This window comes from Cyprinodon tularosa, unplaced genomic scaffold, assembly GCF_016077235.1.
Source record: "Cyprinodon tularosa strain WSP-4 unplaced genomic scaffold, ASM1607723v1 ctg173, whole genome shotgun sequence".
Lineage (NCBI taxonomy): Eukaryota > Metazoa > Chordata > Actinopteri > Cyprinodontiformes > Cyprinodontidae > Cyprinodon > Cyprinodon tularosa.
This window is the reverse complement of record NW_024038559.1, coordinates 10293-82381: the sequence shown is the minus strand read 5'-3', so window position 1 is coordinate 82381 and position 72089 is coordinate 10293. Positions and strand designations below refer to the sequence as shown.

At 37.8% G+C, this 72089-nt stretch overlaps 2 protein-coding genes across 3 annotated transcripts in view; one reads left to right on the top strand and one right to left on the bottom strand.

The window, feature by feature from the left end:
- The window catches only part of otofa (otoferlin a), a 114036-nt gene extending 106348 nt beyond the window's left edge, over nucleotides 1-7688 (bottom strand). Inside the window, exon 1 of the mRNA XM_038281669.1 lies at nucleotides 7303-7688. Coding sequence (XP_038137597.1) covers nucleotides 7303-7384 — 82 coding nt within the window. The 5' untranslated portion in view covers nucleotides 7385-7688. The remainder of the gene's footprint in view (nucleotides 1-7302) is intronic.
- A 9515-nt stretch (nucleotides 7689-17203) lies between these two features.
- fndc1 (fibronectin type III domain containing 1) lies at nucleotides 17204-63122 on the top strand. Of its 2 annotated transcripts, XM_038281654.1 has the most exons (22): nucleotides 17204-17344; nucleotides 33321-33515; nucleotides 34802-34870; nucleotides 39209-39454; nucleotides 39607-39705; nucleotides 40346-40463; nucleotides 40607-40794; nucleotides 41200-41307; nucleotides 41990-42178; nucleotides 42281-44803; nucleotides 44961-45076; nucleotides 45170-45281; nucleotides 45378-45707; nucleotides 47410-47484; nucleotides 48365-48523; nucleotides 51171-51407; nucleotides 52733-52841; nucleotides 57009-57088; nucleotides 58767-58796; nucleotides 61680-61841; nucleotides 61938-62060; nucleotides 62373-63122. In XM_038281654.1, the coding sequence occupies exons 1-22, from the start codon at nucleotides 17272-17274 to the stop codon at nucleotides 62486-62488; spliced, it is 5457 nt and encodes a 1818-aa protein (XP_038137582.1). In that variant the 5' UTR covers nucleotides 17204-17271; the 3' UTR covers nucleotides 62489-63122. The 2 variants fall into 2 exon arrangements, with proteins under 2 accessions (XP_038137582.1, XP_038137583.1); XM_038281655.1 differs by lacking the exon at nucleotides 47410-47484.
- Nucleotides 63123-72089: the final 8967 nt, after the last annotated feature.

Here is a 72089-nt window from a genome sequence, read left to right as displayed (position 1 = left end):
CACTACACTGTCACAAGTACAGAGCAATGGAATTAATTCTCTGCATTTAACCCATCCCCTTGGGGAGCAGTATGATGCCATTGTGCAGTGCCTGGGGAGCAGTGCGGGGTTAAGGGTCTTTTGCTTAGGGAGCCAGAGTGGCAGGCTGTGGGAGTGGGGCTCAAACTCAGAACCTCTGGGACCCAAGGGCAATGCCCTAACCAATACTGTAGGCCGACACTCCCCTACAATATATTAAATGTACTAGTGTATTAAATCAAACATTCCTTATTTTCAATTCAATAAACCTTTTATAAGTCATCACTGCAGTATTTTTTTCCTTTCTGGTGTGTTTTTCTGTCCTGCTGTACAGCTTAATGTTTAAAATTTTGTTTTCTTTCATATCCTTTCCTTTTCACATCTGTTTTAACCACTGTAACACCAAAATCTTCCCAGTTTGCGATAATTAGGTTGTTTCTATTCTATTCTATTCTATTCTATTCTATTCTATTCTATTCTATTCTATTCTATTCTATTCTATTCTGTTCTTTGATCATAATAGTTAAGTAGTTTCACTTCTTTTATATGATGAACTTTGAAATAACAATCTAATATTTGGAGATGCAGCTATATATCTGAAGAAAAATCACTGGTTATTAACGGACTTTTTTATTTTAGACATTTAATTCAATTATTTAATAAGAAAATTTAATTTTAAATATTTCCAAAGAAATATACAAAATTGACATGATAAAATGTTTACAAAATACACACTGCAAAACATTGTTGAAAAAATATTTTTGTTTAAATCTTAAAGCTATTGATGAACAAAAAATCATTAGATAATATCACACAAACCACATTCTTAAGACACAAGCTAAAAATGTTCACTTTTTTTTTCACAAGCTCTGCTCTTCTGGTGCCATTGTCTTGTAATCTTAAATCGTGTCCCAGCTCCCACACAGCTATCAAAAATGGTTGAATGAACTCCTGAGCTTGTCGTTAAGTTTTCCAGAGGCTTGTTAATGTACTTTCTATTTAATTCAAGATGCACTGAAGCAGGAAAAGATCTATTACCTGTAGAGATGGATCTTGGAAGGGTAATTCTGTGGCAACTTTTCCCTTGGGTAGGAACTGACCATTACAATACAGTGAATAGAACAGGTGCACATACACCTAGGCTGTAAATACTCAGTGCTACCGTTTGGGGTTCAGTTCCCATCTCAAGGCACTTTTAGACATTTTCCTCCTTCATAAAAACTGTCAAATAAAAGCCTAAGATAACTTAAAAGAAATAAGGAAGAATCAAAAGTCTTGTGTTACTCAAGTACTAAGTAATTCATAAAAAAACCTACAGAGATTTTATGTTTTCTGATTATGAAAATAGCCCAACTTGAAATATTACTCAGCTGTAGCTCAGTTATTTTTACTCAAAAACATTTTTTTTTATTTTAGAATACTTTTGCATCTGAATTATATCAAAGGTGAGAAGAAAATCCAACAATTAAAATGCCTGAACCTTAGCTTTATGAAGACACAGTGGGTTAATGATAAGGGAGCTCTTTACACAGCATCATAAATTTAGCTCAACCAGTTAAGGTTACTGCTTTCTTAGGTCAGAGCAGTGATTGGGTTAAATGTTTTATTCATAAGGGGAGCAGAATAAAGATGCAATTCTGTGTTATTTGCTTAAGAAGATTGTGTTTGTCTTTAGGACTTTGTTCTGACAGTGTATCTTACACTTAAAAAAGACTCTTGTACATTTGAGCCCCACTCACCAATCTTACACACATCAGCGATTTGAGATTGTTCTCCTTGACAGACACCTTCCCGTCCAGACAGGAAGTTTTCAGAGCTGAAAGCACTAAGGAAACTCCACTGACAGGTTTTAGGGAACGGCATGACTCAAACAATCCCTCCACAGTAAAGGAGGTTGACACAGACAAGCACTCTGCAGAAACATTTGTCACATTGTATTTAAATGACTTTATGGCTTAAAAACAAACTTTTATATAAACTGTGTGGAGTAAAAAAGGTTGAGATATGTTTGTTCTGAATGTCATGAGTGATAAGAATGATTTACACAGCCTCCTTCATGGCATGAAGGGGAGGACTGTTGTTTTGAGGAGATCCATCTGGCCAGTGAAAGGTATATTAACCTAACAGGGAATGGCCTTGATGAACTCAAAGTTGTTTTTCCTCCAAATGTTCAAGTGTGAGAAAGTTCTTTATGCAAGGGTTGGGTTGGTTCCCCCTGTGTGTGTTGGGAACTTGTAAGGTATAAATGTATGTACTGAGCTTTGGCTAGTCAGAGCCCTATCTCTCCATCTGAGGACAACCAATAAGTTTGAACCTTTTTTCTTGCAAGAAATGCTTCTGTCTCAGCTTCAAAACTCCACAACTGTATAAACAGACACAAAATATTTTTATTACTGTCTGATACCTTATGATGATTAGAATTTATTATGAATTAACTGATTAATAATCAGGAAAGCAGAAGTTGCTTAACAGAAAATATTTTTCAGCAGAATTTAAAGCAGGTAAAACAAAAACTGTTTACTTTAAGGATTCAGAGCATATCATCAACCAAAAAAGTTTTTTTTCAATTATATTCAATCTGTTCTAGCAGCCAAGGAAAAGAACTGAAAACACAACTTGATGAAGAAACGTGACGGAATGTAGCAGCAGCAAGTGAAACCTACTGCCAAAACAAAACTAGAACAATAAAAAACATAGAGGGGGTTGGTTTCAAATTCATATTCATGAACCATTCATTTTTTGAAAAAATAAAAACAAAAAAACAACATATTTAGTTTGGTATTAGGTACCCGTGTAACTAAGAGACAAAATATGCAAAGACTCTTTCATTGGAGGCATAACCAAAGCAAAGAGATAATGCCTATGCTTATGGGAAAAAAACAATACTCTGGCTCAAAGTGAAAATATATGAAGTAGGAAAAATTATGAGAAATTAAAAAACACATGACCTGAAAACAAACACAAGACAACAGGGAGTAAACTGGACCGAAATACACAGAAACAAAGGGGAGGATGAAGCTAAGTAAAATAAAAGCAGGAATAGTAATACACAACAGCAATTAAACTTAGATCAATTAAACAATTCAGGGATACTAAACAAACAATACAGCCCACAAAGTTCTCAAATTCTGGGGCAGGTTTTGGTCTAATAAATAATAAGTATTTGTTGGATTGAATGTCTTGTTTCATGGTGCAGGATTGTGAAGAGTTGCAATCTTGTGGATGTATTGTCAAAATACTTGTCAAAAAAACTTTAAAAACAACAAAGCACAAGGCTGACGAGAGCAATAGTAGTAAAGAAGTAGAGTTACTCTGAACAATCGAAATATAGGCTTGCTGGTAAGAAACAAAAATTGCGTAAGCCACTGATTGCCTATATATGTCTAAGGTATTGGTTTGAGAGATTATTGTCTCTAAATATACTTAATGAATCTTAAGTCTTTCTACTTTTATTATGTTTTCCGATGCAGCTGTTTAATGTCTAAGCCATTTGGTCTTTTATGTGTTTTACTCTTTTTTTAGAAAAAAAAAAGCAAAACAAAGAACGCAAAAACATTCACTAAAACAATACAGGGTAAAAACAAAAAAACACCCTGTATTGTACACTTGCTGTGCTATACACAGTACACCAAGCTCTTTATATTTCACCATTTAAACAATTTTCCTAATGACTTGAGAAAACCTAACTTCATACATTGTCTTCAGTCAGGACATTTGCTCAAAGACCTTTTCTATAGTATTAAGCTTGAATATATTTTAATTTCAATACCATTATCTATACAGTATGATGTTCCAGCCATGCTTGACATTCAGGATGGTGTGTGTTCATGGGGAGGGGTAGTTATGTTCTGCCACAGATAACCCTTTAAATGGTAAGCAAAAAGTTAAATTGTGGTCTTCCAGATCAAATAGTTTCTAAAGACTTTCTTGTTGTTGATCCTAAAGGTTAGATTTGAGGAGTGAACAGGTAAACATCCTGCCTGTGCTTATGATCCAAGATCTGCCTGCTCATTTGATTAATGCTTTCTTCCCCAGCGTATCAGTTTATTTGGATGGCCATATCATGTTAGGTTGCATATGTTTCTATTTTTTTTTTTTTTATATTACAGCATAAATAATGTACCATTGGATGTGCAAAGCTTGGGATGTTGTAATATAACCTGACCCAGTTTTGAAGCTTCCCCACAACTTTATTATTAACCAGCCTGCTGTATTCCTTGCTCTCCACGGTGTTGTTCACAAAATATTCTTTAAAAACATAAACAGATCAGCAGTATTTATAATGAGATCAAACTACACTCAATGCCCTATCTAAAATTAGAGGACTTCTGCAAAGTTGAGCTTATCTAGCAAAAGGCCTCTGATAAAAACACTCACAATCATTATCTATTTTCTATTAGCAAATCAAATCTTTTTATCATAAATATTGTAAATTTGAGGTAATATACAATTATGCTACTTTTGTTGATAAGATAGAACCAATAGAGGGTATAGTTATGTTTTTAGTTTCAAAGAGAGAACACATAAAAGCCCTAATGTACACTATATTGCCAAAAGTATTTGCTCACCCATCCAAATTATTGGAATCAGGTGTTCCAATCACTTCCATGGCCACAGGTGTATAAATTCAAGCACCTAGGTATGCAGACTGTTTTTACAAACATTTGTGAAAGAATGGGTCGCTCTCAGGAGCTCAGTGAATTCCAGCGTGGAACTGTGATAGGATGCCACCTGTGCAACAAATCCAGTCGTGAAATTTCCTCGCTCCTAAATATTCCACAGTCAACTGTCAGCTGTATTATAAGAAAATGGAAGTGTTTGGGAACGACAGCAACTCAGCCACGAAGTGGTAGGCCACGTAAACTGACGGAGCGGGGTCAGCGGATGCTGACGCGCATAGTGCGAAGAGGTCGCCAACTTTCTGCAGAGTCAATCACTACAGACCTCCAAACTTCATGTGGCCTTCAGATTAGCTCAAGAACAGTGCGCAGAGAGCTTCATGGAATGGGTTTCCATGGTCGAGCAGCTGCATCCAAGCCATACATCACCAAGTGCAATGCAAAGCGTCGGATGCGGTGGTGTAAAGCACGCCGCCACTGGACTCTAGAGCAGTGGAGACGCGTTCTCTGGAGTGACGAATCGCGCTTCTCCATCTGGCAATCTGATGGACGGGTCTGGGTTTGGCGGTTGCCAGGAGAACGGTACTTGTCTGACTGCATTGTGCCAAGTGTAAAGTTTGGTGGAGGGGGGATTATGGTGTGGGGTTGTTTTTCAGGAGCTGGGCTTGGCCCCTTAGTTCCAGTGAAAGGAACTCTGAATGCTTCAGCATACCAAGACATTTTGGACAATTCCATGCTCCCAACTTTGTGGGAACAGTTTGGAGCTGGCCCCTTCCTCTTCCAACATGACTGTGCACCAGTGCACAAAGCAAGGTCCATAAAGACATGGATGACAGAGTCTGGTGTGGATGAACTTGACTGGCCTGCACAGAGTCCTGACCTCAACCCGATAGAACACCTTTGGGATGAATTAGAGCGGAGACTGAGAGCCAGGCCTTCTCGTCCAACATCAGTGTGCGACCTCACAAATGCGCTTCTGGAAGAATGGTCAAAAATTCCCATAAACACACTCCTAAACCTTGTGGACAGCCTTCCCAGAAGAGTTGAAGCTGTTCTAGCTGCAAAGGGTGGACCGACGTCATATTGAACCCTATGGATTAGGAACGGGATGTCACTTAAGCTCATATGTGAGTCAAGGCAGGTGAGCAAATACTTTTGGCAATATAGTGTATATAAAGATTAAAGGCAGTGTACCTTCATACCCTGAACCATTTTTCTAAAAAGGAAGGCAATTGCAACCTGAATATTTCTAAGGCTCTCACACAGGAAACATTGGTGAATTTATTTCAAATTATAAAGAGATGAACTGCAGTTCTTAAGCTGACAGTTGCACCACAGAGAAAGGCACGCAGCATCTAATTTCTGACAAGGATGACACGCTTCATATAATATCTGTACCCAAGCGAAATCACTGCACCACAGAGCCTAACACTGAGAGCCATCCTTTTCTCCACTGCACACACACACACAGATATACAAACAGAGCAGAAAAAAGAACAAGAACTGGAGGTAGATTTTGTAGCATCCCTCACTGTAAAGATGATGACACTGGCATTGTTAAACGAGAGTTAAAGAGGCACTAAGCGCCTGTCAGAGAGCACTGATCGCTGTCCAAGGTGCTGAAAGGTGCACACCTACAGTTCCTGTCTCCTTATCTCCCTTACACAGAAAACACAAGGAAGAGTGAATAAAGCCACAGATTTGTCTGGATGCTGTATATGTGTACAGTATGAAAACAGGAAGGAGAAAGAAGCTTTGTACATATCAATAAAAACGCATTAAACAACAATATTGTTGTCTTTGGTTTCACACCAAAACGTGTTCCCCATATATGATAAAAATGGCTTTTATGTTAGACAATTTTGTTATATTGACAACTGAATATAAAAACTGACAATAACTCTCATACTATTGAACATGTTCACACATTGTTTTGTTATAACTACAAACTTCAGTGGATCTCATTAAGAGATAATGTCTGACGAACTCATTGAACATGATAGGTGAAAGACAAATAACACATAATGGTCAAATTTTTATGTGTATATTTTAAGAATGTATGGTATGCATCTGTTTTCACACCCTTTGCTCAATATAATACACTTCAATAATTAGTTAGAAAGCCACTGACACAAGAAAGTCCAATGTCCAGTTTGGCAAAAGTAATTTGTGTAAAAGTGATACATTGTAGAAGATAGTGCTCCTGTCAAGATATGACAGAACAATTGTTTACCCTTTAAGCAAAATGCTTTGTGTTACACAACATTGGAGACAGAGTCCTCACAATGAAACAAGGTGGAGGCAGTTTAATCCTGGGGGAATGGTAATGCTCATCTATAACAGGGAAGCTGGTCAGACCTGATTTGACTAAATAGATGGAGGTCAATTCCGGGCAAACTAGGAAAATAGGCATGTTGGATTCTGCAAAATGACTTAAGAAAAGATTCACATCAAACCAGGATAACTGCATTAAGCATAGAATAGGGGAGTCTGAATACAAAGCATTTCTCAGGTTTCCTTCTTCTTTCCGTTAATTGTTTGTTGAAAAACATGAACTTTTTTGCCCCTTAAATTATTCACTACTTAAATTATTATTGGTCCATTACATGAAGTACCAGAACTTCAAACAGCCTCAACATTCATCCATGCTGCTGAATGTTCCTACCTCTGAATGTAACTTTCGCGATCCTGTCACCTTTCCCCCGAAGGTGAGCCACCGTCTTCAGGTGAACCACTAGAGACATCATCGGTGCTCTCTGGCGGGAGGGAGTAAATTTTTACTCCACGCAGACAAAAACTTGAACCGATTTGGTGCAATCACTGATTTAATGGGAGCCTCTGTTTGGCTCTGGATGCGTTCTGCCCAGAAAACAATTTCATCTCCCGAACCGTGGACATTACAAGCTTGTCTAAGACAAAGAAAGAGTCTAAAACTGAATCATTCAGAGTCTCCAGTCAACATTTTCTCCGGAACTCCGTTTATGCTCCCTGGCGGTAAAGTCTGTGTCTCTCATTCATGAGCCTGGCGCTTGGTTTTACGCTGGTCGCTGCGCAGGAAGGGCGGGGAGGGGGGTGAGTGGGCTTCACTTCCAGGGGAAGATGCTGATGCTCTAATTGCAGGGATAAAATTCAAGGAAGGAATTAAGAGGAGAGGAGCTGATACTCTTTCTTTTATGTGACACTGATTATATGACCATGAAAGGCTATTTCCGACTAACCAATTTCACAAAACTTTGCACCCCATACACAGAACCCTAAATGTAAGTTTATAAGAAGACATGGCTAACTCTTTGATCTTCATCCCCACTGCAAAATTAGTTTTTTTTTTTTTTTTTTTATGGCTGCTAAAACCATCATCGTTATGCCAGCAAGCTATACAGTATTTGATCCTTTGTCTTAGATTAAGCACATACTGCAGGATTCAATATATGTTCCTTGACATTACAGTTGCCAGGCAACTCTGTTTGCCCCATGTATGTTTCTTAAGTGAATTAGGAGAATATCAGGGGTCAGATGAACAAGGTCTTTCTTTGGCTAATGAGCAGCTGTGTTTTGACCAGAGACTGACTGGAGCCCACATATGTGAGATGAAACAACCTGCAGACCAACTGATGTTTCAAATGTCTTCAGGATAAAGCTAAGGGTTGATGAAGGGAGTGATGATGTAAGAGGTGAGAGCACAACCTATCTCCCTGGATAAGGGGGTCCATATAGGAATCCTATATGTTTGATAGGTGAGATCATGCAAAAATATTTATGGTTGTCTTAAAGATAAAATAATTAAAAATTGTATATACTGAATAAAAACAAAAAAAGGCCTAACAAATGTGGACATAATGTCACTGCTTGGGAGTCTCAAGAGCCTTTATGACACTGTAAAAAATGTATCAGTGAAAAGGAGAAAAATGTTGTTAATTGAAATTATGCTTACATTGCACAATATTTATTAGATGCTTTTTCTTTAACACTAAATTGCTCAGAGTGGCCCTTGTCTTTTTACATATTGGTGTGATTGTGGGCTCAATCGCAGATATGAGGATGACATGATCACAAATAACTAATTGCAACAGCATAACAGGCAACAGGAAATGAAGACATCAGAAGATCTTTAAAATGGAGTAACAGAACCAAAAACCATTTGTACAGATAGTTAGATTACCTATTGGTGCACATGTTGAATACGTAAGCAGACGATGAACACCTGTAAGGGACAAGGGAACAAATATATGATGTTGCAAGGGACCAAAATACTCCTATCATAGCAAACAAATTCCTGCCAAGAAGTTTTAGCTTAGGAGGTTTGATTGCTAGTTGTGGCGCTGTCTTCTAAGAGTTGTGATTGGTTTATAGAAGAAGAAAAAATACAGTACTGCATTCCTAATCATTGATGAAAAGAAATTAAACGATAATAGAAAACAGACTTGGTTAAGAGATGTGTATCATGATGTGTGTCTGAGCAGCGGCTTCCATTGTTATTCTTGTAATTTGCCTCCTGGAGGAGAACGGGGGTGAATTGGTCCTCAAATCACAGTGCAAAGAGGCAGACTTTGAAGCACATTGCAGAGCAGATTAATCTGTCTTTCACTGCTTTTACGCACCAGCCTGGATTGTGAGAAATGCCTCATGCAGAAATAAAAGCCTGAGAGGAAAATTCTTCACACAAGTGAACTTCAAGACACAAACATTATATAATATCTCACCTATTTTTTATTTATTTTTTATTTTTTTACCAAAGTCTGTATTTGCCTTTTACTGTACTGTACCTTTTCTACTGGGTGTATTTATATATGTTTTTCTGTGACCTTTTCAATAAAAAAAAAAGGCTCATTATTGGGAGAATTTTACAGATTGAAAATAATATGGAAGTTTTTCTGTAATTTATTGTTTGTACATCTTTTCAATTTTCAGTAAATCATTTATCCTCAATTAAATTCAACTAATGAGTCCAGAGATTAAAACTGCCTAATTTACCTCCTAGAGGATGCTGAAGTTTATCTAAGCCATATTTTGATTTTTGTTTATTTCAAAAAAGTTTATGAGCTCATTAGGATGTAGATCCGTCAAAAATCTATTTCTGTTGTCCATCTTCTCTACCTAAGACACTCATAGACATGCTGTGTTTTACTCTTCACATTTGTCAGGAGATCTCTTCAGGCTTAAGGTGCTTCATTAATAACTTTTATCTTACCAAGGTAAAACTAAAAAAAACAAAAGGAGTGACTTGTCAAGGCCTTACCAAAGCTTTAAATGCAATAACAGTATCCAGTGAGGGAAAAAAACCTTCAATATTTCCCACAATAAAAAAAATGTTGGAAAAGATTGACCAATGTTTGATTGTTTTGGTTTGCTGCAGGAAAACACTTATTTGCAATGTTATTGTCCAGTTACAGAAATTGGAGAGATGAGATCTTCATACCCACATTCATTTACAATATCAGACCATGTTTTCAAAAAACAAGGAACCTACTCCTTCATATGGTTCAAAGACAAACTGATTGTGAAAGAGCTGCCAGATATAAATTCATTGGTCTTTAGTGTTTAAAGCCAAAGACTCAACAAGAAACCCAGGAACATGAAAAGGTATTCAATATCAGACAATAAAGACTGATCTTTCACCATGAAAAATATTAAGATCACAATGTAAAAGAATTTCATTGAGAGAAGTAAAATTATTGTTGCATATTGCTGCTTCTGTGAACTGAATCACTGTTTTCCAGGCTATGTCATACTGCAAAACTTTTTCTCTAGCTTTTAACAGGCACAAAACAAGCATCATCATGAAGTAGTCGGTTCACCACCCAGTCATTTCTTCAGCAACAGACTTGGAACAATTACCAAAGAATGCTTTAATAGCATTCAATGGTGATAATAAGGGCAAGCTGCATAATTAAGTTCAGAAACATCTGGGTAAAATCCATGGAAATGATCAGATTCAACACACTGATGTTATATATTGCAGCAAAACTGAGGAACTAGAAGGTAAAGGTTATGTGTATGTTAATTTTATCTGAAATGCAAATAAAGCATATAACTACACAGTTAAAATACCACAGGGTTTCATTTTAAGAAGGGAAGATGTTATGCATGTTCTTAAGACTTTTTTTTAGTCCTTCCAGCTTTTTATCCTTTCATTCTGCATCAAACTAAAAAAGGTTTTTACTACCTAATACCCTTCCTAATGCAACAGTAATCTGAACCCAGTTCCCTCACACAGGAGTCAGAGACTTAAACTACAACATTATGCCTTAACATTATCCTAGATTCTTGTGAGCATTGTTATGCCTGCTGTCACTCATTTTCCTCTTAATATTGGCCCAAAGATTCCTCATGTGAAAATTAGTGTTGCAGACTGCAGACATTTTGCTTCCTAAAATCATTTGACTCTGTTAATGTTACAGTTCATATTATGTCTTTGTTGTGTTATTGCTTATAACCTTCATGCAGAATGGGTTTCTCTGCTACTGTTCTGAAATAAATAAATCAACAATAGCTGCACATTTATCAGGTCTTGATGCAAACATTTGGAACCCGTTTAGGAAGAGAGTGAGATGTTGCCTAAATTTCTCAGTGATGAAACAAAGTAAATGTAATATTATTCAAGCATGTCCATATTGAAGACCTCAGACTGTAGACCATGAGATAGTTGTAAAGTTTATTTGAAATCCACCTAGTTGCTGCTTTTATGTGTTTTTGTTTTATTGTTGTTTTTTCATCTTCAGACTATTTCATTTTATTATATATATGTATTTGTTAAACTGATGATAGTTTTGTATGGCCCATTAAATTAATTCATTTAATTAATTATTTCAGCCATTAAAAACCAGCTGAGCTAAATAAAATGTTAATTGCAAGCCTCTATGTCACAAAAATAATACTCTGAAATTTAGGAAGGCCTGCTTGCCTGTATCTAAAATCAAACAATAATGTGTGTTCTTAAATCAAAACAATGTTATAATTGGTGTCATCGTTCCAAAGAAAAGCAAAGTTGCCAAAGAAAAAAAAAATAAGAAAGTTATATTAAACAAAATGTTGATAGAACTGGAGCATTCGCTTTGCATCAACTCTCACCTGTGAAAAGCTTGTAGACAGTCACTTTATAAATCAGTGAATATGACTTATGTTATCAGCATCTTGCGTTCTTTTTTGGGTCCATCAGGGCAACATGTCACAAATAGCCTCAAGCATGTGTATAACATCTCAGAGCCCGTTGCAGCCTGTATGTTAAGCCTGCTGAAGCATTACCTCTGGAGGAATGCAGCTCATTTTAGTCAGTCTCTTTGTGTGAAGCTTTGACAGGATCTTAGCCTTTTGTTTTGCTGCTTTGCAGAGAGAGTGAGAAATAATAATTGGCTTCATTGAGAGTTCCCTATTTAAAAATGCATTAGGTTTTGTGGTGACTCAGACATTGTTTTTGGCTAGCTGCAATAATTGTCATTTATTTATCTGAAAAGCAATGCTGAAAACAATTTGAATTGAGTTAATGAAATGTAAAGACCTGAGAACAGAGCATTTTTCAGTGTGCAAAAAAAAAACTTCCAACCAGGCTAAGATAGAGATAAATACAATAAATATCCAATAGCCCATGTTGAATTAACAAGTCAAATTGTTTTGCAATTTTTTATATATCAATATGAGTTTAAGATACATTTGTTAAGATTTAGTTTAGGTGTTGCATTGTAAAGTGGAGACCAGAAATCATGAAGCCATTCAATCTGTAGTGCCAAACAAAAAAATATTTTTGTTTTTAGGAAGACTTTCATAAATAGAATAAAAACTTTACATAAAAAAACAAAAGCTTAATTATATCATAAACAAAAGTTAAGGTAAATGCCTACTTTAAATTACCTTCATCATACCAAATCTACCTTGTATAGACAGAACATGGGGAATAGAATAGAATAGAATAGAATAGAATAGAATAGAATAGAATAGAATAGAATAGAATAGAATAGACACCAGCAGCAGTGGATGCAGTCATACTGGAGAATGAGTCCCATGAAGCATGGCTGACTTGTAAGGCACCTGAAGCAGCAAACAGATACCATGAGTGTGCCACTGATTTTGCTGTAGTTGCAGAAGTTAAAACTGGGAGGAGCCATACAGGAGGCTTAGGAGGAGTTTGATGAGTCCATGGAAAAAGACGATGGGTCAACCCAAAAAAATCTGCCATCTCTGGAGAAGTTCCACTGGATTCATACAGCATGGCCGTTCAAAGCCAAAAGCATAGTGGTCAGGATGAGTATCAGCTACCCTAAGTTGTGTCCGCAGTTTGGAATTGGAAAAGATAGGCTTCCACTTTACAGGACAGAGGAGAGTTCCAATCTAAAGCGGAGGAGTTCAAGTATCCTCCATAGGGTAACCAGGCACTCCCTTAGGGCCTCTAATCTTTCACATTGAGAGTAGTCAGCGGAGCTGACTCGGACATGCCCCTTGGATGCATCCATTAGGAGGTGTTTCAGGCAGGTCACACTACGGGGAGGTACCAGGGGTGGAGGTTTCTGAGTGAGGGAAGTCTGGGAGTCTTTGCTGAGACTGCTGGTCTTACGATTTGGTCCTGGATAAGCAGAAGACAACAATAGCATGAGAATAAAATGAAATAGAAATGCCAAAATTAATAAAATGTTATGAAAATGCTTCGAACAAGATGTTTAGAATAGATCACAAATCAGATTAGATTTCCACAGACTTAAAATCAGTAGACTCTTGCTGAGTCTAACCTGTATTTTTCATTGTAAAGGTAAGGCTGAATTAACCTCTTCTGAGCTTTTCTGTTTATTTATTATTGCTTGGAAATATTAGGAGTCACCCTCACAAGGTTTTGAGTGGCACTATTAGTTGTCTGTCCTCAGCTACCTCATCAAGCTTTGACGGCTTTTTGTATTGTTATGCCAGAAAATAGTTTCTCGATGATGTCAGCATAATTGTGTGTATATCTGCACCCAAATGTTGTCCCTATTTTCTTGTTTCTTGTTAAAGGACTTAAGCCTCCTCAAGTAGTAAAGCTGACCTTTCTCATATGTAGTTTCAATCTTACCATCAAACATTTCACCAGTACTTTTTGGACAGGGATGTCAGAATCTAGTCCTGCAGGACCAGTGTCCTGCACCTTTGAGATACATCTCAGCTTGAACACACCTGACTCAAATAATTATGTAATTTTCAAGGCTCTTGACCACTTCACTTTAACTGAGGAGGTAATGAAGCCATTTGATTAAGGTGTGTAGCACTAGGAAGATATGTAAAAGTTGCAGGATACCAGCCCTCGAGGACTAGAATTTGACATCCCTATTCTAGTGCTTTGAGGTGTCTCTTACAACCACTCATGTAGAACAGAGTTGGAGGTGACCTTTTCCCCCTACCCTCCAGCATTAATGCTTTATACAATCTCCTCCACAGTAGCTCTAAAAGTGCACACCACACCCCTACACTTATTCTCATGTCCACAATAAATACAACCAAAATCAGCATTCTCATTAAAATACAATAATAAAAAATTAAGAGATCAAATGTTTCTTTTTAATATCCGTTGGAATATATATATAAAAAAGCTCCTGAATAGAGGAAATGTTTGCCCATGTCCCTGAAAGACATTGACTTGCTCAAAACTGGCAACACACACTCTAAGATGAAAACAAACAACTGTAATGGTTGGACTGGTTGGATGCAGGAGCTCAGTTCTACACTAAAACACAAAAAGGATCTCAGCGCCATCTTGTGGCCACAGTTGTCCTTAAATCAAATGCAGAGACGCATGCGATTTTGGGCTCTGCCCCAGTCTTTGTTACCAATATTTCGTTTTAAAGGTGTAATAAATTGCGCGATATTTGGTTAGAAATGAGCTATGATGTGGAGCTCTACGGTGGGAACACTTTATCCTAAAATTATACTGTCATATACTGTCAAATATTTTAATAAAGAAAAGAAAAAGTAGGAAAATAATGCTTTATTTGCTATAAACTACAGCTGCTTTTTATGGAAGCCCGTTTCCGCCACTCTGTAAAAAAAAAAAAAAAAAACTATCTCAATATAATGAGATAGTAACTCAATATAATGAGATAGTATCTCATTATAATGAGATAGTAACTCAATATAATGAGATAGTAACTCAATATAATGAGATAGTATCTCATTATAATGAGATAGTAACTCAATATAATGAGATAGTATCTCATTATAATGAGATAGTATCTCAATATAATGAGATAGTATCTCATTATAATGAGATAGTAACTCAATATAATGAGATAGTATCTCATTATAATGAGATAGTCTCTGTAGATGGGGCACACTTATTTGTTTTTCATTTTAACTCTTTTTTTATTTTTTTAGCAATTTTTTAAGTTAAAATTGAGTATTTTTCTTCAATAGCTCCCAGGTCATGTGACCTATTGACCCAAAATCAGTGTGAAATTGTTCTACTAGTCTCTGTAGATGGGGCACACTCATTTTTTTTTCATTTTAACTCTTTTTTATTTTTTTACCAATTTTTTTAGTTAAAATTGAGTATTTTTGGTCAATAGCTCCCAGGTCATGTGACCTATTGACCCAAAATCAGTGTGAAATTGTTCTACTAGTCTCTGTAGATGGGGCACACTTATTTGTTTTTCATTTTAACTCTTTTTCTATTTTTTACCACATATGGACACCCTTATGCTTGAACATGGTGTTCGTTATGGACAATCCATGACGAGCACAGAAGTCCAACAACAGAACACCACTCGAGTTCAGATCGGGGTGACCATTCCTCCCAACCATGCCCTTCCAGGTCTCACTGTCATTGCCCACGTGAGCGTTGAAGTCTCCCAGCAGAACAAGGGAGTCCCCAGGAGAGGCACCCTCCAGTTCTCCCTCTAAGGACTCCAAGAAGGGTGGGTAATCTTAACTGTTGTTCGGCCCGTTAGCACAGACAACAGTCAGAACCCGTCCCCCCACCCTTAGGCGGAGCCCTCTCGTTCACCGGGATGAACCCCAACGTACAGGCGCCGAGATGGGGGGCAACAAGTATGCCCACTCCTGCCCAGCGCCTCTCACTGTGGGCAACTCCAGAGTGGAAGTATGTCCAGCCCCTCTCAAGGAGACTGGTTCCAGAACCAGAACCATACGTCGAGGTGAGACAGACTATTTCTAGCTGGAACCTCTCAGCCTCACACGCTAGCTCCGGTCCCTTCCCACCAGCGAGGTGACATTCCACATCCCAAGAGCCAGCTTCTGCAGCCGAGGATCGGACCACCAGGGTCCCCTCCCCCGGCCAACACACATTGCATACGATCCTTATGGCCCCTCTCACGGGTGGTGGGCCCATGTAAGGGGGGACCCAACAATTCACACTGATTTTGGGTCAATAGGTCACATGACCTGGGAGCTATTGACCAAAAATACTCAATTTTAACTAAAAAAATTGGTAAAAAATAAAAAAAGAAGAGTTAAAATGAAAAACAAATGAGTGTACCCCATCTACAGAGACTAGTAGATCAATTTTACACTGATTTTGGGTCAATAGGTCACATGACCTGGGAGCTATTGAAGAAAAATACTCAATTTTAACTTAAAAAATTGCTAAAAAATAAAAAAAGAGTTAAAATGAAAAATAAATGAGTGTGCCCCATCTACAGAGACTAGTAGAACAATTTCACACTGATTTTGGGTCAATAGGTCACATGACCTGGGAGCTATTGACCAAAAATACTAAATTTTAACTAAAAAAATTGGTAAAAAAATAAAAAAAGAAGAGTTAAAATGCAAAACAAATGAGTGTGCCCCATCTACAGAGACTAGTAGAACAATTTCACACTGATTTTGGGTCAATAGGTCACATGACCTGGGAGCTATTGACCAAAAATACTCAATTTTAACTAAAAAAATTGGTAAAAAATAAAAAAAAAAGAGTTAAAATGAAAATCAAATGAGTGTGCCCCATCTACAGAGACTAGTAGAACAATTTCACACTGATTTTGCATCAATAGGTCACATGACCTGGGAGCTATTGACCAAAAATACTCAATTTTAACTTAAAAAAATGGTAAAAAAAAAAAAAAAACTATCTCAATATAATGAGATACTATCTCATTATATTGAGTTACTATCTCATTATATTGAGATACTATCTCATTATATTGAGATAGTTTTTCTTTTTTTTTTTTACAGAGTGGCGGAAACGGGCTTCCATAGCTTTTAACATAATTGTTGTAAAAAAAAAAAAAGAATTAAACTTTTTTTTCTTTTTTTGGGTGAATTAATTTCGCCTCCTGAAGAGGGAGATATTTCCTTAAACTAAGTTACACTGGCTTCATCATTTGCACAACAGTAAAGAGCAATATGCAGCACCTGTAAGACTGAGATGACCTGCTCACAGTCACAGCTCATTGTGAGTCAAAGTTTGTTGCGCGTGCAAGAAAACAGATCTTATATTCTTTTATATTTTAATTATCTTTGTTATTTTACCAATTCCTAGTCAAATCTATGACTTTGGACCACAAAATACACAACTCATTGGAATGATCTATTCAGCTCTATAACCACTCGGCGGGATTTAACGCGGTTCCCATCAGCAGACAGAGGAGGGAGGGTAGCTGTGTCCCTGCCCTCTGCTTCCAGCTGTTCCTGCGCTCCACAGCTGCACAGCGTCACATTCACTATGGCTTCAGCTGCAAGCAGGACGCTTTTGGCGTTATTCTTTACCTTTTTAGCTCCACAACGCGGATGGACAGGTAAACACAGCTTTTATTAGATTTTTAAGGATGAGCTTTTTTTTACACTCAGCATACTAGGTTCTGGTTAAGTTTGTGTTGCACGTGCCAGTTTATTTATTATTATTATTTTTTTTACAATACTCTAATAATTGTATTGTTGTTTTTAGAAGTCACACATTTATGGTATGCATGTTTAAGCATTAATTCATTGCTGGAAGAAATAGATGGAATTATTCATTAATAAGAATAATATGAAGCATACATTTTGACTTTTTTTGACACGTTAAACAGTATATTAATAGTGCTGGTTCTTATTGAAAGTTGATTTTAAGACTAAAGCACTGGGGAGGAATGAGCTAATCAACTTGATGAAATCCCTTTGCAGTGGCTTATGAAAAAAAAAAATAGCTTTAAGCCATTCAACACTGGAAAGAGGGGAAAAATTTCCTTTGGGTGATTTTCTGCCAGATTGGAAAGTGGTAATAAATGGCCTGCCTGTAAAGTTCAGTTTAGAAGGGCACTTTTTTTCTTTCCTGTCAGACGGTTTTGTGTCTCACCCTTCAAATCTTTCATGGGCGATTTATTGTGAATGGGTTGAATATACTTGAAAGCAAGACTGAGCCAAATGGTTTTAACCAGCACGTCATTTATAACAAATGTGCAGCCCATTTTGTTTCAGCATGCACAGGCAACAAATTAAATCAGAGGACTTCTTTTAAAATCTTCCAAAGAGTTGTTTAAAAGAATAAATTTTCATTGCCTATTTATCCAGACAATAAAAATATATTAAATGTAAGAAATCACCATAAAGCTTGTGGAATATTATGCAGGAGAAAAAATGATTTTACCTGGGTTAAAAAATACAGACTCCCTATTTTCCATCCAGTGCACATCTTGAATAAGTTGAGCTTCTATATGTCTGATTCTCAACTGCAAGCACTTAGTGGATGACATCACTACTTTCCCTAAATATAGACAGATATTTCCTTTGTTGTGGTCTATTCTTTAGGCATTATCAAGTGTTGTCAATGATCCATTTAATGCATTAACACCTAAAAGATACTTTAGGAAATTAGGGTTCAATACTTGGATGTAACTTTAAACTTTCTTGGAAAAAAGAAGTCACAAAAAGTGCAATCGAGGAAATTAGACACCGCAGAATGAGATGTATGCAGGAAGCAGTGCTGAGTCTATGTTTAAGGGGGCCAAAGCTGCATTTGATTTTGGTGCCCATTTACCACCACTTATTCACTAATCATCATAATCATATGAAACTGCAAGTTGTTCAAACCTAATCACTTATGCTTTAAGCATTAAGTTTGTCATCAATTAACAAGTGAGCCAATACCTTGAATTCACTGTGTCACAGAATGGCAAAACAGCAAATTAACTTTGAAAGTGACAGGCTTAAACTTGCAGGTGTACAAGGGGATGTATGCCAACAGTGACACAATCACATCAGAACACAGGGTCCATGCTGACACTTCATGCAGTTGCTCCGCGTGGTCATGCACCTAACTCGGCTCGGAAGCCGCGCACATTGTTCCATTCCAAATAAAAAAAAAAAAAATGCATACCTTTGACAAAGAAAATAAATCATTATTCAAGCATTTTGGGAAAAGCGTACTAATTAAAAAAAACAACAACAATAACAACAACAAATAGACTAAGATAAAAAAAATGTTTCTAAAATGTATAGTTTTATATCTTTACAAAGAGGTGAAAAGTAGGTTTTCTCTTGATGGTTTTACTCTTATGTGTTTAAAGTTTTGAAAAATACAGAATTAAGTTAATAACAAATAATTCGTTTGAAAGGGAACACAGCAGTTTTCGTGTGTGTGAGGTGTTTTTTCCTCACTTTTCACTACGTTTCCAATGTCTAGAGGTGTGCTGCCCCTGGTGTTTCAGAGAATACTGCACTAGTGTCAGCATTAACTATAAACAGCTACAGCTCTTGCTCCGGGTCGTACTTCATCCACGGAGACCTGCTCAACTCTACTCAGCCTTAAGTCCTCAGACCTACACACCATAATTTCTTTCAGCATAAAGATGTATTGAGCTCAGTCCGTCCCACATAAAATCTGACAAATTTTGCTGTCCCTGTTGAAGAAAATGATTCCTAAAACATTATGCTGCCACCTCGGTGCTACGCTATGGGGAAGATGTCTTCAGACGGATGTGCAGTTTTTATTTTCTTGCACAAAAAGCATTTCATATGTGATTCGAAACCTAAATAGGTTTCTTCTTACCTCGACACTTTCTACCCCATTTCTGATGTGTGCACTGTATGGTTTATGACAGAAAGCACACAGGACTTCCATTTTTTCTCTTTCTACTTCTCCAGACAGATCAGATTATGAAAGTGCTTATTTTTTTGTGTGTGTTTGTTAGTAGAATCTTCCACCTGAGATGTGTATTTCTGAAATTCCTTCAGAGTTGCCATGGACCAGTTGGTTGCTTATCAAATTAATGCTCTGTTTGAGCAGCTTTGTTTGTACTACCACTCAATGATTGCTTTTCCCTGTGCATGTGTGGGTTCTCTCAGGTAGTCCAGCTTCCTCCAGCAGTAAAAAAAAAAAAGACTCTTAGTATAATAGGCATCTCTAAATTGCCCTGTTATAATGTCTCTACCCTGCAATAGATTGGCAATCTGTCTGGGGTGTACTGCCCCTCTTTAGCACATAGACTGCTAGATATAAGCACCAGCCCTGTGACCCCTATGGATAAACATTTAATTATGGGTGTAATTTTGACAAAAGAGAGATTTTATTCTGAGAGATTGAAGTATCGCTTTTGTGTCCCCTACTTCTGCACAAACTTACCATATTCCCCGGGCTGGCTCTGCTAGGAGCTGTTAAAATGTGAAAAAAGTAGCAAAGTCATTAATGGCCAATGTCAAGTCTATCCATGCAGCCTTATTATAAAAGCTTCTGGAAAGTGTATGAAGAATGAGAGAGGGAGAGAGTGACTGGAAAGATGGGATCATGTTCCTGCAGGCGAGTGGAATTTTATTTCTTTGCTCCACTTAACATTTTGGTGTTCTGCAGGTCCTCTGCATTTCACAACAAAAGCTTTAAAAATTAATGAAATCATAAATAGAAATAACTCCAGAACACATGCTTACTGTCATAGTGTTGGCATGACATACGTCTGTATGTCCAGTATTTTCCAGTGAATTGGAAAAACTCAAAACACTGGCACCGGTTTTGACCTGCAACCCCACCCCACAGCAGGTTGGCTTTCCGCCAAAGCTGTCAGGAGTGGCATGAGCGAATTTGTACTGATGTCATCTCTGGGCATCCTTCCAGTTGTTCAAACAAGACCTTTAGGATGAGCAAACCTGTCATAGCCCAGCAAATTTCAGCCTGCTCAGGTGTTTGCAGGAGGGTAGTTAAGTAGACTGCCACCCTTCATCAGTGAATACATAGTGGAAATGAAAGGAAACTGTTTTGAAAAAACATTCACTGACATGGAAATGATGGTTTCATGTGATAATTACAGGGGGCTGCTGCTTTTGCTTGAAAAAGCAATAAATGACCTAAAATTATGTTGTCATTCAAAACTATTCAATTCTTATTCTGTTAGTAATTTCTGAATTTTAAATAAAAATACTCACGTTTTAACACTCATTTTTTGGAATTTGTTCTATCTGTCATCCTCTTAACTTTAAATAGTGTCAGAGTTCAGCCAATTGATGAAGGTGGCACACTCAAATAAACCAGAAAATTTAACACCAACTTTACTAAAGCAGCCCGGAATGCTCTTTAGCTTCTCAAGTGTTTCACATTTACTAATGCTGCATCCAGAAACTTTAGTGTTTTCAGGAATTTCATGTGAAAAAATCCACTCAAAGTAGAGCAAAGTTACAAAGTGGAAGAAAAAGACACATGGTTTTCATCATTTATTTAAAAAAAAAGTTACTTGCTGTGGTATTTGGTCTCTCTACGTTAATACCGTATTTTCACGACTATAAGGCGCACTTAAACGTCTTTTTCCCCCTCAAAATGTGCAGTGCGCCCTATGGTGCGGTGCGCCCTGTGTGTTGTAACTGCGACTTTTGAGACCACCTCATTGAGGAGATGATGAAAGAGTGGCTGAATGTAAGGAGACCAGGTGTTTTTTTTCCCACTCATCACCATCGCTGTTAATATGTAACTCCATGCGTGCCCATCTCACAGCTGATGTGAAAAACAAGGGGAAACAAATTAACCCTGTGCTCGCTGTTGAACCGCTCGACATCGGTGTGAACCGGACCCAGCAGGTGCAGCAGGTGCAGCAGAAGCAGCGAGTTTACATGCAAAGTAAATGGCTGACGCGTGTATAGGTGCAGCAAAAGGTCCTGCAGCGCGTTTTGAGCTGCAGGAGCGTTTAAGCATCTGCCAACGCGCTGCTGCTGCTCGAGATGGAAAAATTGAAGTTTTGCTGCTGGATGGGCCGCATCAACCAATCAGAGAAGCTGATCTGGGAGCTGACAGCGAGACAGACACAGCGCTCTGATGACATATGATATTAACGCAAATGGAAAAGGCTGGATGGATGAGATGATGAAAGCGTAGCTGAGGGAGGTGTAGCCTATGTGAGGAGACCAGGTGGTTTTTTCCACGCATCACCATCGCTACGTGCCCATCTCACAGCCGATGTGGAAAAAAAGGTGAATCAAATGGATACTGTGCTCGCCGTTATCCCGGGGGTTTGACAAAGGAGCTTCAACCGCTCGACATCGGTGTGAAGCGGCCGTTCAAAGCAAGGCTGCGAGCGGCGTGGGAGCGATGGATGACCGACAGAGACCACAGTTTCAGGATAAGTGGAAGGCAGCGCCGGGCAAGTTACGCCACCGTTTGCGGATGGATTGTAGATGCTTGGACTAGTGTCTGCTGGCTCTGTTGTTCAAGCTTTTGCAAAAGCCGGCATTATTTCTGAGGAGCTGCGCTGCACGGAAAGTGACTGACAGCGAAGAAGGGGAAACTGTCATGTCTGATTTAGCGCAGCTGTTTAATTCAGAAACAGAGGATGATGACTTTGATGGGTTTGATTAATACTTTGTAATAAATACATGAATAAAGCACAATCATACTCAGTTTTGCTCCCGCTCTATTTTTCTACCTGAAAACTTAATTCAACAGCAGCCTCTGGGCGGGTCTCCTCCTCTTCACCGCGGTGGCTGGCAGGTGTTTTTTCATCTAAATAATCTAAATCTTGCAGCTATATTTGCTGTGATCAGTGGGAATAAAGTAGTTTTAATATGTTTTTAAGTGAGAAAGGCCACCTGAAAACTTAATAATTGCAGTCAGTTCATCCAGATTATCTATTTCTGTCGGAGGCGCTCAGACCCCCACATACCAGCGGTGTGCCGACAGGAGAAATCCTTTCATCAGCAGCCTCTAGGCTGGGCAGCCTCCGGGTTCACGCGGTGGATGGCAGGTGTTTTTCATCTAAATAATTTAAACTGCAGGCACCCATAAAAGCGAACATATTCCGTCGGCAGGTTTCAGGATTTTAAGTAAATTTAGGAGTGATCACAGCGCTGTGTCATCTGCGATGTGTCTGTCTCACGGCCAGCTGCCAGGTTTGATTAATACTTTTTAATAAATACATGAATAAAGCACAGTTATACTCAGTTTTGCCCCCGCTGTATTTTTAAATACGCAGTAGAGGTATTTAAAGGTAGTAGAGGACATGTAGGCTACCTGTATATAAAAAACGCGCCCTATAGTCCGGTGCGCCTTATGTGTGTATTAAATACAGAAATGGCACACATAACTGAGACTGCGCCTTTTAGTACGGTGCGCCTTATGGTCGTGAAAATACGGTACTGTGAAGAGCCACGCTTTGCTGCAATTAAAGAAGCATGTCTTTTGCATCCAATCTGAATGATCTAAGTCCCCATATTTTTCCCTATATTAACAAAATAGCACCATATACAGGATGATAACTTCAATGTTTAGGTCTTCCACTGATTATTATTTGGAGTTAGGTTGTGACTTTAACTGGATAATTCTAACATAAATAAATATAATTTGATTTCAGTCTCACTGTAGCTCCAGTTGAATGCTTTGGGCAGTTGGATGCTTAGCAGCAGTCTTAAGTCTTTAAAGCCTATTTACTCATAATCACCCAATACTTATCTCTATAACTTTCACCCTATTATTTCATTACTATGTTGAGGAAGATGATCTGTCAAGGGTGATGAGCAATGATAGCACTAGACCACCTTCTGCATGTTTAGAGTCTCTTAAATGGCTTGTTGCAAATGGAGGATTAATTTCGACAATGATTTTTTCATTACACTTTAACACTGTAAAAAGAGCTATACATCCTACAGTTCCCCATTTATAATAGAAATCATGGTTGCTTTTCTAATTAATGCTCTTCTTGTCCATCCTTTAACTTCAGGTTGACGGCCATGTATTGGTGGATTTGCAGAGAGGTCCTTTCATCTTTACATGATAGATTAAACAGTGCTATGTGAGATTTTCAAAAAGTTAAGATAACTACTTTGACCTCTTATTCAACTAATGATTTTGTTTGTTTACTCTGTCCAATTCTGAGCTCTTTATGTGTATCTGTTGTATTTATTGTAGTGCTGATACAAATGCACTACAAACATTTTAGGTCTTCCTTATAGATAGAAAAAAAAATTGCATCCTTGTCATTTCACTTTACACTTATGCACTACTAAGTGTAGTCTATCTAATCGGTGCAAATATCAGTACTATGGGTACTTTTTAAAAAAGTAATTCTTTTTTAGATGCTTCACAACAAGTTGCATGTCACTGGCAGCCATACATTAGATCAAGCAAGCATAGAAAGTGATTGATGTTTAGAAATGAGAAGACATCACAAATGTCTAAAGCATGTGGAAATAGTATAGATACAGGAAGTCTGTTCAGACTGTTGGAAAAGAAAGCGGAAATGGGTGAATTCTGCAATGAGGCATAAATTGAGATGAAAGATAAAAACACAAGTGTTTTAGCAGTTGGTATCAAAATCGCACTGTAGAACCAGCCATTGCCAAAAAAAAAAAGTTTGAAAAACTGGATGGAAATAGTGCAAAATAGTGTTTTGTAATTGCAAATGCAAATTTTATGTAACAACACACTATTCAAGTAACATGAGATACCACAGAAAAAGGAAACTTTGTGCAAAAACTCCACAAAAAGCAAACAAAAAGTAAGACCACAACAAAAAAATACCATAATTGCTCCCTAGCTAGTGGTAAACAGGATCTGAACTATTTGGATAATAGCTCAAAAAACGTGACTTGAAACAAAAACCGTGTCGCTTAATCTCCCCCAAAGGCTAGTTCTACATTTTTACCGGTAGGTCTTTCTGTAATAGTTTAAACCAACATGAAACTGAACAAATACATACTCAAATAAATACTCAAAGACTAAGGACTCATATGCCTGAACATGAACTCTGCAGCCTCAACATCACACAGTGCCCTGGAAAATCTTTCACGCCCCTTTGAGCTCACTGACATTCAATCATGTTATAACCAGAATATCAGTTTATGATAAATTCCTACTGACTGTCAAAAGTAAAGCAGTTCACTTGGTTTTTAGTTATTTTTACAGATAAAATTTTGTGGTGAGTATTTACTCTGATGCTATATGAAAATCCAGTATCACACATTACCATTAAACGTCTTGCATTAATAAACAGTTTCGATTTTTGAATTGTGTGAGCTTCAGGCATTCCACAGACCATTTTTGGAGCTCAGGGAGGGTCAAAAACTTTAGTTGTGCATTCCACAAATCAGATCTTTATCAAGAAGTGTCAAGAGGAAACACATATAGGAAGAAAGCCTAAATAAGATAATAACCTGAAGCATATATGGGACACAAACAAAATGTTTAAATAGATGTTTGGCCATGATTCCCAAACGTCCTGGCCTATGTGGAAAATACTTTGTGAGATCTAAAACATATCCTACAGATCATCCTCAACAGATTATCTCCGACTCCAACAAAATATGGTTGTACCAGCCTAATTAGATTGGAGGATGCTGCAAAAGATTTATGACTTGGTTGACCTTCACATTCCCAAAGGAAAATAACTCCCAATATGCAATAGGGCTTCATTGCAAAACAATAGACCAGAGCAGAATCAGTTTAATCAGACCTGGAAGCTGATGAGCTTGTTTGTGTTTGTATATTTATTTTAAAGGATTTAGTGTTTGACAAGTGACAGAAGGCATACCAAAATCTAACACTACCCACGGTTTTTACTAAAACTTTGTGGGAAAATTCAGTTTGCTATAATTGGGTGGTGATCATGATTTCTTATGGGGTAAATGAAGGGTCAGTTTGATTTTGTAACAGGGTAAAAGGGTTCTGTTTTAAAACCTCAATGCAGCTGCAATGGCGCTAATAATTTTTTGGAACATTTTTTACAGCAGTTTTTCAAACCCGGGCCTGAGCTTATGGTGCTTCTTGTGCCAAAATATTCATGTACCTACATGTGTGTGTCTGCCGGTCTGTCTGTGGGTCATCAGGTGTGCATGTGTGCTATATCAGTCTAACCTACACTCAAGGTTATAAAAGACAAATGGCACACCCTGACTTCTTACCTTCATTCTTTACATACCTGTTACTTTCCTTCATCTAATTCAGTCACTCTTTGTCAATGCTTCCACATCACAGTCACAAACAGATGAAAAACTTTCATATTGCTGCTTCTGTCTCTTGTAGCAATGACCTACAGCTGAGCCTCCTCTGGTTGACTTTAATGCAACATCTCCTCAGTTTCCTGATTCCAAAATTGTTTTTAGTTGGAAGACAAGCATCCATCTGTAGCGCTTAAAGGAGTCTTGATATAATTAGGAGTATTAGATTTGCCCTTGGATCATAAATTTTCCAAAGAGTCCAACTCACAGAGAGAAGTCTGGATAAAGGCAAAGATCCCTTTATGTGTATTAACACAGGATTATTGGAAACAGAGACGACTGAAGTGCATCCAAAGGTGCGTCTGAGGAGAGCAGCTACAACAGCTGGTAAAATTCCTCTCCCTAAAATCCTTAATCGATGACTCGATACAATCAGATGGGTTTCCTTAGAAAACATTTGAACCAATCTGACTCTATGATTCAGTTGAACTGTTTCTGTAAAGTTCCAAGAGATGACCTGTGTTTTGAATTTGTGCTGCAGTATATAAATAAACTGAATTGAAACTAAATGAATGAAGAACTAATAAGCCTAGACCTTAGAATATAATTAAACTTTATTGTCATTACATTTTCACAAGTAAAAAGCAACAAAATTCACTCTTTGCATTTAACCCATCCCTTTGGGGATGGCAGTGGGCTGCCATTGTGCAGCGCCCGGTGAGCGGTGTGGGGTTAAAGGCCAATTTATGCTTCTGACGCATAGCCTCTGCAACCATCAAATCTGTCTCACGCCCCCTGCGCATAGGTTCTGCAACCGTTGTAGCGCACCTAAAAAAAAATCCTGAGTACGCATTGGACAGTCGCAAACCGGCGCAGACCTCAAGCGGAAGTGCGCAGACAAAAAGCAGCTTTGATTCGTCCTTGGTATGCCCTCCCGGCTGTCTGTGTAGTCGTCTTTCTTGATTCGGTCCCAGGGCATTTTTAAAAACCGAGGAACAACTACAATGGAAAACTACGATGAAAGGTTAATTGGTCTTTTTACCAACTCCATTAACAGTGCCTTTTCCTCTTTGATGTCTAGCAACTCTAGATCCATCTCCATGACTTTGATATGTTGCAGACGCGCCATTGAGAGTTCTCGAATAGGCTCCCCCTTGTGCTTTGGCGGGAAACTGCTGTGCGTCCTTAGAAATTCCAGACCGATGGCGCAGAAACATACCAGCAAAACTGGTTCGCGACTGGATGCAAGCAACATTTGATGTGTGCGGTTGCAGAATTATAATCTGCCCTTAAGGGTCTTTCTCAGGGAGGTAGAGTGTCAGTCCATGGGAGATGGCCTTGAACTTAGAACCTCCAGGAAACAAGCGCAATCCCCTAACCATTAGGCCACCACTTCCCAACCCCACCTCTCTTCAACCTGAACTTGTATTTTCTTCTTTTGCTAAAATCACAACACATTTCATTTTGCTTCCATGAAAAATGTTCTATAGAGGTTGTGCAGTTACATGATCACTGTCTTTTTATGCCGCCATTCAGGACGGCATAAAACCACCTACGTGCACCTTAATGATACAGCATGATATTTACTACAGAGATTTAATGCAAAATGACTGGAGAATCTGCCAATATTTAAATAAATATTTTAAACATTAAGATGGCGAGTTAAAACACGGTTACATTGCAAAAAGTTATCTTGTTAGAGTGCAGGATTCCTATAATATCTGCTAGGTTGTTTTCTCAGATACAAGACTGCCATCCATTGGACATCCCCCACTTCCCCTACCACGACTGAATTGCAGATCTCTAATGAAAAGCACTGAAGGCGTATAAAAGTTTAGATGCCTACAGCTATTTTATGTAAACAAATCACAGAGAGCACTTCATCATGTTTCCGGAAGGAGGGGAGAGTGATGAACATACTGTACGTCAGGCCATATAACAGCTTGTTAGCTATTCTGACCAGAAGGTTTTCTCCTGATAGGAACCTTACTGTTTTATGTTGCTTTCAATCATTGCCACATTTAAAAAACAAAGATGATGCTTATCCTGGCGGGGGGCAAGTATAGCCTTGGCGCCCTCCAGGCTTATATCACGCTGAGGGAAGTTCTCCATGCCTGTTAAAAGATGAAACTCTCCACTTGTTTTTTAATAGCGTCAAAGGCAATTTATATAATAATTTAAGCATAACAACTAACTGTTTAAGAAGGGACCACTGCAGCCTCTGCTAGTTGTAGTTGGATGCTGTCTCTGTCTCCTCAAAGCAGCCACCTATCTTGTTGCTTTTCTGGGTCTTGAGGGAAACGATAAAGAGATGCTGTCCTTTCATCCTTGTCGGTTGGTACAACCATATCCAGAGCATGAGATTCCTATGTTTTCTCTTTTTTTGGTATTTTCACAGTAACATGGAGAAAAACTGCTATCACTGATAGTCGTTGGAATCAAGGTTTGTTTTGCATACAAAGAAGGCGGAGTCCCGGGTGTCACGTCACATGATTTGCTGTAGGTCCTCTATTGAGTGTTGAACATTAATATAAATGTAACTCCAAAGTGACAACACTGGCACGGCTTCCTTTAGACGGGCTCTTTATTAAACACCGTGAAAACTACAGAAATAGAAGACAAAGTTTTAGATATCCATACATTTACAGACAATCAGGTGACACATGCTTTAGCAGAAGTTACCTCGTGAACGCCTACCACTTCAGAGGTCTTTAACAGTTAAATTCTTCCTCGTACACTCTAAATTTAAATATTAAGTAATTAAAACACCATAACCAATACCACTGCAAAAATATTACAAACATAACTACAAATAACTTGACAGCAATAAATAATAATCAATAAATCAATAAATAATTAATTCCTTCAACATTTAGTAAAACTCTACACACTTTAAAACACAACATTCAGTTAAGTTAAAATTTTCAACTGAGCAGGACTAAATTTCCTTCAACTTGTTGCTTGGACTCATTTTTAATAAGGGAATGAACTGTTAAACAAAAAATTCACCTTAACTTGAAATATGTAAGTGGACTTAGTCGACTCTTTTCTATAATACAGAGAGAAGGACTGATAGAGATAGAACACTGACATGCAGGATGCATGATGAGTCAAACTCCAAAACTTCGCCCAGATAATAAGTCCCAGTCTTGTCAAATTGCAAATAAAGAATTGAATGTTTATGACTGAAAAACAGATAACCTCTAAAAGTATGCCACAATAAATTAAGTCTACACAACATTATTTTGTTGAAATTTAATGTTCTTCTAATTTAACAAAAACTTGAATAAGCTAAATTTATTTTTTTTTTTTTTTTTTTTTTTTTTTTTTTTTTTTTTAGGAAATAAGTTTGTATGATATTATATAAAGTCCACCAAATGCACTTTAAAATGTAGAGCATCTGTTAAAGAGCTCAGAGGAAGTTTTAGTGATTTTTTTTATTTCTTTGATCTTAAAGTACATAATCAACTGGGAAAAGATTTGTTAGGATGCATCGGTTGGAATGCATAAAAACAAGCTTTAAATCATTAGACCATATCTGGATAGGACTTTAAAAAATTTATGAATGAATAGCAGGCTTATTAAGATGGGTTTTTTTTATACAAAGATGCTACACTTAAACAATGATTGAAAATTATACAGACTTTATAAGTCAAAGCTGTTGTTTATTCACTTTTAATGTAATGACTAATTTACAAAACAAGCCAAATCATGACACGCGTTGTTTTGGTTCTTTCTCAATGTTCTCCTAAATGTTTCCAGCAGCAGATGGAAGAGGCAGCTGATTATACTTGAAAAGCCCGATGCATCCCACCTGCACTGAATCAAACATCTGACAGATGAAGTCAGTAAATCCACTCACTCATAGTGGAAAATTTAGGGTAGAGTTTGTTTTTTGTTTTTTCAAAGACAAAATGTAAACTGAACAAGAGGCAAAAATTGGATGGTGAAATCCTTTAATGCAAATACAAATGCATGTACTGTAAATGGAAAAATATAAATTTGGAGTTACCGTAGAGTACGTTTAGAGCTGGGTAGTATAGCCCGAAATTGTACAAAAGACTAGTGTTTTATCAAAATATTTTTACAAGTAAAATGAAAAAGTAGTCATGCAACACTATTTTCTCCTCAAGGAACCAGGCAAAATATCACTCAAGTTCTAAAAACGAGGCAGACGAAAATATGAAATAAATAACATCTTTAAAAAATTTGAGCAAAATATCCAAGTAAGGCTAATTTTTAGCGTGTTTGAATACCACTCACCATTCCCTGTGTCAAAACGTTTCTTATACTTTATAATCTCTTCTATGTCAAGTACTGTAGGCTTAACAGATAATAATACAACAACATAGATTGTTCATGTAGTAGATGAGGTATTATCATTTCCTTAGATGTCAAGAGGTGGTAGAGAAGCCAAAATTATTTCAAATTAAACCTTTCAAAATGTTAATCAAGAAAGTCTAAATGATTCAGTTAAACTAATTATCCATCTCTATCTGTGTCTTATAAACAATGGGAAGAATAATTTCTCACCATCACCTGACCAAGAAGATTGTTTTTTTAAGGAATAAAGATACTGGCTATTGAAAAGGCCTCTGCTAGGAGAAGTTCAGCAGAACTTAAAGGTGGTAACCTCTTTAAAATCAAATATTGAAAATGTACTCTTGGAAGTATGCTTACACAGTCTTTTCTTTTTTTCTCACTGCAAAGGTTAATGTGCTTTTCTATTCATTTCACATACCACTCAAAACATTTTTGCTTTAGGCAAGGCAAGACAAGTTTATTTGTATGGCACATTTCTGTGTCAAGACAATTTAAAGTGCTGTAAATGAATAGAACACATGAAAAAGCCACATAGGGAATTACACTGTATTGGGATAATAAAGGTAGATAAAGAGATGTTGGACTACTAACTTGTTAGGTTTCAATTAAAAGTAAAAGGAAACTCTTAACAAATGTTGATTTAAATAGTGTGTGTCTTCTAGTGATGCTAAGCTGTTCAGTGATTTATAGACTAACAACTATTTAATGTCTGTTCACTGGGATACAGGGAGCAAATAAAGAGTGTTGGATACAGGGAGCTACTGTATTATAAAAACCTTCAGAACTCGGGTTATGTTCTCTACTTTCTATGTTTTAGTCAGGGCATAGGCAGCATTATTAACTCTACATGCAGTAGATCAGTGGGAAAGCTAGTTTTAAGTACCTCATAAAAGGATACATTAACATGACATCTACACGTTAAAGGGGTCATAGAATGATTGCATAGGGTATTTGTTGCTGTTCCTTAATGTCTCTGAATAGGGTGTGTAACATTGGTTGGGCTGAAAATGGCACATTTGGTGTCCTATGAGCCCCTGGTTAAAAGCCTTAGAATGAAATGACAGGTTTTCTTCCTTATATGGTATGCTCATGAATATTTAGATGAGCTGTGCGCTGATTGGTTGGTTTACAACGAGCAAAGCTGCTGAGCAAAGACGCATCATAGCAACAAGCACTCACTCAGTGAAACATCAAAGTTGTTGATATGGTAGGGTGACCAGACGTCCTCTTTTTCCCAGACATGTCCTACTGTTCATACTTAAAAAAATGTCCGGGGAGAATTTAGAAATCGTCTGGGATTTTGGTCAACTACAGTGCAACATGTAGTCAAAACCCACCGGGCATTCGAACCGAGCCGTCAGCTCTGGGGCTGGTCTGGGAATCACGGGGGACGGGGGCCAGCGAGGGTGCGACCGAACCAGACCCGGTGATGGTAGCCTGGACACAGGCAGCCCCATGCTTCCCCCTACCTGCCTTACTGGCCCCCAGCCCCCCTCCTTCGGCTGAGGAAGGGTGGCTCATGGGTCTCTGCTGAGGTCTGTTCCAGTCAGCGGCCCAGCAGTCGACACTTCATACCTCCCACCATGATTTGTAGAGTCCTGTTTAGGACCTCATGTGTAACATGTTGCTGCCACAATACTCATTTTGGGTTAGACTTATGTGCACTGGTAGTCATTGGAAACTGTGTCAGCCATTTTGTTTTCCAAATGTTTGCTGTGGCCAAGTCGGGCTAGATTGCACTTTTCTCAAACTTTTTGAACAGTACTAAATGACATGTCAAAAGCTTTGGAGTTTAATGTTTTATAAGCTGTAAGGCTGCAACTAAAAGTCCTGCCTATCAATTAATCTGGTTATGATTTTTTGCAATCAATAATCGGACAGCAAAAGGTTCCTTAAAGATTTTTTTTTCACAAAATGTAAACTAGGTGAAAAAGTTTTTATTTTAATTTTAAATTTGAATTATTTTATTTTTTTTTTAGAATGTTGGTATAATTGCTGCTCTAAGTGGGTTTCTCTGTCTGCTAAATGCATGTTTTAGACTCTTTATACTCCAGGTAACATTTTATGGATTACTGAATTAGTTGATTTCAATAACTGATTAATCATGATTGATCTAATTCATTGTTTCATCCCATAGACAGTAAAGCCCTTTGTGCTTTGTTCTTCAAAATGTTGCATGTTCACTACAATCCAGTGAATACCATCTGAAATGTTCACAGAACACTTTTTTATAGTTAATTGTTGTTCTCCAATGTATAAACAGTAGAAGGTATGTGTGCTTCATACATCATGGTTTAGGATTTGGAAAGAAAACCGAGTTCGGCATTTTTAAATAAAGTGTGGCCAAAATATAATGTAAAAAATTCAAGAATGCACATTTCTAGACTTTTGAGCTCCTAATTGCTTAATATTAGCCTGCATGATTGTAACTGAATAGTAATTATTACCTAAAGTAATTGTAAACTGCAAAATACAGAAAGCAGGAATGGTGTTTTCAAGTTTTGTTTCATAGTTTGTTGTGTCAGTGTCATTTTAATTTTTTTGGTCAGATTGGTTTTTCAGGATTTACGTATTTTTTGGACGCTAGAAACCCAAGATAAACGGATGGATTATTTCTTATGCCTTTAAACCGTACTGATACATTTTACGTGTTTAATTAATACAGTTAAAGTTTTAGTTAAACTATATTCTGTTTGTCATTTTGGAGTTAAAGCTCCACAACTGGTAGGAAATAGAAAGATGGCTTATTGTTCAGAGCTTTTGGCTTCCAAGCACATCTGAAATCGTTTGTGACTCTGATTAGTTGTCTTTTCTGAAGGTTCTCTCCATGATCTTATGTTTTTGCATAAATTATGCAGTATGCCAAGAAAAATAGTTATACTGGAAACTGTCATTTGGAAGTGAAGCTTTAGGAAAGCAAACTGCAGAACCTTTAAAAACCTTTTCCTAAAAAAGTAATGAAATAAAAAAGACCATAATCTGACAAAGTTGGCTTAAATTTAATTCAATAGAATTTAGGTCTAATTTATGTTGCCTGAATAATTCTAAAACTTTGTTTTGCAGAAGAGAAACCTCTGGATCCTCAAGCCGGGAAACAGACAGCTGCGGACAAAATCTATGGGGAGAGCTGGGAGCCTTCAATCCATCTGGATGGAAAACCAGTGGACCGCTTCCTCTTCAACACCAACAAACCCACAAGGTCTCACCGCTTTACTAAAGTGAGCAAAGACAGCCACCCTCATCCAATGGAGGATGTAGGTAAGACCGATCACGTTTAATTTAATGGGTGATGAGAATGGTTTGTTAATTCTAGCCATCCAAACTGGACCTAATTTTTGGACATCAATAAAAGAAGAAAAATGTACATGGTAAAAAAAAAAAGGATACATTTGGCTTGGAGGAGCTCTCAAGACCACGGTGATGCGAGGGTGAGGAAATGTATGTTCAAAGTCGACAAATCGTTGAGCAGAGAGAAAACACAATTTTTTAAGCATGTGCGATTGATTTATTTCCTGTGGATGAGTTCATAATTGGATGTACTTTCTAAAAAGTTTGCCAGAAAAAAAGAAGTTGGATCAGGAATTGTATACGTGACAAACAGTCATTGGCTCAGTGTTTATTTTAGACTGTAAAGTAATATTTAGGCCTTGTCTTGTAAAGAATAATTTGGGTCCTTGTTCCTCCCACACAAATACAGTAGTCTGCATTGATGAGACAGTATAGCCTGCTTTTACCATTATTCTATTTGCATCAGTCTTTGACAACTCTGAGCCAGACTTCATGAGCGACTCAAAGTCTGCAAGCAGCCCTTTTCCAAACCCGGCCCCTGCTCCTATAACCCAATCCTCTCTGTTGTGGTCACTTGTTATGAGCGTGTGTGGCTGTGGAAGTGGTGCACAGTAGTGAAGTCATGCATTGTCATGTATTGTTGTGCCTGTTGTTTGTTGAAAACAGCAACTCGGGATGCCTTTTGGTTTGTGTGCGCTGCCTAGTGTACGTTGTGGCAGCCGTTGTGGTTATCCAACTCCAGTGAGGTTCGCCATAAATCTTTAGCAACTGGGCAGGAGTTTTAGAGCTGCCTTTCCAGAAATTCCTGAGGGTTCATATGTTCTTCCCTTAGCAGCATGAAAGCTACATCAGTTATCATAAATAATACTATTCTGTTTGCTTTCACGTCATTAATTTGTCTGTCTGGCCAGCCACCGCTAGAACAGCAAAAACACAAGAATAGGTTGACTTATTATGAGCAAAAAGGAAATAGGTGGAAAGTAATAGAAAATGGAAATTAGAAAAATAATTTCAGTTTTCTCATTAATATATATATATATATATATATATATATATATATATATATATATATATATATATATATATATATATATATATATATATATATATATATATATATATATATATATAAAGAAATGGTCTGCACTACAGAAAACAAAAACAGGTAATATACAATTAGATAAAAAAAAGAGGGGAAAAAGTTTGGTTCTGTTTCTGACTGCAAGTATTCAATAACTGTCTTCTCTGTATTTCAGACCCAGAGTGGATTAACCTGGATGGATTTGCTGTGTTGAGTCAGGCACCTGTTAAAAACTCATCAACAGGTAAAGACCTCAAAGCGGAATTGTTTTCTTTAGGCTGCAACTAATGATTGTGTTACAAATCGATTAATCTGTCAATTATTTTTTTGATTAATAATCGGATAGCCAAAGGTTCCTTAAAGATTTTTTACCAAATTAAACCAGGTGAAACTAAGATGTTTCCACTTGAGGAGTTCTGGACAGAGCATATTGACAGACAAATAAATTTTTTATGTTAAATGCAAAATGTTTATATATATTTTCCACAATATTGGTATAATTACTGCTCTAAGTGGGTTGCTCTGTCAGCTAAATGCATGTTTTACAGTCTCTGTACTCCATTTAATGATTAATCGATTACTAAATTAGTTGACAAGTATTTCAATAATCGATTAATCATATTCAAATAATTGTTCCAGCCCTAGTTTTCTTATATACTGGACCCTCACCATAAACTTCATTAGGTGCATTTGCATTTAATAAAATGCACTACATTCAGTCATTTACAGATATTCACACAGGATGGTGGCAAGATAGCTGCACCTGCACTGAGGCACACTTACATATGCAAAGCTGCCATATATATGGGCCACTGGACCCTCTGACCACCATGCAATGCCGGTGAAGTATCTTGCCCAAAGACACGACCGAGACAGACGCAACAGACTGATTGACAGTCTATGTTAAGCACTTGTTAATATAGTGACTCAGACAGTCTTTGGCAACAATCTATATGGTATCTAGAAGGATGGAATTAAATTGACTGTGATTGTGGTACGTTCGCTGGTACCAGCTGGTCTAAACACCAACCAGGTTAAAAAAAAAATTATGTAAAAAAAAAAAAAAAAAAAAAAAAGAAGAAAAAAAAACTCATGGTGGAATTTATGTTGACAATAATGTCATGGAGAATAGAAAGAGTTTGTTTAGCCCAGGGGTCAGCTATCTTTACAATCCTAGGAGCCAAATTTCTCCTTTATTCAAGCTCAACAAATTTGGACTCTAAGAATAAAAAGATTTTTATATTATAACAATATCTTTAGTTTTTTAGGTTTAATACATTTTCATGATTGGGACATCCAATTTTCTATAAAACATAATATCAAAGACTAGAACTTTTGTAATTTACTTAGAAGAATTAGCTTCATAAGAAAAGAATACTACCTACTTACATCAGTTTTAAAACATTACTTTGATTTTTGGAATGTTTTGTACAAGTTATCAAGAGCCACATGCAGCTCTAGGGCTGTACGTTGCAGAACCTTGGTGTAGATGATTAAAAAAATACAACTAAGCTATGCAAATGTAAGCTAGATGTACTAAAGCAGCAAAAGGCCACATAAAGAGGCATGAATCACTTGTGCCTTGAAAATATGGTCAGATTTAGGCCTAAGCACCAGGAATGCATGGTTTCATGCAACGTTATGTCAAGGGATAAGCTCAGTGGTTGAGGTTTAGGGGTGTGGAGATAGTCCTCTTTAGAGCCTCTGCTGCCAATGAACATTGCTTAAACAACACAGTCCATTGAGTAGGACTTCAAAGAGGACAGATTTGTATGTAACAAAACACAAATCATCTCAAACTGGTTTCTTAAACAAGACAATTATTTAACTGGATTCCAACGGGCTCCACAATCCGTAGATCTTAATCCAATAGAGCCGTTTGGGAAGTGGTGAATTTGGGAATTTGTACCTTAGATGATGCAGCCAACAAACCGGCAGAGACAGTTTGATTTTATCATTTCAGAATGGACCAAACTGTGTGAGGAATGCTTCCAACATGTTGCTGGATCTTTGCCATAAACAGTTTAGGCAGTACTGAGGACAAATGTCTATTGGCTCATTTTCCTTCATTCTTACACTCTTCCTTTTCCTTAAGGTCCAGACACTCAGTGACTCATTGTTTCCCACATTTTTAACCTGGTATATTTTCCTTGTTTGTTATCCAAAATTTAAAATCAACAAGTGTGTGGTAATGGTATACGCTATAAAAATGACCTCATGTTTTCTTTTCAGTGATCTCAACAGAATGTAGTGGTGTGAAAATTAGCAGCAGACATATGTTTTTCTTGCTTATTGTCACATTAACCTCTATTAGAAATTCGACATAAGCTGAAATAAACCTGTGGAACTTTGATACTGTGTATTTTAACACCCATCGGCCAGGTCAAGGAAATTCTCCTGGTCCAGAATTGTCAGAGTAAAATGCTGCATGTACTTACGCTTTAATCTCTTCCTATGCCTCAGATTTTATAATTTTGAATGTGTGAGGGACTGAGACAAAGAAAATCAGAGAAGTCACTGGGAAGTTTGAAGAAAAAATGGAAACAAATTTATTTACTACAAAATTATGAGCTCTAAGCATAAATCTGGGTTCAAAAATAAAAAAGAGGTCAACAAAACCAAACATGACACAAGCAACTGAAGTATTAATTGACATAGCATACTGACACACAAGGGGAACATGATCAGACCATTTGAATACATACATTTACCTAAACAAAACTACAAAATAAAGAGCAAACTAATCTATACAATACAAAATCAGTAAACTGAGAGAAAATAATTTAAGTTATTAAACTCTTTAACTTTAATTAAAACGAAAATCTAATGAAATTAGAAAACTTAAACTATCTAACACCTCTTCTAAAAAATAAGTGAAAGAGTCCAATCAGGTCTCAGTGCCACTGAGATTATTTGCAGCTGGGACTCCTGCTTCACTGGCCCAGCCAAGCCCACATGGCAACCTCACAGGAACTGGCAACTCAAAAGAAAAGAATTAGTTGAAAGTGTTTGTACAAGAAAAATGTGACAAAATTACTTTTATTGTGGGGTTGCACATGCTGCATTCACAGAATGTTTTTGTTGCAGAGAAGAATAGAGAATCAAAAACCACAACTTTGTGTTACCTAAGATGACCTAACTGTTGCTTTTTGAGGATATATTTTTACATTACTGGCTTTGGTTAACCTATTTCTGGGTTAATACCAGTCTAATGATGGCCTTACAAAAAACTTCTATTTCGTTGAGTCGGTTTTTTATTTCTAATGAATAAATCAATAACTTTTCAGAATTGCCTGATTGCATTTTTACTTATTAATGCAGAAAAAAATCTTTGCAGAGCTCTCTTATGGTGCAACAACACTAAAGCTCATGATACCAATGAAGTAATCTGAATGTAAATTGTGATTCTGTTTAATTCTCTTTTAGGTAAAAATGCTAGTTTCACAGTATGTCCATAAAGACATGCTTAATCTCTTTCAATGGCCCAGCAGGAAAGTCAGATATCAACAAAGCCTTTTGATAACATTTACTTTTTTATACCACTGCTCAAATCCCATCTGGTCAGTACATATTCTTTCAGTTAAAGCTGATTGCATTTAGACCTGATTCATTTGGGCTTACGGTAACAGTCCTCAAGTTATTTTGAACATTTTTACCCCGTATGTAGTTTTGTCCTGATGTGATTTGATCAGCATCGATAGAAGTTAGTGTTATGTCACAAAATAAAATCCAATGGGCTCTATGCACAGCTCCACTACTTCCTGAATTTAAGGCAGCTCCTTTGTTTCCTGTCTTTCATTACTGGACGAACTGATTAATCCAGGTGTGTCTAGCCAGTTACTTAGGTCATACACACCTGGATTAATCAGTGCATCCAATCATGAAAGACAGGAAACAAAGGAGCTGCCTTAAATTCAGGAAGTAGTGGAGCTGTGCATAGAGCTATTTGGAAAAAAAAAAAACATTATTTTGTTATTTTCATTCATTAACAACGAACAATATGAAGATGAACGCTGGATAACAGGCTGGTTAATATATTCCAAATGTTATTTAGTGTTATTCATTTTCAATATACATGTTTCTGTAATGTTGGGCAGTTGGACACGGTCTCAAAACAGTGGGACAAAAATGATTCTGCCTATAACACTAAACGTTACAAAATGTATGAAGCACAGATAAAAAAGGGAGGATAGCATAAAACAGGCATAGCAGCCATTGCAATATTTACTGATATTGCTGTTTTTCCATATAGTGAAGAGTCATTCTGTAAAACTTTTCTAAAGCTTTGCGGGCAACAAAATCAGGTGCTACAAAAAAAAAAACAGATGTAGATGTTGGGATAAATGACAGGAGACTTATTGCAGTAATATAACTTTCCCTTTTAGTGATAAATGACCATGGTTATGCAGACTTTAGAATAAGTGGGATATCAGTACTTAATGGTGTCAAAATTTTCCTCACCTTAACAACCCCCTAAAGGCAGGTTCAACCCAGAGTTCTGCAAGGAAATAAATTATGAAAACTCAAAAGCAGGATGAACCCAGTGAACTTTTAGTTTCTAAACTTACTTATTCATCAACAGGTTTTGTCAGGTCCCCACAAACCTCAGCTAGAAACAACTCTGCTGCAGGGCAAAAAACCAGAGTGGACAGAACAACACAATCTTCAGGTTTGCCATATACCAGGACACAGAGGAGGGCGCCTCAGTCCTCCTCAGGTCCAAGGCAACCAAACAGGGCTTTGCCAGGAGCCCCACTGTTAAAGAGAAGACGCCAACACCGCACCAAACCTCAGGCTGACCAGAGAAACCGTCAAACAGCAAAACTCAGTAAGACGACTTACATTCTGCAACTGATAACCAGGGACTGTTTTTATTTTTGTGTGTGACATCTTTGCTACGTAAAAGAATCATTCTTTGGGCTGCCTTTAGTGTCCATAGTGTAAACCCTGGCCGTGCCTGGTATCCTTTTCTATTCATAGCATCTGAGTCCGTTCATGTGGTGTCACTGCAGGCACAGAAAGCCCATGGCCGGAGCTTACCCAACAACAGAGAAGCTACAGCCAAAACTTCTCCACCAGGTAACAACATGTTTATTACAAAGCCATGCAAAAGTGTTCTTGCCACTTCATTTTCCCTTTTGTCACATTACAACCAGCAACCTCCATGTAATTTATCAGGACATTTTCTAATAGATCAACAGTAATCTTTTGAAGCCTTTAGCGTGTTTCTCCAGGTGTGCCCTACATTTAATTCCCTTGATCTTCCCCCTAACATTAGCCAGCATTTCTGTCTAGAAGGAAAGAATCCCCTCAACTTGATGCTGTGATCACAACTTCTATTTCCAATGGATTAAACCTTTTACAGTTGCTTTAACTTTTTCCTTTAATTTTTTTTTCCATAAAGGTCAGATTTGCTCTGTGTACAACAGATTTTTTTCTTGCCAGCAGATTTTCCTAACTAAACAGTCTATCTCTTCTGCTCCACTAGAGAAACCATGCTAGGAAGTAAAAAAATATTATATATATATATATATATATATATATATATATATATATATATATATATATATATATATATATATATATATATATATATATATATAAAAAAAAAGTGGCATAAGTACTTTTGGAAGGCACTGTAAGTAAATAATGTTCACTGAGCTAATTTGCACCTAAAAATGTTCATCTTTATGTCTGTGACGCTGTGTGTGTTGTTCAGAGCCCCCTGAATATGAAGCCCGGGACATCAGTGTTAGGGTCATGTCTCCAAAGTCTGTCCTGATCTCCTGGGTTGATCCAGCCGTTGAGATGGGGAAAGTTGTCCCTGGGGCATCCAGGTGGGCTTTTAAAAAGTGTATGTTGTTGCATGTAAGTCTTTTTTAAAAAGTGAAAGAAAAGTAATTTAAGGCAGTAAATTAACTGAAAAGAATTTCTAGAACTTCTCATTGTAATAAAGCATTTTCGTATACTCTTAAATCAGATCATACACAGTCAGGTTCAGGGAGAAGGGAGAGTCAGCACGCTGGGAGTACAAGGAAAGCACCCAAAGGAGAATAATGATAGACACTCTGTCTGCTGACGGAATGTATGAGTTCTCTGTCAGGATCTCTGAAGGAGAAAAACACAGCAAATGGAGCGTTTCAGTCTTTCAGAGGACTCCTGAGTCGGGTAAGTATTGTTAGCAGGTTTTTTTTTTAAATCCCATTAGGCATTTCCTCCTTTTTTCTTAATGCCACACCTCATTACAATCACTGACTATAAGCCTCCTGTGATATATATTTCTGGCTGCAGCTCCTTTTGGGTTACAGCAGTTGTGCTATGTCACAGGAGCTCTTTAACTGTGGTTCACTGGAATGTCAGTTTTTACTGCCTGGCTCCCGGTTCAGATATGCATCTGCAGTTCCATAGAAACTGCCATGAGACATTTTCTTGTTTGTATATGGCAGCGGTTGAAGCAACAATTTTTCATGCAATTTAAGAACCTTTTCTGAACATTCATATTTCTTGTTCCCTCTACTTTTCCACCAATTGTTCTTTTTTTTTTCATTCAATTTTGTTCTCTGTCTTTCATAGCACCATCTGGGCCACCCGACAATTTTGAAGTCAAGCCACTAAGAGGAAAAGGAACTGCTGTGATTGCAACTTGGGATCCTCCAGAAGAACCAAATGGAAGAATAAGAGGTGAGATTTTGAAAGGAAAGGCCAAATTCCATTTTCTAGCATCACCACTAGCACAAAACACTGGCATTATATTTAAATTAATCAGGAGGGTGGGGGGGGGGCATGTTTATAACAAAAAAACATGAGACTATTTTATATTTACTGGTTATATTACATCACATATATGTAATATAACCAGTTATAAAGCCAGTAACATACATTAGACTGGGATATTAGTTTAGCATACTTGTTTAAGTAAAGTAAACAATACTACAGAGCTTATTATATAAAAACTGAATGATCAAAAAATGACTGCAGTTAGAAAGTTTGTAATGAAACAAGATACCGTTTTTAAAAGTGCCTTTGTTTCTCTGTCATGTAGAGAAAGGATAGGGGTGGGGGATCATTTGGAGTTTGGCTAAAAAATAAAAATAAACTTTTTCCTTGTAATTAAATAAAATAAATCAATATAATACCATTTTGAACTTACACAATTACACAATAGAATAAACAAAATGAATTGGCAACTGAGGTTTGGATATGCCTTTACATTAATATTTTTGCTTAACCTGCAACGGCCAAAACCCTACATTGATTGGATCAAACTTAGTTTGTAAAGGCTGGACACTCAAGTTCTAGAGCTTAGAATTGTAGGGACCTTTTTAAATTTCATGCTAAATATCTATGTTTTACCTCCACACAGAGTATATTCTGTCTTATGCCCCTGCCAAGGATCCGTTTGGGATGAAAACTGTAACATATCGAGAGAGCACCTCCACAGCCACTATTGATGGCCTGACACCAGGAGAGAATTACATTTTCAAGATTAGAGCTACCAACAGAAGAGGAATGGGGCCACAGAGCAAGGCTTTTAGTGTTGCCATGCCACGGTGTAAACACAATTGACTCTACAGACTTTATGCATGCATTTATCCTTTAAAAATTCACACACAGATCATAACTCCTTAATCCTTTTCTCTGTTGCCTCTTTCAGCTACTAACACAGCCTCTTCGCTTTTAAAAACGGAGGAAAGTAAGAAACCCAGTCATTCTACGATTAAACATGACATCAATGAGAAATCCAGCCTTGAGTCCCCAGAGGAGCTAGAGGATCGAATTACAACTTCTAAGCCACACAATACCAAGAGACGTCTACCTCAACTTTCCCAGACACGCTCCTATCACAGTATCTTCTCCTCACTCAGGGGCTCGTTCAGGAATGTGGTTAACAGAGGTTCAACAAAAGGAGCAGAGAGAGAACAAAAAGAAAAGGATGATGGCAAAATAACTACAACCCAAGTTCCTGTAGTTCAAACAACTCCAGTTGTGCCGGAGACAAAAGAATTAGACAACAATGCTTCTCCATTATCTGAGAATGAGGTTGATTATGATGAAGAGTATCTGACTACTGTAACTCCCAGCCTAAGGACTTTGACACCCTCCACAACCAAACCTGCATATAAGCGTCCTTATCGACCAAACAGAAGGCCAATTAAGATCAGGGTCCATCAAAAAACTGGCTCAAAGACCAGTTCTTTGTCTTCCACTGGTTTAACCTCATCATCTTCAACTTTATCATCATCATCCTCTCCTGATTCTTTAATCTTATCCTCTGCTAAGAACTCTATCATTTCTTCCTCCAGTTCATCATTATCATTACCTGCTGAATCTTTATTAATACCTACTTCACATATTCCAAAGTCTGCACCAACTGGAAATGACAATGTGGACTCTACAATTCAAGAGACCAAAAATATAGACAAAAAAACTAACCCAACATCATCTAGAGACAGTTTAGCACACAGAAAACCTTTGATCACTGTCAGTTCACATGAGACAGGGTCCACCCAAACAGATACTAGTTCCACTGGGGCAGAGCGGAACAGAAACAATGGTTTGCGTTCTGGTTCAAGATATGTTTACGGTCGACGAAAGCCTGGATCTCTGTTTCGAGGGAATTTTACTCAATTGGTTAATGGGCATAAACCATCTGTAACCACTCAGTTTAATTTATCAAGCCATAATCAGAATCAAGCTGTATCAAACACAGACAGTTTGGAAAAGAAAGAGTCTGTATCAACAGGAATAAGTCAGAACCATGAAACAACAAATCCTTCCAACCCAAAATCATCAAAATCAACGTTAGGAAGCACATCGGACAGTCAGATAACATCAGATTCATCAATGTTTGATAAATCACGGTTTTCAACAGAGTCAAGGTCTCGTGGTTCTAACATTTTACAAGGCAAACATGCAGCATCAGTGAGTAAACTCCACAATTTGAATTCAGATACATCAGTTTCTTCTCATTCCGTTTCACCAAGATTACCTCACAGTTCTACAACTTCAGAAAACAACCACAATTCAAAGGGTTCAGACACTTCATCAAATCCGGACACTGCTCTCAGCAAGCAAACCGATACCCTTGAAAACAATAATAAAGAAAACTTAGAAGGCAAAACTGAAGAGTCAAATTTAAACTCAAGAGCTCAATACACACAGGAAATTAGAAAAGAAGAAAGACCAGATGAGAGTACTAGTAAAAAACCTGTAGTCTCTCATACAAGAATTAGCTCTTCATTTGCTGAACGATTTCCTTGGCTTGCAAGTCGATATCCAGGCAAGTTCACCTCAAGTTCGAGATCCTCTTCTCCCAGAAAGGATGTCAAGACTCCTTTGACCAGGGTGTCATCATCTATTGGTGCAGACAGACCGCTTTTAAAAGAGACGCCAACTAGGGTTTCTGAGGCTCCTTCAGGAGCTTCTTTAAAGCAAGAGACCATAAAAATTCGCAAGACCACATCCGGACCCGATTTGCTAAAGAATAGTGCTGTACTGAGCTCTGAGAAGCCTTCTTTACCCAATCAACCTGATGTATCTATTGATACTAGAAATCCAGCTCTAGTATCTTCCTCTGAAAGGTTAACTTCTTCATATTCTCTGTCCCTCTCTCCTGAGAAATCAATTGAACTCATGGATTCCATTGACGCCAATCATAAAGAAAAATCAAAGAGTGAGGATAATAGGAGGTACAATGTTGATGCAGTGAGTACAGAGAGCAATGAGGAACTTACAGGTCCAACAGCTGCCCAGACAAATCCTAAATCTCCATCTGTACACAGAATTGCAGAAAACCCTGAGAGCGGGGCTACAAGAGAAACTTTGTCCAGGACAAGATCTGGTGCAACTTTTGGAGTAAGTCCAAGTATTCGCCGTTCTGGCTTAGGAATGAATGAAAGAGTGCGGTCTTCTCTTTTAGCTAACAGACAACTTGGTGGATCAAGGCTTTCTGTCAGACCACAGCAAGTGCAGAGCTCTCGGCTTGGGGGGTCAACATCTGGCTCATCTTCAGCGTCTTCCTTAAACATGCGTCAGCCAACGCTTATCTCTGCCAGTGATGGAGATGGTGGGGCCTCATCCAGAGACAGCTTTAGGAATCAAGAGGGTAGGCCTCGCTATCCAATATTAAGAGGAAAACCAAACAATCGTGGAAAATTCAAGCCTGGCAATGGAGATGGTAAAGTATTTTGGTATTTGCTTGTGCTTAAAAGCTGCTAAAAAACGGTGTTTCACCTTAAATGTAAACCTACTTGGACCAAATGTTCATTTCTATATGGAAAATTGTTAGAGTGTATAATTTCCAATAAGCTCTGACCCTTTTTTTTTATTGGTAGGTAAAAATGGAAAGCCTAATCTGACAGCGACAGATGAAAAAGACACAATATCTTCTCAGGGAGGCAATAAGCCTGTTGGACAAAAGTTCATTACTGGGCCTGATGGAACCAGATGGGTAACAAATTTATATGGGCTTATTAAAGTTTCATTTCTGAGCCTGGTTTGCATTAAATTTATACAACTATTGAAATATGTACTTTTTGCATAGGTGGTTGATTTGGACAAAGGTGTTCTCATGAACCAAGATGGACAAATTCTCCAGGACTCACAAGGCAAACCCAAGCGAGTTGTCCTTGGGGAAGATGGACGTACAATTTTTGGTAATATATATTTTGGATATCTTTTCCTGCCTGCTTGCATTTTAAATACTGTGTAAAGCTTTAAGATCTCTTTTCCTCCTCATCATATTTCGCCAGACCATATGGGTAGCCCTCTCGTTAGCCAAGAAGGTATTGCTTTGTTTGGTCATGGCAGAGATAGCCAGCCTGTGGTCAACCCTAAAGAAAAGGTCCTCATGGTTGGAGGAAAACCTGTTCTTGGCTTGGATGTGCCTCTCCCAAGAACTTCCACCACCACTACTTCTGCTCCTACCACCACCTTAGAACCAACAACGACAGATTGGAGCACAGAGGATTTTAGCACTGCACAGCCTTACCCTACCTGTCCACCAGGAACCTTTTCCAAAACAGATGAATTTGGATACCCAGTTCTTGATCCAGAGGGAATTTTAGACTGTTATCCAGAAGGTGAGAACATTTTGTTAACATTGTCGAGAAAGACTTTTGTAAAATGAAGTACTATTGTGAAGTATCACAACGCACTCACTACAGTGTTTAGTTAACAAGTTTTCCATAGTAAGGAATAGGGCTGGGTACCGAACTTCGGTACTTTTATGGTACCGACCGAAATTCTTCGGTTCTACAGAGTAACTAAACATGCCTCGTCTTTCGGTACCAAGTTTCGGTGATTGGCTGTAACACTTAACGTGATTGCGTCATCCAGGAAAAATACACAGGTGGTCACGCCTACAGCCAGGGTTCATGTGTATCTGTTGTGAACTGGTTGTGAGCGTCGTGGAACCCCTTTAAAATGCCCCCCAGGTCAAAAGTGCGGCTTCACTTTATTAAGCCTGATGCCAATAGTGCGCAATGCAATACATCCTGCACGGAAATAATTTAAGAGCAGAAAGTCGCTCGGTGTTTGACTGCAGGAAGAGCGGACCGCAGCCAGCGCGACCATCCTCCTCTCAGCAGCCCGTGGGCGGAGCAAAGCTAGAGCGGAGTGAATAATGCGAGACACTCTTGGAGAATGCTGATTTAAAACTGGATGCAGCAGGGCCAGCAAAATCGCGTCTGCTGCTTCATTTTTGCTGCTTGTACCAGCTTCTGACGCGCGGCTGAAGCAGCTTTGCTGCTCTGCCTGCGCGGTCGAAAAGTGGCTCTGACGCGCGTTAGGCGGAGCTTCTCTATCCTTTCTCTGCCTTGCAGCTATATTTGCTGCGATCAGTGGGAATAAAGTAGTTTTATCATGTTTTTAAGTGGGGAAATCCACCTGAAAACTTAATCAGTGCAGTCAGTTCATCCTGCCTTCCAATATTTCTGTCGGAGCCGCTCAGACCCCCCCATACCAGCGGTGCGCTGTCAGTAGGATCCCATTCAACGGGCTTGTTTGTCAGACATGGTAATTTTTCTAAAGGAAAACTGCTAAGTAAAAAGGTCCTCACAATGTAACAGTGAATATTAGACACTGAATTTTTTTTTTTTTATGTAAGAGGAAAAATGTAAATGGAAAAACAGAGCTTAAAATAAAACTCAAGATTTGTACTTTTTTATGTTGTGTAATTTTCTTTTTTCTCGAATTGATATTATAAAACTGGTATCGAAAAAAGTATCGTTCAGGAACCGGTATCGAAGTGAAGGTATCGGTATTGGTACCGGAACCGAAAATTTTTGAACAATACCCAGCCCTAGTAAGGAAGCTGACTTTCCTCACCATAATAATAAACATCAAGAAAGTTGAATTTGAAACCATCCAGACAAAAACTTAGAATACTTCCTGTCTGTATCCACAGAGTCTCATAACTATGTGCTTTACTGTGATCTGGTGTGTATATAACAGATCTAGTCTCATCCAAATAAGACCGCAGAAGCCACATGTAAGTCTCTGCATGTGGGAGTTGGCTACAGTCACAGCACTGGCTGGTTAAACACTCTACAATCTGTCAAGTACAAATTGTCAATGGTGTTACAGTACGCCATGAAACATGCATAAACTCACAATGGGACATCCTGTATTTTTAGTGAGCACAGAGTCAATAAATTGTATATAATGTAAGCCTGATGAAATGAGTACAATTAAATCACACACAACCAATCAAGTACAAAGATTTGTTTTTTGCTGGTTCATATTGTGAGACTGATGGTTCAGCCTGTTCTACTTCTCTGACAGAGGAATCCTCAGGGATGGAAATGGACCATATGCTTACAGTGCCCATGATGCCTGATGCTTTAGGTCTTGAGAAAGGTATTGGCTGAGTCTGGCTTCTGACCAATCTATCACAAGGCTGAGGTTGACTAATTGCACTGCATGATTGTTGTTACAACACAGTCCTGTTATTCTGTTTTAAGTTTTCCCTATATTACCTGTTTTTTGTGCTTGCCTGTGGTCTACATCTTTATCAACTTATTTCTACAAGCATTTGTTTTGCTTCCTTTCACCTCATACATTTTTGTCTTGGATCACTTTCTTTATATGTTGCTTTTAATCACTTTTTTGCATACAAAAACCTTTCTTATAATTTCATAGTATGTATTTGCTGTTTCAACACAGTGTCATTATACAACGGATAGAGCCTATCTTCAGCAAAGCAACAAGCTGAATGAAAAACTGCAAGAGGAAGTCTGCTTTAGCACTTATATTTGCTTTATTGCTTCAGTGATTATTCACTTTTGTTCTATTTTTGGTTTGCCACAAGATTCTCACTGAGTTCTAAAATATCTTAGCCTTTTCCTGCCATGGCACTAAGCTGGCCAGCACGTATACAGACTATTATGCAATGCTATGATGCACTGCTGCAGCTTTTGAGAGAAACTCAGATTTAAGAGGAAGGAGCTTTTCAGGTTTCATCCCCCAAATGTTATACATTGGATTACTTTGGAATCTGGTGTGATACTTGTCACACATGGAAAATATGGGAGGCAAAATATAGCTTTAGACATCAATTCCAAAAAAGCAAGCTCACACTACTATTTTATGTGAATTCAACTAGTCTAACACTTTCTTTCTTTTCACTACATTTCACTGTATTAATGAAAAGTACAAAAGATACATATAAGGTTAGAACACAGATATTGTAAAATTTTTGATAAAATGATTATTCAACATCAGCATGTGTGATTTCTAGATGAATTGTTGATGCAGACCACCTTACCACCAACTACCACTACGATTGCCTCAACAACTACCACTACAGCAGTGATCCCAACCACAGGGTCACAGGCCACGCCGTCCAACAGAGGTCCTTTGTCGGAGTTTGATCTCAGTGGGAAGAAGCGCTTCACAGGTAAGATTTCCTACGAGTCTTCCAGCAAAAATATCCTCACCAGCCACTTTATAATGAAATATTTTTAACACAAATAGCAAATTAGTTATTCAGATGGTAGCAACTTAACAAATAAGGATGTCTGACAGTGGTTAAAATAGCAAACAAGTTTATATTTTACATCAGATTTTTAAAAAGGGCGATTTAATTTTACCTTGCAAGCAAGATGAATTTTCGTGAGTTTGGTTAATTCACAACCTCGAAAAACATCTTGCAGTCAACAGACCAATGAAATGCAGTTACATGTATGATGTCATCACATCAACCAAAGGCAGAAGGCTGAAGTAAAACAAAGATGGGTGCACCAGTTTTAGCTGGAATATTATAATACTTTCTTTTTGGAAAAATTAGCAAAAGGAAGCAATTTTTTCCTTTGTGGATGGGAAAGATATTTGCGATTGTGTCCTAGCTGGGAAACAAATCAAGAAGGTGATACAGCACACTTGCTGTTGCTGCTGTGATCGGCTAAAAACTCAACATGGGAGGCATGTACCTAATCAGCTTGAAGAATTGTACTGAATGTCCCTCCTTTAGGCAAATATTTTCTGTATATGGCTTTCCAGACACAATGTACACATAATGTAGTTCAACTTTAATTCTACACAGTATTAATCTGACTTATGCCAGGAAAGTTTCAAGTGACTTTAAACATCCTATATTTATATAATTGTAATCACTTTGGCATTTTTGTTCATTTTGTAATTCTTTTTATTGTTCCCTGATACTGAAAAGAACACATTTTGCAATAACATGGCAATAGAATATAGAACTAGGTTTCCCAGAAATGCCAAATGTGTATACTTAAACAAAGTCTTATTTACAGTGTGCTGTTCCAACCACAAACATTAAAAATACCTAATATTTGCATTTTAATGTAAACCCCTCCAGCAGATAGGCAGGAGTTTTAAACCCTCAATTTCTGTTTTCGTCACGAATCATTTAGATTACCATCTTAACAAACAATAATTTAGATTTATATTCCTTCTTTGACAAACCCCCAACAAAGCACAGTTCTGCGCAGGTTGCTTCAGATAAAATCTGTCACATTTTTATTGAATAAATGTAGATTTATTGTTCATTTTAGGTGACTCTGTTTAATGAAAGATTAAAAAATAATGTAATTTTTTTAGTCCTTTTGTTTTACTCATTTAGCCAAGATCTGTAAACATCTACAGTCTGTTTACTGTAGCAGTGTAAATTGTGCAAATCTGGGAAACCACTTGTGAGCAAGAGAAGCTATTGCATAACTGTTTTCACCGTCTCTGTAATACTCGTTGGTCATTAAATTGGATTTGACTTTTGAAATAGCAGCTACATCCAGCAAATTTAGAGGGGTGACAGGACATCTGGCTATCATAAAATGTTTTACAGATTTTGTTCCATCAGAGACAATGTTTATCATTTTGGATATAGATAAGGTCATTTTGATATGAGCTTTTATAGTACATTACTCTTGAGTAACAGTTCTACTTTTCACTTACAGACAGATTAAATGCATTCTGTCATTCCTCTGTTGATATTTTGTTGGACCCTTTCAGACATTTATAACCATATCCTTCCAAATACAGCGTCAAAACTGTGCCAATCTTCTCCAAAAGCAGAAATACAATGATGCAACAATGTGTTACATTCACTGTTTTATAAATGTGCACTCATATTACCACATGAAAGCTATTATTCTTCCGCGTTAAAATGGAAGTCCTAAAGTCTGAAGCGCTTGGCCTCAAAACAGGTAGATGAGTCTGTTGGCTCAATGTGGAGACTTCCTCCTCCAAGTTTATTAGTTTAGTATATTTAGGTCCCCTTCACCAGCTTGCCAGTCCACTGACATGTTTTATAGCAGGAGTGTCAATCTTGTTTTTTTAACTGGGCCACTTCAAGATCATCAAATCTTTAAAAGGGCCACTTGCAGCCTTTTAAATAAAACTTTTGATTTCATAATTTCATTTACAGAGCGCACACTTCTCTGGTATGCATTTAATACCATTTATTTAGCATTTTAGTTACTTTGTACACTCCAATATACCATATGCTTTCACTTTATGATATGCTTTGCCTATTTTGGCTTTTGAGAACCATATAAATTGTCATGATGGGTCGTATTAAGCCTGTGGTTGAGTTTTTTTCATGCTTTAGAGTAAAGTATCCAGCAGACATCCGGAACCTTCCCATTCTTGTTTTTTTTTCTGATAACATTTTAGTCAAGGCCAACAAGGGAAAAAGATTGTTTGCTTATCATTCTCAAAAGCTATGCAAATTAATTTTACGTAATGTTTGGTAAATATGACCACAATATGAAAAGACCATTTAGACTAAAACCTGAATAATGAAGTGAAATAATGTTTGCCATCATTTGTTTCAGAGCTTTTAGGTAACCCTAAAAGTGATTGCAAATTGTATATGAATATTATTTTTGGATCTAGACTTTGCTGAAGAAACTATTTTGTTTACTGTGTATTCACTATATAGCTTTTTTTAAAAGCTATATAGTGAATAAAAAACTCTATATAGCTTTTTTAAAAAGCTATATAGAGTTTTATACAAAAAAATACACTCCAGACATCCTGTTATAATATCTAATTGAAATAAATAATCTTTTTATCCACAGCTCCTTATGTGAACTACATCCAGAAGGATCCAAATGCACCATGCTCTTTAACAGAGGCTCTGGAGTACCTTCAAGTAGATGTCCTTGAAAGCTTGATGGAGAAGGACAGTAAAGCTGTCAATCAGAATCAGCCTCCAAAACACAAACCTCAAAATCTGACTGTTGTTGCCATGGAAGGCTGTCACTCTTTTATTATTTTGGACTGGGCCAAACCTATAAAAGATGACATGGTGTCAGGTAAGTAATACAAAAAATGTGTCTACTTGATTTTTTTTTAAATGTTACCTCTTCCCCAAAGACTATCCCTAAAATCTTGTTATATCTGTTTATGTCTCTCTGTCAGACTTAACATTTGAGCTTTTACTCGTAAGACAAAAGCACCAAAAATTAAAAAAGAGTCTAAACTTACAGTACATTTAAGTATAACCTATTTTATCACCTTTTTATTTTTACTATGGTTTAGAAAATATTTTTGACATGGTTATAGCTATCACTTATCTTTTAATCGACACATGGGAATCTGTTGCTTTAATCCTGTCGTTTTACATGGAATATCAAAACATTTCCCAACCTGGATTATGATATGTGGAAGGTATGTAACATTAAAAAATCTCATGTAAACACCCGACTACATGAAGCTTTGTGAGTTATCAGCATGTCACTCTGGCCACATAGAGAAGCAGAGTGTTTCATTTGGCAGACAAACACAGGCTGCTGGTCATACTGTGGATAACTTCATCCTCTGATGTGTATAACAGATAGACGGTGTTCTGTTACTTATGTTTTCATCATCTGTTACTGTTGGCTTCCTCTATTCTCTGCTTACTGAACTTAGCATGTAACCTTCTTGCGATCTTTACTTGTCAACTTTGTGTACAGAGCATAGAAAAGATAAATCTTTCCCAAACTTTACTACATTCTAAATACTAGTTCAGTTGATCTGAGGACTACTGTCTTTCTGTCTGTCTGTCTGTCTGTCTGTCCTCTGTTATTCTATAGTTCTATGTATTGTTTTCTCCGTCTTCCTTTGCATTTCTGTCTATCTAAACTATAATAGTGAGGAAAGAAGTTATGTAAAGGGCAAAGAGACAGATGGCCAAGAAAGATACATAAGAAAGCTACCCTCACAACTATGTACATCAGAGAAGGAATGAAAATCTGTAAGAAGAAAAACAAATTTGTTGGTATTTCCCCTCTGCAGAGTACCCAGCTGCTTTGGTGCAGCTCCAGTGAAAACAGAGGGAAAATTTAAGGCGTCCAACAGAAAGAGTAGGATATTTCATGTGCTGGTTCCAGTTAGTTTTTAGATGAATAACAGAGCCATGCCACCGAAAGAATAATCATATATATTTTGGGAAGTCTTAGTTTGAGACGGGAATTTTACAATAAATTTAAAAGAGATACCTAAATCTTTTCTAAGTTTTTTTTGCATGTCATAATGTCAAAATAAGGTTATGAAAAATACCTTTATTTTAGTTTTTAAACAAATTAAAACTACATCTAATTTAATTTCATTATGTTTATTGAAACCATAACATTTGATATTGTTTTTCTTCCTTAAGGCTACTTGGTACACAGTGCTACTTATGACGACGTGCTCAACAATAGGTGGTCTTCTGGAGTCTCCACTGGGACCCACCTGCCTGTGGAAAATCTTAAGCCCAACTCCAGGTAACATATGAGATGGTTTATGTTTATACTCCTGCACAAATTATGCATACTTGCTTAGAAGGCAGTTCATGTCTGTTGCTCAAGTAATTTAAAGAACACTGGGGAGGCATAAAAAGAAGAACCAGATTTTAAAAAGATTTGCCTGATTCTCTTCAATAAAAGCAGAGCTCTCTTTTGGGGTTTTTCCAGCTTTTCATAAACGTGCTTGTATGTCCGACTAGATTCATACTGTGTAGAGTATTGTGAGCTGAATTCAATAAAACTAACAAAATGTTTCTCAAAGTAATATAAATTGGATATAAATAGAGGCAGGCAAAGAACCAGATTTCACTTTCATGTGACATCTGGTTGTGAAACTGTTAAGACCTCAGAAAATTTTGTGGAAATTCAACACTGCGCTTTAATCCAACGCTTACTAACAGACACAGGAAACCAATGCCATTCCTTGTGTTAGTTTCCAAAGCTTTGTTTCACTTTTAACAATATAATAGATAGAGCAAAAACCTAACCTAAATTTGATAATCAGAGCCCATAAAGCTGCATGGAAGTCCTGAGCAGATTATTTAGGTATCTAGTTCAATTAAGCCCACTGACCACAACAGCCCCCCACAACTTATCTTTTATAGTGGTAGTGTTCCATCACTTTTGCATGTTGTATTTACCACACCTTGGTAAATACTAGTCTAAAGAGGCCCAGTCACATAAAAAGGCTGAATCAAAAACAACAATATCCATATCAGTCATGAGATCTTGTTTTAGTCAATCCAAAAAAAAAAAAGAAAAAAATGGAAATGCTTTGTACGCAATCAAAAACCTACTCACGTAGAAATTCGTAAAGACATAATATGTAACTGGCAGAAATGGGAGATTTTGAGCCATCAAGTCATCTCTATGCCATGTGTTTGTTCTACCCAGCCACTGAACCAGGTGAGTCCAGATGTGTGTAAGGATTGGATTTACCTGGTTTCAGTGGCTAGACAGAACAATTTTATGACTTAGAGATGAGTTGGTGGCTACATATCTTTCACCTCTTTCTGGTGACACGGGACCGTCAACGCATCTATCTATCCATCTATCTATCTATCTGTCTGTCTGTCTGTCTGTCTGTCTGTCTGTCTGTCTGTCTGTCTGTCTATCTATCTATCTATCTATCTATCTAATCTCCCACTTATCTTTTCATGTTGTTAAATCTCATCATCCAGGTTATAGTCATTCCAGATTTAAAAAAAAGGAAAGCCAATAGCCAGGACAAAAGCATCACAATATTACCAGCAGACAAAGGAAAATGCAGAGTGGTCCTCAAAACTTCCGAATACACTTACACATATGAATCTTTAAAAAGATATCCAACCAAAACCTACAAAAATAAAATCACGGACTACCTCAAGCAACTTGAAAATGACAAGGTAATTAACCGTTCAGCTTATTTTAGATTAAATCCAGATGCTCTTCAAACCTGTGGATATCCAAACTGGGTGTTCATCAAAACAGCAAGGAAATGCAAAAGACACGCAGCAGAACATAAGGGTGAGAAGATTAAATGCAAAAACATCTCCATCCCATATGTTGCCTGAGTCTCTGAAAAACTCAAGAGGATTTTCTTCAAACACAAAATACCAGCACATTTCAAAGGAAACAAGAACCTTAGACAGAGACTAGTGCTTCCTAAGGACAAAACCCCCAAACCAAATATGAGTGGAATGGTGTATGCTGTTCAGAGCAGTGATGAATACTCTGATCTTTATTTTGGAGAAACCAAACAACCTCTCCACAGATGCATGGCCCAACACAGAAGAGCAACCTCCTCTGGACAAGACTCTGCGGTACATCTACACCTTATGGATAAAGGACATTCTTTTGAGGACCAGGATGTTAACATTTTGGATAAAGAAAATAGGTGGTTTGAGAGGGCCCGGAAGGAAGCCATCTATGTTAAGACAGAAAAACCGACCTTAAACAGAGGGGTGGACTCAGGTTCCAGCTTTCAAAAACTTACAATGCAGCTATTGAGTTAATCCCTTCCCGTTATCCTTGCAGCCCCACCCCATCTCGTCTATTTAGCCAGTCTTACAATCCCTTTTAACGACCAACCTTTCAGACACTTAGATGGTTATGGGGTAGTGCAGTCTAACAAAAGAAGCCAAACGACCCCGATTCCAAATGGGTGGACCCCTTCTTCTGTTCCAATTTGCATGTATTCAAAACAGGGCTTTTTTGGGCTATTGTATAAAACCTCGAACTCAACACTATTCCTGATATTTTTAATTGAAAAAGCTTCCTGGATGGGAAGCTAAATGTCTTCAAATTTGGAAACCAAGTCCAGTGGACTGTTTTAGTGTTTTTTTTATTGTTTGTCTTCTTCACACGTCTACCTACATTCTGTTTGAAGAAACATAGTATGGCTTTTCCCAAACACCACACCAGAGCATGTGAACGGAGCGTAGCGCAGCGCAATTCCCGCTCCCCACTCAGGAGGATGTTCGCTCATTCGTTCTGCCGCTCAAAGTTGTGCCAGGATGGTCTGCTAAAAATCCGCTTGGCACTCACTGTAATTTTCCTGCCGCTGCAGCGAAATCGCTCCATGCTCGCTCAAATATTCAGAAGAAGGCATTTTCTGACATTTTTCCTTCATGCAATTGTGCCAGGGGCCAGGGACACACAGCATTTGATTTAATGACTTGATGAATGAATGATACACGTGTATTGTCTTATTTAACTGGGTGTTAAATTATCGCACTGTTTCCCAGCAGTGAACATAACACCTCGCTCCATTCATGTTGCCACGCATTTCCTATTTAATTATTAATTGTCGAAAAAAATCATACTTAAATCAAATAAATGCTATTTTACGAATGTTATAATCCTGGTTCAAAGTGAAATCCTCGCTCCGGGCTTTAAATTGAAAACTGCTCTGCAATATTTCTTCCATATTTCTTCCACTCCGTTACCACCCCTTGCTCCACGCTCCGCTCACATGCTCTGCACCACACATGAAGTACAATGATTGCATGCAGGAGTTTTCCATCACATTTTAAAAATAAGACTTTCCTCCCTAGCAGCTACTTTATATCAAAGATCATGTTGTGCTTTCCATAAAGTTAAAACCTCCCTTTACTTTTAATTGGACCAAGTATAAGTTAAAATGATAAAATAAATCTTTTAATATTTGTTGTTTCTACAGCAAGTCATGATTATTTTCCTCACTCATATTTCACCACAAGCTATACGATCATTTTTGTTTTTTAACTTCGTGGTCAACCTATGATAGATAATTGGAGGAGTATCTCAATATAATCTGTAATGAGAACCTACACATACAGTAACATTATTTTGTCACACCAAATGAAGCTCTAACATTTGTTATAAAATGCTTGGTGTTATTAGAATAGCATTTTGTCTGTTTTAAAACTCGCAATTACTGAATGTCTTCTTTTAGCCTCTTACATGACATCATCTCTCAGCAGCTGCATTGCTTTATTGTCTCTCGCTCTCTGAAATATTTTTGTCAGTGTCGTCATATGGCCGTATTGATTAAATCCAGGCCTGTGGCTTTATGTGATGAAACTTTCTGGGTAGAGTGATGGACCATTAGCTTACTGTATGTGGCTTTGAAGAGTCAAATAAATGCAAAAATCAGGGGTTTGCAGTGGAAAAGTTCTCAAACTCTCGAGTGTTTTGATTATGACAGGCCTTTATAATTCTTCTTTAACCCAGAGAGAGTGTGTATTCAGTGCATAGGTTTGTTTGGGCCTTTGGCAGTAAAATGTGTGACATGTACTGAACTTCTTGGTAAGAAATATTTCCTTTGAAAACACACCCCACTTCCATATTTTTCCATTTTCTCTCAACAGTTGTTTTTTTCTCTGCTTCACTTTTTCCACATGATTTTGTTCTATCCTTTTATCTCATCCTTTGCTTATCTGTTGAATTAATTTCTATGCGTTTCTCTTCCATCCCCAATCACCCTTCCCTTATTCCCCACTTCCTTAGCCTACTTTCAGAAAACAGCTTTTTACATCTCTTTAAGCTTTTGAATCAAACAAAGTGAAGGATGCCAAGTCATCTGCTGTCCTCATTATCTTTAACAGTCATAACAAATCTGGCAGAATGACACTAGAGCCTCTCAAACCCCCTTTAAATCATGCATTGTGCTCTGCTTTAATACAGGTACTACTTCAGAGTGCAGGCTAAGAATGTCTACGGTTTGGGACCATTAAGTGAAACACTTACCTATGTCACCGAGTCAGGTATGTCTATAGAAGTACATTTATAAAGATCTGTATTGATCAGAGTTAAAATAGATAGTCCAAATTTATATTTACTTTGTGATGGATGATATCCAAAATCCAACATTCAAACAAGAGTTATAGAATTTAGTGTTTTTATATTTCCATTGTTTTTTCAGGTTTTATACACACACACATATATATATAAACTCTTCCTCACCCATCGCGGGTGGTCTTCCCCTCTTTTTTCCCCCATACTCGGGTCCAAACTCGGGTTCTCTATCAGAGGCCTGGGAGCTTGAGGGTTCAGCGCACTTACTGTGCTGTTCCTAGACCTGCACCTTTCTGGACCGAGATGTCTGATGTACCAACTCCTTCAGTTTGGGGGTCACTGCCCCAAGGGCCCCAATGACCATGGGTACCACTGATGCCTTGACCTTCCAGGTTTTCTCCAGCTCTTCTCTGAGCCCCTGGTATTTCTCTAGTTTTTCATGTTCTTTTTTCCTGATGTTGCAGTCACTTGGTATTGCTATGTCATACTCTTGCCACATGAGGCCGGGCATTGTCGTGCACCAGGAGGAACCCAGTACCCACTGCACCAGCATAGGATCTGACAATGGTTGCAAGGATTTTATCCCAATACCTAATGGCAGTCAGGGTGCCGTTGTCTAACCTGTAAAGGTCTGGGCGTCCCTCCATGGATATGCCTCCCCAGACTATCACTGACCCACCACCAAACCAGTCATGCTGATCAATGTTACGGGCAGCATAACGTTCTCCACGCTTCTCCAGACCCTTTCACGTCTGTCACATGTGCTCAGGGTGAACCTGCTCTCATCTGTGAAAGCACAGGGCACCAGTGGCAACTTGCCAATTGCGGTGTTCTGTGGCAAATGCCAATTGAGCTCCACGGTGCCGGGCAGTGAGCTAAGGGCCTACTAGAGGACGTCGGGCCCTCAGGCCACCCTCGTGAAGTCTGTTTCTGATTGTTTGGTAAGAGACATTCACACCAGTGGCCTGCTGGAGGTCATTTTGTAGGGCTCTGGCAGTGCTCCTCCTGCTCCTCCTTGCACAAAGGAGCAGATATCGGTCCTGCTGATGGGTTGTAGACCTTCTACAGCCCTGTCCAGCTCTCCTGGAGTAAATGCCTGTCTCCTGGAATCTTCTCTGTGCTCTTGAGATTGTGCTGGGAGACACAGCAAACCTAGCAATTGCACATATTGATGTGCCATCCTGGAAGTGTTGGACTGCCTGTGCAATCTCTGTAGAGTCCAGGTAACGCCTCATGCTAACAGTAGTGACAGTGACCCTAACCCAATGCAAAACTGATGAAAAAGAGTCTGAAAAGATAAGGATGGGAAAAAATGTCAGTGGCCTCCACCTGTAAAACCATTCCTGTTTTGATGGTCATCTTGTTGTTGCCCCTCTAGTGCACCTGTTGTTAATTTCATTAACACCAAAGCAGCTAGAACTGATTAACAACCCCCTCTATTGTTACCTGACCAAATCAAAATCCCAGAAGTTTGATTAAATTGATGCTATACTCTGATTACAAAGTGTTCCTTTAATTTTTTTGAGTAGTGTATATATATATATATATATATATATATATATATATATATATAGCTTGTTTTCATATAAAGGTTGATTTGTTTGTTTTTAAGTTGTTTTCAAATTCCTGCTTTGATTTTTTTCCCAGATGATCCTCTTCTCATCGCCAGGCTACCTGGTAAGTTGTTTCACTTGCAGGATATATTTAGCGTTAGAAAAGCAACAATATGTTTTTTTTAACATTCACTTAGAAGCATATCACAAAATGTAGGATTTCTGGGTTTATACTTGCTTAGATGAAAAAAAAGGATATTAACTTATATATCAACATTTATTAGTAGAAATTAGAAAACTGTAATGTAGAATTCAAAAAGAAATGTTTTAGACATTAAAGGGACACTATGCAACATTTTTCAGTTAATTAATGTGTTCCATAACGTTTTGGATGATTAAATGAGTAATTTCAGGTTGAACAAAGGTATTCTCGGCCGCCCTGGTGGTCTGTGGGGGAAATACTGCACTTGCAACTGCAGGAGCACCGACCCGCACCCACAGGCTCAGAAGTCTCGTGAGAGTCAGTCTTGCTTTACGGCGAGAACTGCTACACGCCCCCAGTTAAAAGCATTCTCGTTGCTAGCACAGTGGCGATCTTTGTGCAGTTATGCTACGTTCACGCAGCAAAAGCAGCAAAATCGCGTCTGCTGCTTCCTTTTTGCTGCTTGTACCAGTTAGTTCTGACGCGTGGCTGAAGCAGCTTTGCTGCTCCGGCTGTGTCTGAGGCGCGTTGGGCGGAGCTTCACTATCCTTTCTCTGCCTTGCAGCTATATTTGCTGTGATCAGTGGGAATAAAGTAGTTTTAATATTTGTTTAAGTGAGAAAATACACCTGAAAACGTAATCAGTGCAGTCAGTTCATTCAGATTATTATCCTGCCTTCAATATTTTTTCTGTCGGAGCCGCTCAGACCCCCACATACCAGCGGGGCGCCAACAGTATGGATCCCTTCATCAGCAGCGGTTCACCGCGGCAGCTGGTAGGTGTTTTTCATCTAAATAATCCAAACTGCATATTCTGCCGGCAGATTTCTGCATTTTAAGTTAATTTAGGCGTCAATAAACTGTTTAAGAGGAGAGATCATCAGCGCTGTGTCTCTCTCCCTGCGTTAAACGCACCCGACGCGCTGTTTCAGCTGCTCAGACGTGCTGCGCCTGGTGCTCAAAACGCGCCGCGGGACCTTTTGTTGCGCCTTGACGCGCGTCAACCATTGACTTTGCATGTAAACTCGCTGCTTCTGTCGCGCCAGCTACGTCCAGTGTGAACGCAGCGTTAGTCATTCGCTGCTAAGCTCAAAACAACCGCGCCTGGCTTGATGGAGAAACCAGGAGAACAGCTGTGCATATTTACGACAGTGCACTTTTACTTTCGCCCTCTGGAGGGAGCCTCACTGGAAAATCAACACCGGTTGCATAGTGTACCTTTAAGTACCCTCCAACTAGAACAGATTTCCTGAATAGAAATTTTTATTTTACAATTTCCATAAGCAGTACCAGCCGTTGAATCACACATGACACAAAGGCCATTGAACATTGTGGGTTAAGGGTAATTAAGTTCACTGTCATCAGTGGCCGTTCTACACCATATTTACCAGGCGGACCAGAGTGGGAAAGCGTGTTTTCATGGGGGCAAAAAAAGCATGGAACTAAAAATAAAGGCAATATTTTTTATTTGAAACATATTTAGAAAGCCATAAAACAATATAATAAGTTGCAGCTCTGTACTGAATGAAGGGAATTGTTTACATCGTTAAGTTTAATTAAAATTTCCTGTTGTCCCATTTGAAAAAGTGTATTTTTGGTTTAAAAATTTTGATTTTATTTACATAACAAAAAAAATTATCATGGAAAAAAAAAAAATGAAATAATTACTTGCTAAATCAACATTTAATGGAAGATAAAATAAAGCTATTCTTTGGAATATTAACTCAACGTACATACATAGATCAGGGATTACATTTTTTAAATTATTATTTTAAATGAAAATTACCAGTTTTAAACAAATTCGAATTAGTACTTGGTAAAACAAATCAGTTCAGCTGTAACAAACTAGAGTATTTTTTAAGATGTAGCATATAAGAATTGTGATCTTATCTCAATACGACTGAAGCTATCACCTTAATTTTTAAAAAATTACTTAAAAACAGATCTGTTAAGGAAAATAATGATAAGGGCCTAAGGGACCTATCAGTCAACTATGTGTGTTCCATAAATTTCATCATAAATTTTTTTTGTGTGTGTTGTATAGTGTTGCGCTGATGCCATTTTTTGGCCCTGATACCGATACCCGATACCTGGCTGTGCAGTATTTGCAGATACCGATACTATACCGATACCATCTGTTTGAACTTGATGTGTCTGTATATAAATAACTGCATATTACTTGGATGTAAAATAACTGGCAAAATGACTTTGTCAAGCTGCTGCCTTCCTTTGTGAAGCAGAAAAAGACTAATACAAAGTGAATCCAGTAGAACTTTTTATTGCCTACCTGGAATGGGTGACAATAGTTGAATAAATGTTTGGCTCTCAACATGGTATCGGTGCCCTATTTGTTGGTACTTGTCGATACCTATACCACCATTTCATTGCTGGATCGCTGCCCCGCCAGATACTGGTATTGGTACAACACTAGTATTGTATCTTCAGGACAGGGGAGATAACAGTTGCCAGGACCAGTTGTACATCGCCCCCTGTCTAGAACTGCCCATGACTATAAAAAAGGTTCAGCATATCATTTGGTAAATACACCTTTAGATAACTAAAGACTGTAAAGCAATTAGGATGATTATATGTTCAAATGGGTTGGGTCAGGTTTTCAGTTTTGCAACACCTTTCTTTTGATGTTTTGTTTAGGTTTTCTGTAAACAATCTGTAAATTTATAAAATCTGCACTAATGGCAATTAGAAAATCTTTATCATTTCTATATTCTACATATTAAATTTTATAAGATGGAAGATAAAAATATGCCAAAACTTGCTCCACTTCTCTTCTTTCTATTCTCTCAGGAGGAGAACCCATCTGGATTCCTTTTACCTTCAAGTATAACCCAGCCCACACTAGCTGTAAGGGCAAACAATATGTCAAGCGGACATGGTACAAAAAGTTTGTGGGTGTCGTCCTGTGCAATTCTCTACGCTATAAGATCTTTATGGCTGACGATCTCAGAGGTAACACATCACATTAGGGGTTTACTCTGCTCTTTCATAAATGAAAAAAGGAAACAATAAACAAGTTTCAATAACGCTCCTCTTTCTGTTACCCAGTGCCTTTTTACAGTATAGGAGATACTATGGGCCAAGGTGAGGACCACTGCCAGTTTGTGGACTCCCACAGAGATGGAAGAACGGGGCCAGCCTACCTCTCAGAAAATCTGCCCTCAGCGCAAGGTAAACAATAACAGCTGTGCACATGGCTTGTGACTTATTATATTTTTTTCCATGGCGTATGAATAGTTCTGCTGTAGGGCAGAAGAATTAATTTTGTATCTATGCAATGCACACCAAATGAAGTCAAACTTGCTTTGTAGTGGCAGCCTGAAAATAAGTCTTTGTAAAATTGTCGTGTAGTAAAACCATCGGTTAGATATTCTCAGCATTTTGTAAAATGCTAAAATGAGAAATATTTCAACATTTCAATCATTAATTTGTCATTTTCATAAAAAGTATTCATTTGTTTGGTTAATACTCCTTGTATTACAGGATTTTACCGTGCCTACAGACAGGAGCCGGTTTCCTTTGGAGTCATTGGCCGCCGTACATCCCATCCATTTGTGGGGTGGTATGAATGCGGGGTTTCCATTCCTGGGAAATGGTAACTCTGAAGAGGAGACATTTTATATGAACAGCAGCAGCTCTGCACCCTGCAGCATGCTCTCAGCTGCCTTTCTTGTCCATTGAAGACAGACATTCACCTACAAGCACAAAGACACCACTATATATTTTATATTGCTCCAGAGGAAAATAAAACTCAAAATAGTAGCTTAAATCAGCTAAATATGTATCATTACAATGCACTTTTTATGTAAAGCAGTCTGTATATGAGGGGAAATAAGCTTGCTCTTGCTTAGCATAACTATTATTACAAAGTGCTCTTCTATAATTAACAGAGAGGTCCTTACCCAGTGTTATTTATCTCCTTAATAACAAACCCACACGAGGTGAATCCAGTGACACTGGACCAGAAACTACAAGATAAACTGTAAAAAAGAGCACTAGAGATGTGTATAGGTCTGTTCATTTTCATCCATGGTATTTGTATTGCATATTTTATGACCTATTTTGTCTATTCATGTTTTACACCCATCATACTGTTTTTAATAAACTCTGTATCCTCTTTGAAATTTTTTATTTTACATTGTAAGTTTTATATGTATACAAACAAAGAATAAAAGGCTAAATATGTGCTCAGGAAATTTGAGAGATTGAATAAAGACCTTATTACAACTAAAATTGCAAAAGATCAGTCATATCATGTTTCCTCTGGTGACAAATTCACAAATACTGCACATGTTTACTTTCACAATGGCACAAAAAAGAGAAAGTGCAGAAAAGCTAGTCAGTTTATAACAGATTTTAAAAACTCATGGACTGAGAAGAAAATCAATTCTGTATTTTAAATAACCTCTTGAGGCTTTTAAGTTGATCAAGGTACATGGTTGGAATGGAAGTCTGAATGCCTAAGCAGCCATGTGTTCAAATCAAAAATAGACCACCGTATCTTCAACATATATTGCATGTTTGAACAGAGCAACATTAATACATTTAAGCTAAGGTGACTTACCACAACTATTCATTCCAGTTTTCTGACATTTTAAAAATTGTTTAAAATCCAATATGGTTACCATGCATGGGTGGTTCTAGACAAGGGCCAACAGGGGTCACTCCACCTGTAGAACAGGTCCTAGCCCCTGTTTTGCAGTCCAATACTAAATTAAAGGGGAACACCGTTTTGTTTTTTTTTACATTGGGCCCTTGATTTTATGTTATTACATCATGTTCTACACACCCATATGAGTTTTGCTGTTTCTTTTCTGTGTATGTTTGTTAATCTTTTGCTCTGTGCCCCCCTAAAAAACACTGGCCCCCTTGGTAGATTCCGTCTTGAACCCTCCCTGTTGTAAAGTATTCTAAAAGTAACAGAGCTAAGTTGCTGCTACCAGTGACATGTATCTCCCTTTATGCACATGCCACTGTTTCCATAAAATCCTAGTTGTCTTGGTAATTTCTGACACTAATTAGCTTATCCAAAAGGCTTTCTGATAACCAACTAGATTATAATTCCAAAAACCTTACCAAATAATCTAGAATACAACATTCTTTATAAAAGAGCATACTAGATAATAAAAAATTGTGAATAAAACAAAAAAGAAATAACACAAAATTGTACTGCAGTTTAGCTTGATGATTTTAGCTTGTTAATTAAGTTGCATAACAATGAACAAATCCCACTGGATTCTGGCTTGAAGACTGAACGCAGTTAAGTTAGATGTTATTTAATTAGTCTTCTAATGCCTTAAGAAAACGAAAAACACAATAGAGGATTGCACTATGATTTATGGTTTAGAATAAGTTTGTGGTTAATTGTGTCAGGCTGTAAAAGCTGTTGCAGTGTTGCACCAAATTTTCCAAACAGCAGTACTTAAATCAGTCATACACATCACAGGGGATTTGTTCTATTCATTCAGTTTTTAATTGTATAAACCTCATTTATAATTCTGTGTTTAAAGTAAAGGCCTACTGTTTGATGTTTGGTTTGTTTGTGTAGTGTGGGGGTGAGGGAGTGTAGAGGATGGATGTGTTACCACTGCAGGAAACTGATCTCTTAAGTTTACACTCGGAGAAGTACATTTATTCAGCCAATTGTGACTAGATTGCTTTTATAATCCCATGCTATAAATGTTGGAATATGCAATTCAATCCAGATAAAATCTTTCCCATGGTTAGGCTTTCATTTTTATTTCCTAGATATGTGTGGCGTTTCAGGTTGATTGCAATATTAAACCACCAATTATTCTTAACCTTTCATTAAATAACCAATTCAAAAAGAAAAGTGTATAATTATGAATGGTTCAGCAACACATTAAAATGGGTGGAAAGCCTTTTTCAGTTATGTAGGATTACTGGAGAAGTCTGCTTTGTGTTTGTTGCCAGGTAATTATTATTGTATTTATAAGATTCTGAGATTATTTCTCAGACGTCAGATGGATTTATGTTTTTCCACCGTTCAACAACATAACCCCTGCTTCTCTTCTCAAATCTTGCTTAAAAGTAATTCTAACCATTTTTGTGTCAAATCTAATTCTGGGAACAATTATCATGATATCCAGACAAATCATAACTACTGTTTTGTTATTTTTCACTCCCCGCAAAAAGGAAAAGGACTTTTTCTGAGCTGGACAGTGTAGCTCTAAAGCAGGATAAGCGTCTCCCGTGAGAGAAATCTGGGCGTTTTGGGGTTTGTTTTCATATTTGCAGCAGACCAATTTGTCATCACTTTAATGGGTTATTGTCACATTTCAAACATTCTTTCCAGGTATGCTTGGGGGGGGTCGAGGTTCTGCAATCATGTGTTTTCAGTGAGTGATGAGCATCTCTACCCTCAAAATATTTTTTTTGGCTGCTGCTCTTGATCCGTGTGGAAAAATAGCATTCATCTCTAACCACTATGAGAAACCTGATCCCTCTATGACACCTGCAATGGAATATAGAAATGTTTATGGATTAAGAAAATGAGAAGAGGACCAGCTGAAAAAAAAAAAAAGAAAATAGGGAAATTATACTGAATAGACCTTGTAATGCAGGGAACATGTACTGAAAGTCTATTTTAGACTTACACTCTAAAGATTTTTAAAAATTGCCATTTTCAAAGTTGGTTTATTTTAGCCACACTGTAGGTATTTATTTATATTTTTTCTAATGAAAAGCTTATTTAAAAGCACACTGCGGACTTTGTGACCTAAAGAGTTGACTTATATGAGATATTTTTAAATTATTCCTCAGACCAACATAGAGCGCTTGACAATATCAATGCTTCAAGCGGGGCTTCCCTCTTGAAATACTGACTATGTAAGTTGGGAGAAGACGCACCGTTGTTGGCCAGGTCATGTGACCTGGAAGAATGTATCGCTTTACAGCCACAGGCTCTTATATAGTCATGGAGTGAAGGCTTTTGCTCTACTATTTTTCCACCTGCTTGACACTGGTCATGGCTGAGGCAAGGATAAAGTTTAAACCTTCTGAGGAGGCCAAAAAGAGAAAACGGGAAAGGGATTGTGCCTCAGGAAATACAAGAGTCAATCTTGGAAAGAAGTTTGTTTTTTCTGCGCAGGCTGAAAGAAGAAGCAGGATGTAAAACCGACTCTCTTTTCTCAACTTTATTATTAGACTTTTAAGTTAACACTTTGCAACAGTTACACAGTGTGCCATTAAGGACACATTACAGCATTTCAACTAGATTCCAATTTAGACTTTGACTTGGTCACTCAAAAACATTCATTTTGTGTTGTTTTTTTTTAATCCTTTAAAACCATAAAGATCCAAATTTGTGTTTTTGTTAGTTAAAGTATGTTGCCAGTGTCCTTGAGCAACAAAAGCACAATGCCACTGCCACACATGACTGTACATAAGCTCCTTATATAAAACACATTAAAACTAAAATGTTTCACATTTTTCTTACGCTTAGGTTATCTTCAGTTAATTCTACAATTTGTTGATGATCACAAATACCAAATGTGACAAAATCTGAAGAATTTTGTTGGAGAAAGCAATACCTTTTTATAGAGCTGTAATTCCTGTTGTGGTTATAGAACAATGCTTCAGAGGCATTTTAATTTGGAAAATAAAAAAGTGTTTCACCTTTTGTGACATCCATCAACTCCACAACATGTCAGAAAGTAAGTTATCATTACATTGTACTGTTTTAGTTTGCTAACTGGATGATGTAATTACAGTACCTCTTTGTAAATGCAACCTTGATATATCAAGATCAGTGTTGTTTAGTAAAAGTAAAGTAAAAATACTATTTATTGTAAAGTAAAAATACTTCACAGTTGTACTTGAGTATATTTTGGAGTATGTTATACTTTCCTGTAGTATACATTTTTTTTGATAAATTTCACTTTTACTTCACTATATTTCCAAACTTAATTGCATACCGGTACTTTTAATCGGATACATTTTCAATGTTTGATCATCCATCCATCCATCCATCCATCCATCCATCCATCCATCCATCCATCCATCCATCCATCCATCCATCCATCCATCCATCCATCCATCCATCCATCCATCCATCCATCCATCCATCCATCATTCTAGGATATTCTAAGAAAATCCAAGTGGGGATGAGCAAACCCCACACAAATGTAGAGGCCATTACCATTGAGATTTTTTTTTAAAGAACAAGCGCATTAAAATGGTCGAGGGGTTTGCATATGCATGCACTCCTTTCCTGGAGGCTATGTAGTATGGGACATTGGCCCATGAAAGGGTCTGCTTTGATAAATTACTAAAAGACCTCTAGAGTCTATTTACCAATAGCCTAGTGGGAAAGTTACCACTGACTAAGGTGAATTTCTTCCAGATTAGAACGACTGGGGTTGGGATGGCAGCAGGTAACTCCAAGCATCTACTTCTGGGTTGAACAGGCTATGAAATAAAGACTTTCCCACATCCAACTGCATTCTCTATTACATTCGGCTGACTTTGCTGAGGTCTCAGGCAGTTAAAAGGCAGAACAGCATGGACCTACTTGTCCCTACCAATAATTCAATGTGAATAACATGTTTATAATTTACAATACAGCGTTTTTGTAGCAGTCCCTTCTTTTCCTCTCACAGCCTATAGCTGTTGCTGCTGCTCCAACTGAGTGCTTGCCTGGTCTTTCCTGTCCCTTAAACTGAGCAGCACAAGCAACTGTGCTTAACTCAACTCTTGTTGGTTGTTTTTCCATAAGTTCCGCCTTCTCTCTTCCTGATTGGCTGTTTTCTTGTAATTATGAGTGCGTGTATGCATGGAGCACAAAATCTATATTTTATTCAAGCTAAAATACTGCAGTTACTACAATTAACCTTAGGCTGCTAAACTATTCCCAATTAAGAAAATAAATATTATTTACGCCATAAGAAGCGAAGGCTGCTGGTTGCAGTTCTGTAAAGAAGCAGGAGAGAATATTTTGATTGTGGAATTTGAGAGATGTAAGTGACCAACGTTGCATCTCAAAAACAATATTTAATTCTGAAATATAATACATTTTATCAACAAATACCTTTGCTTCTTTTATACAACTAAATATTCTGTGTCAGGCAGGAGTTCTGAAGACTGCTGGAAAAATGGACAAGCAAAGACTGTAAGCTATCAAAAATTCTATTTTTTAGCCACAGCCGACTGAAAAGAAATAGTAAGGGTTCCCCTTTAACCAATGTTTCTTTGCTATTACTGTTTTCATTTTTTGACAACCCTTAGAGGCAGTTCAGGTATGAGTTGAACATGTGATTTCTTTTTTAATGTGTAACCACATGTAATGTTTAGATGAAATAGAATTACACTAAGTACAGTATTTACAATCCAGGTTCAATGTGTGGAAATCAAGTTGGGTTCAAGTTATTTTCATGTTCTGGATGCTGTTATCTACACTTCAGATGTATTATGTAAGAAATATGTGCGGAATGTTACAATAAAATACATGTAATTGGCTACACAGAAACTTGTATGTGAAGTTAATATTTTAAATGCTCAGTGTCAGTTCCTCTCATAATTCCCGTAAAAACAATACATCTATTTTCAGTCCCTTGAATGTATTATTTTGCTTTGCTGCAGCCAGAGTAATGATGAAAATTAAAAAATATATCATATCTCTCCTATCCTGGCTTCTCTTCATTGGCTTCCTGTTAAATACAGAATAGAATTGAAAAGCCTCCTTGGTGGAGGACATAGGGACCCCTTTTTCATCATTCTGCTTCATTCTATCTCTATTTTCCAACACCTGCTCTCTCTGCTTTTTCTCATAGTAGCTCCATCTGGTCTGCTTCTGTTTGACTCTGTCACCATCCTGGGGAGAAATATCAGCTGTGCTGCTGCCATCAACACCTTTGTTTATAGATGTTTGAGAGGTCTGTTCTTTGGAGTAGTCCTGTTTCTCGGACAGTGACTAATTGTATGTGCTCTCTTTCATCCTCTGACATGGTAGCTGGCTCAGAGCTCATCTGCCTGGCTGTGTGTTTCCTGGACGGGGCTGCCTGTGGAGCTTGTTTACAGTTGCCTTTTGTATCTCTGCTTCTTTCTGTATGTCTGCTTCTGTCTCCTTGAACCCCGGTCGGCCTTGTCAGGTGGCCGCTCACACTAAGCCTGGTTCTGCTGGAGGTTTCTTCCTGTTCAAAGGGAGTTTTTCCTCTTCACTGTTGCTACAAGCATGCTTAATGTGGGATTGCTTCAGTCAATGTGTCAAAGCAATCAAATGGTTTTCCTTAGATAGAAAACTTTGAATCAATATAACTGTATGATCTGGTTGAAGTGTATAGTGCCTTGAGATAACATGTGTTTTGAATTGGCACTATATAAATAAAAGAAATGAATTGCTTCGTTTTACAATACAGAGACTATCAGCATATGAGATTTAAAAAAAAGTAAGAGTGGGGTTTACCTCTGTTTACCTCTGCACAATTCTATATCTTCAAAAGAACATACAGGATAAATCCACATACAACAGACATATTTAGAATACATTTGGTTAAACAGGCACATATTTACCTTCTGTCTTAATCGCTGGTGAGTTAAAAAACAAATCTTTTCAAAGTGTAAAAAAGTCCCAATTCCACATTCATCAGAGCCGGTGATGCTTGAAACATTGGCAACCAGCATTTTGTGTGTGTGGTGCTCATAAAATCTGTACAAATGCAGCAAGAAATGCTGCTTTTCTCTCTAAACGAAATGCACCCTAAGGCTCACGTCAAGCATGAAAAAAGGCGCATGCATATTGCGTAGGACCAATGACATCAGACCAATGAAACTTAAGACCAATAGTGTCCCTACCGAAGTTGAAATCAAACCTACGCCCTGGCTCAAACCACTTCATCTGGACCCTGGCAGGGCCGATCCAGCTAATAATAATAATCCTGGACAGGATATCAAGCTGCTGTAGGGAGGAACCACCTCTGGGTTTTAAATCTTAAGGTCAAATCTTTGCTTTTTGTGGATGATGGAGTTACTTTGTCTTTGTCGTCAGATGATCTAAAGCCGGGACAACACTGTATGAAGTGTTTAATTGTTGTACTCAGCTACAGCTCAAAATGTACGACGAAACCACAGGGTTTAAAAGTTCACAGCTCAAGATGTATGTTCCTTGATCGTACGGCCCAACGCTCTGATGCGATCTAACTGCTCACACTGCACATCCAAAAACCACACGTCGGACTCAGTTCTGAGACATGCCGCTTGTCGGACTTGCCAATCTGGAAGAAGAAGAACTTCCTTGTTTGCACATGCGCAATGGTTGAGGTTCTGGTAAAGCAGCTCATAGACGCACGTAGCTGAGCTTCAACAGTAGAATTGGCCCACGAACACAACTGAATTTCAAACATGTTTGATTTTCTCCCTACCAAGTGATTCCTGATCGCGAGGTGGTCGAGAGAGGCTGACCCTTGTTGCCCCCTGTGTACTGAAACTTGTCTCAATTGAAAAAATTCTGGCAAAACTGGAAAATCTGCCAAAAAAGGGCAAACAATCTTAGAGTATATGCCCGTCTTTAGGTTGAGGCATGGCACTATACCATAGTCTTTGATAGGAGTTGAAGAAAGTTTTAGGGTGACAGTGGCATCGGATGTAGGAGTTTGCCCTGAAATCCAAGGATTGATGATGTTGTCGTGTCCTTGGGCAAGACATTTCACCTGCATTGTCTACTGATGGTGGTCAGAGGGCCAGTGTATGGCAGCCTCGCTTCTGTCAGTGAGCCCCAGGGCAGTGCTGGCTACAATGTAGCTTGACACCATCAGTGTGTAAGAGTGTGTGGGAATGGGTAAATGCCTGAATGTAGTGTAAAGCACTTTGATCAAGTCTCCTGACTTGAAAAAGCGCTATGTAAGTACAGGCCATTTACCAAAGTTTAGGGATAATATAGGGAGATCCTGGCAAACAATTATTATTTTGTTGTTTTACCTTTTTTACAAATGTTTGAATAATTTAAAGGTCAGCTGTGTTCTTAGATTTTCAGCTTAAGTTTTTTAGCAGATTGAATTAGTTTGCTTTCTCAAAGGCCCCCAACTTCATCAACAACAATCATACCCTTAGCCAAAACCAAATCATGTTGTTACATTTTCTTAGTTGAATTCCCAGTCCAACTTCTATAATCCTCTAATCACAGACACAATATTGAGTAAGGGGGGATTTCAAACATGACCATATATCCAAATCAACGTATGCTCTAAGTGTAGAGTTTTCAATTCACACAGGAAGACCGACATTTCTGGGAGTCATTAATAAAGACAGAAACACCATAAGTCAGCTGTTTCCTAGTGGTTGTCACATTATCTGGAAGCATTTTTTGATGTGTTTGCAAAATGTGCTGATCTCTAATATAAGAAAGGGCGAAAGGCCACAGCTGCCTGATTGAGTCCAGGTTGTGCTGAGTTTCCACACGTGGATATTACATTATGCATTCAGTTCCCTCTAAAACTGTCCTCACAGAGCCAGACAGCTCCTCTTTAAAAAAAATTCCTTTGCTCAAGAAAGCTCACTTCCATACGTTTGAATTAAACACTAAATTGCTTAATTAGTGGAGCACTAGACGCTGAAGGGGAAAAAAGTGTGGTTTTAAATGAATGCAGATCTCATTCCTTTTCCAAATAATGCCTTTTTTGTCTCTTTTTGATCAAAGTGAGTCACACAGTGTGAGCTGGAGACATCTTAAGCTCCATTCTGCTGAGCTGAAATCATCACAAGAATCAGCTGAAGATTTAATACAAAAGGATAAAGAGAACAGACAATGTTGAAAACAGATACTGAAAAAAAGGACCTCAATTGAAGTGTAATTTTTTTCAGTATGATCAGTGTAGCTCAATACAATGCTCTCCGACTATCTAACTGTTTTTACCTCCTCAGATTTCTCTGTTCTATGAGAAGCTTATTTCTTAACAAAAGAAACATTGTATACACATACCAGTTTAAATTTACGTAATAGATATATCATGGAAAATATAAAATATAAATATTCAGACACAGAATTGAGAAAAAATAAAGACCAGTAAATATCCATTGATTTTAAAATACATGTTCACACTTAAACATATAATCAAATTCTTCTCTTCATGTTAGTTTAATTACAGGAAAATAGGTTCAACAGTACTAAAATCCTTATTTGAATCTTCAAAACATTGCATATAAACTGTGGAATTGAATTGAGAATACATTTAGGACTCCCTACCC

Coding starts and splice junctions, on each gene's coding strand:
- fndc1 (XM_038281654.1), top strand. CDS start 17,272: ATGGCTTCAGCTGCAAGCAGGACGCTTTTGGCGTTATTCTTTACCTTT. Junction 40,464..40,606: donor GTTGTCCCTGGGGCATCCAG/GTGGGCTTTTAA, acceptor CTCTTAAATCAG/ATCATACACAGTCAGGTTCA. Junction 45,077..45,169: donor GGCCTGATGGAACCAGATGG/GTAACAAATTTA, acceptor CTTTTTGCATAG/GTGGTTGATTTGGACAAAGG.